Raw genomic sequence first — 72,089 nt, 5'->3', positions numbered from 1 at the left:
ATTAATTGACAGGCACTGAAAACGCATGGGTACCATCGGAGTAATCCGACTGCTTAGCGTTGCCTCTCTCATATGGAATGGAAAAAGCTCCTGCTGCACGAGCGTGACGTGATGCCTTGGTCGCAGCTACGGAATTTCGCGTTACACTGCGTTACCGGGCGTGAATTTTTCTACCCTCTGGCACACTGCGCTGAAACATCTTGTTCAGAAACTAACCATCATCGTGTTTTTCGCAGGACCATGATGTTACCAGCAACGTGACCATTAGTGCTGCTGCCCTAAAGACACTGTTTGCATACCGTTGGGATCTGAGTTTTGCACCAGCTTCCCTGTCGAGCCAGAGCCAGCCTGGAAATTATACACATCTGTATGCCTAAGGAAGGACTTCGCAAGCTTTCCTAGAAAAACTGATTATAGACCCTATTCACTATCAAGTTTAGCAGGCGACCGTTGTGGCAACCCTGTATCGCGGAGACGCCGTAACGTTGGGCGGTTCGAAACTGAAAGCACACAAAAATGCTTCCGACGCGTCGGCGACGGTCTACCAGCGTCCTCTCTGCTGCGCGCCGCTCATTTGTCGGATACTTGAGACGCCGTTTGGAACGCCGTCCAACCAGAGCCCGGATTTCACCGACGCCGTACCCTGATTCGCCATAGGTCTTCTCTCTTTCTCCTTCATTCTCCCTCTCTCATGTTCCGTTGTGCGTGCCATGGTCGCCAGAAAAGAAGCAATGACGTCACATGAATAAGCTCTATATTGCAACCATCAACTACAATACACACCCAGAAAAAGACTGCTACCAAGTCGCAACGCTTTCGCATACATATATGTGCGTTTTTGGCCGGCAAGTAAATCGACAACGGCTTCAGCTCCGGTGGATAGAGCGGCGGCGAAGTCACACCGTGGCTGCGCTCCTTTCTCGCGCATCGCATACAAGCACGCGGCGAGAGCTCTCCGAGTGACGACAAATTTCGCCTTCTCCTTCTTGCTGGTGCTTGTCATGCATGATAAATTCTTAGCGTGGCGTTCAGCTGCTCTGCTGCTGATTTTCGCGCCCCAAGGGAGCTCGCAGAAGAGCTTGCCAGCTCTGTTGCTCATATCCCAGCGGCGTGGAAAAGTGCCCGTCATGAAAGACGTCGTTAGCGTGCAGCCTAATAATATGCGAAAAATATGTTACAAATAATATACGAAACAAGTTCCCGTTGAAAGAAAAAAAAAGGTTCTTCAAAATTTCTGGGTATATGGTACAACTGAAAACTCTGGAGAGCGTTGAACATTGCTTAGTGGAGATGAAAAAGCTAAGCTCTGTTCCACGCAGACGCACACTGGAACAAGAATTCTCGAGATATGTTGTCTGTTCATGTAAACATCCACAACCTGGCTTCTTAATCATAGAAATACTCATCTAGCCTTATCGCCACTGTTTGGGTTTTGAATTTTTTAAAGACCAACACTGAGTGATGAAAAGTTCGGTTTAATCATGGTTAAACCAGCGGTCGTGCGAAAGCGACACGACGCTCCGGTTCAACAGCGCTTTTAAAGCACTTTCGATTCCGTTCAGCGTCTTGACTCGCAGTTCGCTTCATGGTGTTGCAGCGGCTCATTCCATCTGCTGCTCCTTCTTCAGTTGTGAATGTCGCTTGGCCACATCTACAGAAGCCCCATACGACGCTTGACGGTTTTACCTGGCGGTTTAACATCGGGAGACTGGCAGAGAGGTTTTTTTTTTTTTTTTTTTCAAGGAACTTTATTGACAAAACCAAATAAAATGTACACACACTGTTTGGACCGATAGCTCAGTAGGCTAGTGGCCGGTCCAAATACAAATATTACTCTCAGGTTCAGCCATAGAGGATCAAGGATTGAAAGGAACAATAATGATATAAACGCAACATTACTGCTACAGTTGCGTACATAGGCAAGAATACAGCAAACTGCAAGTAAAATAAAATACCCACATAATTATGAGTACCAAATAAAATCGATAAGCATAACAGTACTACAATGAAGAAAAGGAAAATTAGAAAGAATATGGTTACAAAGTACAATAAAGTGCAAGAGAAGTATACGATACACTCACAAAAATTATTGCGCACACGCTATTGCATGTGCGCAACAACAAATACAAGTGTAAAGCATGTTTCAAAAACTAGGCTACATATGGGAATTTCACTAAGAAAGAAATTCAGGCAGAATTTGATTAGACTGGTAATATAGTTTACATGTCAATTTAAAATTTCTGGCGGCTTTTACCCCGATCGGCAATTCATTCCATATTTTAACACCATTGAACTCCATCAGTCGTTCACCATACACATTTCTACATTTGGGAAGGTTAAAATTACAGTTAGATGCCTGCCTAGTATTACGCGAAGGCTGGACAAATAGGCTTAATGAAAGGGAGGAGTTAGTGCTAATTATATTGTTGATCACAAGCGCAACTTTGTAGTTACGCAGTTGTAGTTACGTTGCAGTTATGTTAGGCCATATACTTTGTTGCGTTACAATTTTGATACGAAAAAGAAAAATATGGGGCCACATGTAGTTCTATTAGTAATTCCGTATGGGCAAATGGTGCACAAGAAGCAGTAATGTAGGGGGACATGACACAGAGGTATCTGTTGCACATGCCTTAGTCTCACTCACCGCTTGTGTGGCTCGAAAATGGCAGGCGTCATAGTTGCTATGGCAACCAAGCAAGGAAGCGTCAAACAAAATTGCAGGGGTCGGATGGCTGGATATGTACGTGATCAGAGGATTACCGAACGATTCCTTTTCTATACAGTTCACTAAACGGCGATTAGGCATTAGAGTATAAAATGCAGCAACAGGCTTTGTTTAATTCTGTGTGTACACACACACACACACACACACACACACACACACACACACACACACACACACACACACACACACACACACACACACACACACACACACACACACACACACACACACACACACACACACACACACACACACACACACACACACACACACACACACACACACACACACACACACACACACACACACACACACACACACACACACACACACACACACACACACACACACACACACACACACACACGCACACACACACACACACACACACACACACACACACACACACACACACACACACACGCGCGCGCGCGCGCGCACACGCAAGAGAAAAAAGAAGTGCCGCGCCCGCTGCGAAGCTCTCATGTCTGGCACGGATACGCAGTACACTGTCAATAATTTCAAGTGCGCGCCGTTTATACGAACAAATTGGATGCACACTCAGCAATACAGTGTTCAAATGAAGAAGAGGTAAATAGAAGGTAAGAGAATTAAGGCTAGTTCCCACGTCAGACATCAAAGTAAAAAAAAAAAAAGCAGCACTTTCGAACATGAAGGGTGTATAAATCAGCGTTAACGAACAAAACGGGGCTTGGTTCCATCACACTGAAGCTGTTTGAAGCCTTACGACAGTCGACTTGATCCGCTTCTGCGTGACAGAGAACTTACGATATGCTCTTACCTGCGTCGCGACAGTAAGCAGCAGAGGAGCCCAACGCCACACGAAAATTTTAATAAGGGTGACAGCACGCGTGGGGGAGCGAGCGAGGGCGAATTTAGCCCTCCCTCATGGAACTCTCGCAGTGAGCGCGCGGTGCAACACTACTCTAGTGTATCTCTCTATCTGCATGCTCCGGCGTTTGTAGGAACGATAAGCAGCGCCAGACACCAGCAGCGCGGCGCGGCCCACAGCTACTCCTGTTGCTGGTGCCGTGGTCCATTTACTTTTGGGCTCGGGATCCCAGTGTTCCTCGTATATGTCGCTATGGCAGAAAGGTGGCATTCTGCTTTTCACGCTAGAAGGAGGGCAAACCGAATGAGTAGGTAAAAGATGTAACCAAATAAGTCAACTTTCGTCAAAAGGGTGAAGCGCTTATACGAAGATCATGAATCATTTGTACCATGCCATGCTCTCGGTACCGCAAAATATTGGGATTTGCAACATTTTCGCCCAAAAGAAGCGACCCCTTAAGAAAACGGTTTTGGTCCCAACGTTCCCCTAACCAGTATCCAGGATCTCGTGAAAAACTGAACACTCATGCGTTTTAATAGTGCCATAAAACAAATTTCGATTTAAGTTTGATATCCGCTTTTCATTCTTGCTCCAATATATCAATTCGGCATGTGATAAAGTTACAGGGATTCCCACGTATTTGGAGCCATGTGGTTACTGCTCAACTTGAAATGCTCTTCTTTATTAACAGTTTAGTTTGGCCGTGCGCGGACCCCACGAACTGGCAAAAAAAAAAAAAAAAAAAAAAAAACTAAAGGGCCTCGAACAAAAACACAATGCCACGCGGAAATTGGGTGAAGTGGCCTCTAACACCTTGCCGCCTGTTTTTGAAGCGAAAGCTTCACTTGGCTGGCTGCGGCGCGTTTCGCATGCGCAGCAGTTGGAACTTGAGCCGATCTTCAGCCGCGTGACTAGCCGCGTTCGGCCGGCTGGCCGCCCGCTTTTTCTTCCTCTCATTCTTCTTCTGCTGCGGTTTCTCTTCTTCTGCATAGTACAGCTGCTTCTTTGCAGGTGTGGTGCACAGAGCGGAAGCGCTCGATATTTCTACTGCTGCTTCCTTTCTTCTTCTACATAGCACACCTGCTTCTTCTTCGCGCGTGTGGCGCACGGAGTGGGCGGCACTCGATCCTTCTGCTGTTCATCTCTTCGTCTACATAGCACCCCTGCTTCTTCTTCGTACGTATGATGCACGGAGTGGGCGGTGTTCGGTTCTTCCTCCGCTGCTGCTTCGCTGCTTTTACATACCACACCTGCTTCTTCTTCGCACGTGTGGCGCACAGAGTGGGCGGCGCTCGATTCTTTTACTGTTGCTTCTCTTCTTCTTCTACATAACACACCTGCTTCTTCTTCGTACGTATGGTGCACGGAGCGGACGGCGCTCGATTCTTCCTCTGCTGCTGCTTCGTTTCTTCTTCTACATAGCACACCTCCTTCATCTCGTATGGTGCACGGAGCGAACGGCGCTCGATTCTTCTGGTTTGCTTCGCTTCATCATCTACATAGAACACTTGCTCCTTCGTACGTATGGTGCACGGAGCGGGCGACGCTCGATTCTTCTGTTGTTGCTTCGCTTCTTCTTCGACATAGCACACCTGCGTCTTCTTCGTACGTATTGTGCACGGAGCGGGCGGCGCTTGATTCTTCTGGTGTTGCTTCGCTTCTTCTTCTACATAGTACACCTGCTTCTCCTTCGTACGTACGCTGCACGGAGCGGGCTGCGCTCGATTCTTCTGGTGTTGCTTCGCTTCTTCTTCTACATAGCACGCCTGCTACTTCTTCGTACGTAAGGTGCACGGAGCGGGCAGCGCTCGGTTCTTCCTCTGCTACTGCTTCGCTTCTTCTACATAGCACACCTGCTTCTTCTTCTTTTTCTTCGCACGTGTGGTTCACTTAGCGGGCGGCGCTTGATTATTATTCTGCTGCTGCTTCGCTTCTTCTGCATAGCACACAAGCTTCTTCGCATGTATGGTCTACGGAGCGAGCGGCGCTCGATTGTTCTTCTCCTGCTTCGCTTCTTCTACATCGCACACCAACCTCTTCTTTACACACCTGGCAAACTTCATTCGTACCGGTACATATATCTCTACAAATATACAACATTGCCTGTCATAATCAATGCCACACAGACTTCCAGTCCCCTTTCTTTTTCTCCACCGCCACCGCTGCCCATCTGGCTCGCCTCTTAGAACCTCTCCCTTTAAACGCCCTCGAAATATTTGTGTCGTCTTGACCCGGCTTTAGTGTCCGTGAGGCATGCATGACATCCATGCAGGAGCCGCGCGTTCACGCTTTGTTTACTTAGGTTTAGCCGTGTTAAACATTTCCTTAATTTTTCGTTTTACTTTCATAAAGTGAAGGGCACCATCTCTTCCTATGCTGACACGCAGAGAGTGTGCGAAAAACAAAGACAAACTTAGGAAATTTGGAATGGTAACTACGAACTGTCATGAATGCACATAACTCTTCACTATGTGTTGACAGTGCAGTTTAGTGAATCATCGCTAAGAAACTGCGCATGTTCTTTGCTTTTCCTGGAGGTTCATAAAACTTGTGCGGTATTCTTTAAGGATCGACGACGCTTGGCTAAATGCTTAGCTTTCTAGTTGTATTGGAGCGTGGGCAATATTAATATGAAATACGGCTTAATTCGGACTGGTGTTCTTGTTACTGGCAGCGGCCCAGGCAACGGACAGCTGAGCAGGCGATATTACTGCGCAGCTGGCAGTTGCGGCAGAGAAGTATTTCAAATTGGGAGCAAAAAAAAGAACGAACACTGATTCGCAGTTGCGAAGTACTCGGCACTATAGGTAAATGCAATGTTCTTTATCATTCTCTTACTGCTAAAGCTGCCGTTACAACTACTGCGTTCTTCCTTCAATGCTTTTGGCAGTTTGCTGCAAAAGCAGATGAGTCTGAAATCATGATGGCTTGATTTAACAAGCGGTAATAGGGGTAAAAATGCGAACGGTACACAAACAAGAGCTCGATCGCCGCACGGGTACGATTAACAGAAGCGCTTCGGGAGAGTCTGACCAATGAATCTTCGATGGTGTTCTTCACCTGTAGTTGGTGGAAGAGATCGGACAGTACCACGACGTTTCGAGATTCCCTTTCTCACAGCTTCTTTCTTCGTACGGTCACAGTGTTTCCTCGTGCGGTCTCTTTCGAGTCGAGCAACAAGCTGTTTGAGATTCGGCTTCTCGGTGGGTATGCTTGGCTTCTGGATTCACTCGCAAAGCGTTCTCGTAAAGCATCCGTTGGCGAGGATCGTCAGACGCCGCTCGGCGACGTCGGTATAACGTCGACGCCCTTAGACCCGAAGGTACAGCCTCCGCATCCATCGCACACCGAGGCTCCGAAGGTCATTCCCTATCAAGGTCTTGAGGATCAAAGGTCATCGGTGCGAATCTCTCACACGTGCTGGATCTCAACTCAACTGGTAATTATGTGGTCCATAGTGTACCAAATTGTTTGCCACCAGATCGACCACAATTTTGACAGCAATGGTGGCTCTATGTGGCCCACTCTTGGAAGCCGTCCGCCTTGCTTATATATTGTGGTACGCCTGCTGGCCCTGCAGCCACGCGCGCGCGAGGGGTGAAATCTGGGGTGAGGTCCCAGCTTAATGGATTTATGAGTGGACGTTAAGAGCGTCCATTTTGAAACGGGGGATGACTGTCGTCACCATGCGCAACCTTTCTTTTTATTTATTTATAGGTACTGCGATCTGGTACATATCATAGCAGGGTGGGGAAAACAAAAAAATACAAGCATGTACACGCACTCAAATTCATAAAATTTGCAGGCACTTTTCAAACATTAGTAAAGAACTCTGAGTTAGTCTCGCTATTAAGTTTATTCCATTCCGTAATTGTCCTCGGAAAGAAAGAATATTTAAAACAGTTATTTCGCTCGGTTCAGAGGGGTTATTGTTAGTGCATGCCTTTGTCTCGTATTTTAACCTAAAGAGTAAGTAATATAATTGGAAGTGTTAATATTGTGAAAGAAGGCCAGGTCGACACGCCAAAGTCGTGACGGCAAGGCAAGGTACGCCGTGTCAGCGTTTTAATCTGATGGAGAACCCAGGCGCGTGCTGGAGCCGGCGCCACGGGACGATGATGATGGTATGTACAAAAGAAAGAAGATTATGGTATGTACAAATGAAAGAAGATCCGTGGAAGGCTCACACAATCATCCCGGGGGGTCGGAAGCGGCCAGCCTGGCCGCTCCTAACCAACCGATGCACCGCGGCGCACAAACGGCTTCAAGCGGGAGACATGAACAATTTCAGTTCCACGGTGGCGTCGATCGGCTGGGAGATCAACAGGTGTGACTTGGTAGTTAACGGGGGAAGTTTGGTTTATGATCTTGTAGGGACCAAGATAGCGACGCTGAAATTTATCACTAAGGCCCGGGGCGCGCAGTGGTGTGTAAAGCAGGACTTCGTCACCGGGACGAAAAGAGACCGCACGATGCGTAGAATCGTAGCGACTCTTGCGGTCTTCCTGGCGCGCTTCTGTGTTGAGGCGGGCAAGATGACGGCATCTGGCCACACGGGATAAGAACTGGGCTGGTACTGATGAGGAGTAGTCGGGCGTAGAGAAGAAGAAAGTGTCGAGCATTGTAGTGGGAGGACGGCCAAAAACGAGGAAAAACGGAGAGTAACCGGTAGTCCGCTGTACTGCTGTATTGTAGGCGAATGTGACGAATGGTAGAATAGTGTCCCAATTTCGGTGATCCGGTGTGATGTACATGGATATCATATCGGATAGAGTGCGATGAAATCGCTCAGTAAGACCGTTAGTCTGGGGATGGTAGCTTGAGGTTGTCTTATGAAGAGTGGATGACGCATGAAGAACTTCGGTAACGACTGTCGATAAGAAAGCCGTCCCGCGGTCACTTAGAAGGACCCGAGGAGCGCCATGACGCAGGACAATTGATCGCAAAAAAAAATTAGCTACCTCTTCGGCAGAACCAGTCGGTACAGGGGCTGTTTCAGCGTAGCGTGTAAGGTGGTCAACGGCTGTTATAATCCAATGGTTACCCCCATCGGAGAGAGGTAGGGGACCATATAAGTCGATGCCGACTACGTCGAATGGCGTGGCGGGACATGGAAGAGGCTGTAGGAGGCCAGCGGGCGAAGAAGTCGGCCGCATGCGGCGTTGGCACAGATGGCAGGAAGCGACGTATTTAGCTACGGTAGAAGATAGGCCAGGCCAAAAGAATCGTCTTTTCACGCGGTCATATGTTTTGTCAAAACCAAGGTGACCTGCAGTAGCGTCATCGTGGAAAGCCGCCAGTATACGTGGGCGAAGCGCACGCGGCACGACAGGGAGCCAACGAGTTCCATCAGGGCAATACACGTAGCGGCGTAGTATGCCATCTTCGAGTTTGAAATTGCGAAGCTGTCGGCGAAGCCTAGCATTGGGCGGGTTGGAAGCGCCGTTAAGGCGGTCGATGATGGGCCGACAGTAGGCATCAGCTAATTGCTGCGAGCGGAGTGCGTGTTTGTGCTCAGAATCGTCAAAAGAAACTGTTGTGGTATGCGTCGGGGGAAGAGATGGTCGGCTGTGGTCAGAGGTGGAAATTCGTTGCGAAGAAAAACAGCAGGCTGATTCCGTAAGTGGGCAGCGAGAAAGAGCGTCGGCATCTTGGTGTTGGCGACCCGATTTATAAACGACGTCGAAATTATATTCTTGCAGGCGTAGAATCCAGCGGCCAAGTCGGCCTGTTAAATTTTTCAGTGAAGACAACCAGCAAAGAGCATGGTGATCGGCCACAACTGTGAAGTGCCGACCATAGAGGTAGGGGCGAAACTTTTGAACAGCCCAGACGACGGCAAGACATTCCTGCTCGGTAATGGTGTAGTTTTTCTCAGCTGGAGTCAAGGTCCGACTGGCGAAGGCAATGACTTTCTCACGCGAAGTGGCATCGCGCTGCAGAAGGACAGCGCCAAGACCGTGACCACTGGCATCAGTGTGCAGGATGGTAGGAGCGCTGTCGCTGAAGTGGCCAAGAACGGGATCTGACGTGAGGGCGTGCTTTAGGTCGGTAAAAGCAGTGTTGCACTGTTCAGTCCACACGAAAGAGCTGCGCGCTTTAAGTAGTTCATGAAGTGGCGCAGCAATAGTTGCAAAATGCCTTATGAAGCGCCGGAAATATGACGCCAGGCCGAGGAAACTGCGCAAATCTGCAGTCCGTTGCGGACGAGGAAAGTTCAAGACCGCGCTGGTTTTATCTGGGTCTGGACGAATGCCCTCACTGCTAACCAGATGTCCCAATATTTTAATTTCCTTTTGTGCAAAGTGGCACTTCTTGGTGTTGAGCTGAAGGCCCGCTGAAGAAAGACACGTCAGGACTTCATTCAGGCGTGTGAGATGGTCGTTAAAAGTTGCCGAAAAGATAACAACGTCGTCCAAGTAACATAAACAGGTTCTCCATTTTAGGCCACGAAGTACCGTATCAATCATTCTTTCAAATGTCGCTGGTGCGTTACACAGGCCAAAGGGCATAACATTAAACTCGTAAAGTCCATCGGGTGTTGCGAAAGCGGTTTTCTCTCTGTCGCCCTCATGCATTGGTATTTGCCAATAACCTGAGCGGAGATCCAAGGTCGAGAAATATTCGGCGCCTTGGAGAGAGTCAAGGGCGTCATCTATTCGCGGCATCGGGTAGACATCTTTACGGGTAATTTTGTTTAGTGCGCGATAATCAACACAAAATCGTACCGATTCGTCCTTTTTTTTAACTAATACTACTGGGGAAGACCATGGGCTTGTTGATGGACGAATAATATCGCGACGGAGCATGTCATTTACATTTTCTTCGATTACTTTTCGTTCCGAGAGAGAAACCCGATAAGGTCGTCGGCGTACGATCGAGTTACATTCAGTAATGATGCGGTGGTGAGCAACACTAGTCCGTCCCAGCGGAGGGGAAGTGGCATCAAAAATGGCTTGATGGGCTTGAAGCAATTTCAGCAATTCTTTGCGTTGGTGCGGCGTGAGGTCCGGACTGATTGTCTTCGACAGCATCGGAAGAGAGACGTGCGATGAATCACGTTGTTGAGGTAGCGGGGCGGTGAGCACCATAATGGACTTAGGGTGAGCATCCACTATGCATGGCAGGGAAGTTCCTTCAGTCAGGACGATGGATTCACGGGATGTGTTCGTGGCAGCTACTATCGCTGAGCCGCTGCGGAATCGTACAAGACTTGATGGGAAGGCGATTCCACGTGGAAGATGACGATGAGATGGTGCGATAAGTACATCCCCGTCAGTGATGTGTTCCGAAACAACGGTAACAAGTTTTTCGCACTGTGGAGGCAATACAGTGTCAACTGCGGCAATGAGGGAATGTCGTCCTTCAGACATGTAAGATGAAAAATCACTGTCTGTCTCATGAATGACACGGTCGCCACAAGAAATTAACGCTGACGCGGTCGACAAAAAATCCCAACCAAAAATCATCTGATGCGCACACGGTGAAAGCACAGCAAACTGCACATGGTGGCGGACGCCGTCTATAACAATTCGAACTGTACACTTTGCTGAAGGATGTAGAGGGACGTCATTTGCTCCACGAAGTTCAGGTCCATCATATGGTGTCGTTACTTTCCGCAAATGGTGGCATAAATCAGCGCGAATAACAGAAATTGCAGCCCCTGCGTCAATCAAAGCTTCGACCGGTAATCCTTCAGCTAAAACGGAAATCATGTTGTACGGGAGATGAGGAGGACTTTTGGTAAGTTTGCAGAGTGCAGTTTCACCTCCGGAAACTGCATCGCTTAGTTTTCCGAATGACGGACAGGAACAGTTGTTGCTGGTCGAAGTGGAGAAACAGAGCGGCGGTATGGGGAAAGGGACCGGCGTCGGGAACCATGGGCGCCACTTGGTTCAGACGAGGACACCGGTGGTGGAGAGGATCGACGAGGTGGGCTGTCGTCGCTCCTCTCGTCGCTGATAATATGCGGGTACGTCACTTTCGAAGGCGTCGTAACCACGCCACTCGTTCTGAATGCGTCGACGACAGAAGCGGGAAATATGTCCTCTGATTCCACAGTAGTAGCACACTGGGCGAGAGGGGCGCCAAGGTGCGTAATAGGGCGGCGTAGGCTGAGCCGTCGTCACGGCGTTGATGTTGTTGTAGGGCGGTGCTTGTCGGGGGGGGGGGAGCAAAAGGAGGAGGGGATGCAGCAACGTGAGCATAAGTCGGCGCTGCACGAGGTGCAGGAGGGTCAGGTGCGACAGGGTGGGTGATAGTTGCCAGTTCTTCTTTAATGATGGTACGGAGGCTGGCGTCATTAGAAGAAGAGTGATCACACCCGTGCCGGCAGAAAGGGCTCAAGGCTTGGAGCTCTTCGCGGATTATCGCTCGAATTAGGGTTCGTAGATCGAAGTCAGTAGAGGGGGGGCCAGTAGAGAAGTCGGGCTGCAATCGGGAGGACTGCAGCTGTTCGAGTCGTTGACAGGTCGTAATAATGGAATCAACACTTGATGGATTCTGGGCAAGTAGGGTGTTATAAGCCACAGAATTGATTCCTTTCATGACAAGGTGCACGCGTTCAGGTTCAGGCATGGTGGGGCTAACACGCCGGCAAAGTGCAAGTATGGCTCTATGTAAGAGGCATACGACTCATCGGGACCTTGACGACGGGAAGCGAGCTTGTTCCTCGCGATCTCAGTCCGAACTGCGGGGTCGGCGAAGTATTGGCGGAACTGCTGTTTGAAGGTGGGCCAGTTAGTGGTGTGGGGCTCGCGGTTGATAAACCAATTCCTGGCGACCTCAATCAGGTAGAAGGAAACGTTGAGGAATTTTAAAGCGTCATCCCACCGGTTATACGCACTGCAGCGTTCATAAGTGTCAAGCCAGTCATCCACGTCCTCGTTGCGACGACCGGCGAACAGCGGCGGGTCGCGTTGTCGTGTGGGCACAGTGGGCACAGTGGGAGGCGGCGGTGTAGCCGAGGTAGAGGGTCCGGCCGGGTCGGGACTGCTCTCGGTTGACATAACGATGGTGGTTGTTGCCAAACGGCGACCGGAACGTAGCTCCAGCGAAAGGCAGGGCACAAGGCAGTAAGGGGATCAAATTTCACCTCCACCACGTGTGAAAGAAGGCCAGGTCGAGACGCCAAAGTCGTGACGGCAAGGCAAGGTACGCCGTGTCAGCGTTTTAATCTGATGGAGAACCCAGGCGCGTGCTGGAGCCGGCGCCACGGGACGATGATGATGGTATGTACAAAAGAAAGAGGAAGATTATGGTATGTACAAATGAAAGAAGATCCGTGGAAGGCTCGCAATATTATAATGACCTTTTACGAGCTGGAAAAGAAACTTTAATCGGCAGATACGATTGCGCTCAGTCACAGAGGGTAATCCACTACGCTTCACAAGCTCGCTGACAGACGCACGGCCATATGAATTAAATACAAACCTAACGACCTTATGCTGTATGCGCTCAAGTTTATGAATGTTAGTTAAGGTGAAAGGGTCCCATATAATTGCGGCATATTCTAACAGTGGACGGATGAGGGAGTTATAAGCTAATAGGCGGACACTGGGCGGAGATGACTTCAGTGAGCACCTCAAGAAAAAAAGTTTGCGCAGTGAATTAGCTACAACCGTATCTAGATGTTTTGTCCATGAAAGGTTGTTAGTAATCCATAAGCCCAAGTATTTATATTCTGTTACCTCCAATAATTCTGTAGCCTCTAACTACCGCGCGCTCGCGCTTATTTAGCATGCTAGCAAGGTGATGTTGAAAATCCTCCAAAGTAGGCTGCAGCAGTATGTGGATCGGGAGCTTCCGCACGTGCAAGCTGGGTTTCGCAAGGGCAGAGGAACTAGAGACCAAATTGCCAACCTTCGCTGGATCATGAAAAAAGCAACGGAGTTCCAGAAACCCATCTACTTCTGCTTTATTGATTATGCGAAAGCGTTTGTCTGCGTAGATCACAGCAGACTGTGGCAAGCTCTCCAAGATATGGGAGTTCCAATTCACCTCATCTGTCTCAACAGGAACCTGTATGAAGGGCAAGAGGCCACAGTTAGAACTGGGCATGGTCTTACTGGTTGGTTTCCGATTGAGAAAGGAGTGAGGAAAGGCTGCACACTGTCACCCTGCCTATTTAACCTATGCGCAGAGTGCGTCATGAGGAGGGCCGGTTTGGACGAGTCTTAGCTGGAGTGAAGATTGCAGGAAAACGTATCAACAACCTTAGATATGCGGGTGATACCACTTTAATGGCAGAAAGTGAAGTGGAACGCAAGTGACTTCTGATGCGCGTACAAGAAAAGAGTGAGAAGTTTGGGCTTAAACTGAACATTAAAAAGACAAAGATCATGGCGTCTTGCCCTATCAAGTGCTGGAGCATCAAGGGACAAGAAGTGGAAGCTGTGACAGATTTTGTTTTCTTGGGCTCCAAGATTACCTCGGAAGGAGACTGCAGCCATAAAATTAGGAGACGCCTGCTTCTGGGAACGAGAGCAATGGTTAGCCTTGACCGCCTAGTAAAGAGCAGAGACATTAGTCTGCCAACCAAGATCCGTATAACTCATGCTATGGTCTTTCCAGTTGTGATGTATGGATGCGAGAGTTTAACTGTGAAAAAGGCTAACCGCCGAAGAATTGACGCGTTTGAATTGTGGCGCTGGCGAAGACTATTGAGAGTTCCTTGGACTGCCAGAAGATCAAATCAGTCGATATTGTCGACCATAAACCCTGACTGCCCATTGGAGGGTCAAATTCTAAAGTTAAAGCTCAGCTACTTTGGTCATCGGATGAGAAGAGAGGAGTCGCTGGAGAAAGATTTGATGTTGGGAAAGGTTGAGGGTCGCCGGGGAAGGGGTAGGCAGCGAACGCGATGGTTAGATGGCATCCTCGAGGCACTTCAGATGAAGTTATGTGATGCTATGGAGATGGTGAGAGACCGGGAAGCGTGGCGTGACATGGTTCATAGGGTCACGACGAGTCGGACACGGCTGAACGACTGAACTGACCTCCAATAATGATGTGTTGTTAGTACCATACACAAAATGAAGAGGACATTTCTTGTGTGTAATTCTCATGAAAACGGTTTTCTCACAATTAATACACATCTGCCAATAGTTGCACCACGCAATCACCTTTTCTAGATCATTATTCAAACACACCTGGTCATCTACTGAAGAAACATCTTTGTACAATGTACAATCATCTGCGTAAAGCTTCACGCGGACTGAAAGGCCAGAGACTATATCATTAATAAATAACAAAAATAAAAGTGGTCCCAAAACGGATCCCTGGGGGACGCCGGACACAACCTGGGCACTGTTGGAAGAAGTATGGTTTAGGGTGACAAACTGACATCTGTTTGAAAGGTAGGCTTGTGATCCATATAAATATCTGGTCGTTTTTTTATATAATAGCTTAGTTTATGAATTAGTTTGTTATGCGACACCTTGTCAAATGCTTTGCGAAAATCCATGAATATGGCATCGGTTTGTTTTCCCTGATTAATCGATTGAGCGAAATCGTGTACTGTCTCAACTAATTGTGTAACTGTAGAAAACCCACGCCTGAAAGCATGTTGAACATTTGTAAGTACTTTGTGCTCTTCCAAGAAACCTAATACATGTTTATGAATTACGTGTTCTAAAATTTTACATGATGTGGACGTCAGGGATATAGGCCGATAATTCTCAAGGTGTGCTTTTTTGCCGGTTTTGTGCAAAGGTTTAATCTCGGCTGTCCGCCAGTCATCCGGTAAAGAACCATCACGTAAAGATCTAGTGTATACAGTGGGCAAGTATTTCGCGCACCACTCTGCATACCATTTCAAAAATGCGTTTGGTATCTTATCGGAGCCTGAAGATTTTTTCACGTCAAGATCCAGGAGCAAATTAAAAACACCGGTCTCTGAAATGACACCATCAGTTATGGCAGGGAGCGATACCGAAAAGTTGGGGACACAACCATTGTCTTGTGTGAATACCGATTGGAAGAATTTGTTGAATGCAGAACAAATCACCGCCTCATCATGTACACATTTGCCGTCTACAATAAATTCATTCGTGGAGGAAGACTTTGGCGTGATTTGGCGTCAGAACTTCTCAGGAGACGTTCTAATGAACGAAGGCAAGAACGTTCCGTAATATTTTTCTTTGTCGCAAATTATTTTCTGCTTAAGTTGTTCGGAAATTGTTTTAATGGTAAGTTTCTATTTGATTTCCTTTTTAACCGTTTAAGTCTTCGCTGTAAGCGTAACGTCTCCTGAGAGATTCATGGGTTACGGTAAACAGATTTTTTTTTTTTTGCAATTTTGGGAACACAACTGTCAATACAGTCGGAGACAATATTTTTAAATGACAGCCATAGGTCATTCACGCTAGCAGTGCTGTTTCTAAAACTATCAAAACATAACTCAAGTACATCCAGAATAGACTCATCATCAGCACGCGAAAAATTGGGAAAGAAATGCACATTAGTCTGGCGATCTGGGTACACATTTGACAAGCTCAGAAGTACAGCTTTGTGATCAGATATCCCATTTGTGACATCACAGGTTATGAGATTGCGGATAGCACCACTTACAAAAAATAGATCAAGAATGGATCCTATGGCTCCTTGCACCCTCGTAAAATTATTTACTACTTGCAGCAAGTCAAATGTGAACACAATGTCGAGCATGGTAGAATCAGCATTATGGGCAGAGCGTGATGAAAAATATTGCCAATCAATATTAGGTAAGTTAAAATTCCCAGCCAGTATTAGTTATCATCTGTTTTGACATGACATTGTAAATATGCTCTTACGTTTTCCAAGACCGTAACAGAAGAACTGGGAGGCCTATAGAAAACACCAAGAACAAAGCGGACCTTGTTGATGTATGTTTTACAAAATACGGCTTCAATGCCTGGAGAATCAGGCATTCTAAAAAGTTGCAGTGATGGTTTAAACAAAATTGCCACTCCACCGCCTCTTCTGTCACGGTCACCACGAAAAACCTTATAGTCCTTAGGTACAAATTCACTGTCAAATACTTCACTGCTCAACCATGTCTCCGTAAGCATGGCAACGTCCGCATCACGTGAGAACAGTAAACCTTTGAGTTCTCCAACTTTATTGACGACGCTGCGACAATGTACGTTAAGAATTTTGAAATCCAGGTTGTTCCCTTTCTCATGTCATTTTTTATTCCTCGTGGTTTTATACCGAGCGTTTCTTACATTATCCCATCCGAACATATCACCATCGATACTTAATTTGTCAAAAACCAGCTTAACTTTTGCACCGTTGCTCTTTTCCTGAGATGCGCTTTCCCATAACTTTTTTCTGATGTCACGGATTCGTTTTGCAAAGTCTTCACTAACTGAAAAATCTGTGGCTTTCAACTTCGGGCATGCCTTCATTATTGAAGCCCTCTCTCAGTAGTCGCTCAGTTTAATGATGACAGGGCGGTTCTTTTTTGATTTCATACCTATTCGGTGGCACCTTTCAATGCTGCTTATTGCAAGTCCCAACTTCTCGTCAAAAATTTCCTACGTTATTCTGCCTGTAAGCTCCGCTTCTGTTTCTTCACTTTCTTCTTTTAACCCGTAAATCAATAGGTCGTTCCTACGGCTCCTGCTTTCCAAGTCGTCGGGTTTACCTAACAGGTATGAAACGGTGGCTTCGAGTTTAGTTACGGTCGACCTCCGGTCTTGCATCTCAGTTCTTATAGTATTGATTGTTGCTACTTTGTTTTCAAAACTTTTAATTCTATATGTCAAGGTATCTATCTTTTTTTAGAAAGAACCCTGTTTTGCCAGAATGTGATTGGCAGACGACGTCAGGGTGTTTTGGCCCAAGAATAGCTGCTGGAGCATTTCCTTTTCCGTCAGATCTGGGCCTGGGTTTGATTCTATGTCACCACATTTTAACAGATCCTCTTGGAAAGAATAAACGAACGATAAAGCATTCCTCATACACAGTGGGCAGGGCAGCAGCAACAGAAAGCGGTTGTCGCTACGGTAACAACAGGCAGATAAGGAGTTACCAACCTGCGCAATGAAGCAAAACGGGTTCTTGAGCATTGTGCTCAATGTGCTGCTGCCGAGCCCACTGGGTGCAGGCGGCGATGAGAGTGTTCTTATATAGGCGTCGATGTCCCCGTGATGTGACGTCCCTTGGGATGGCGCAGTCGCAGAAACGGCGATGATAGGCACGTTGGGGTCCTTAATCAAGCAAACATCGGCACATGCTATTGTATCAAAGCAAACGTCACTCGCTTGATGTAAAAGCAATCGGGAGGAACCTTGACCAAGGCAGGATGGTCGTGTGGCCAGCAATACGGTTAGCACCTGCGCACTGAAGCAAAACGGGTTCTTGAGCATTGTGCTCGATGTGCTGCTGCCGAGCCCACTCCTTAATTAAGACAACTCTTCAACTATAAAGACTTTAATTTTATGCGCGGTATACTTTTAAATGCTGTTCTTTATTTCGGATTCGGCAGCCTTGCGTCCCAGCCCTGCTATTCAGCCACCAATCTTCAAAACGCCTCTCGCTAACCTGTACCGCCGATGCAGTCAAGCTTTCTTGCCTCTTTTTTCGTTTACTTATAGCTGTGTACAAGCGTACAAGTCCCGCGTCACCTCTGAGGAAGGAGCCGAGCCGGCTCCGAAACGAGGGATTTTTCAAAAATGGAAGAAGTGATGGTTGGAGAATATTCAAGTATCACTTAATTACCAACCCAACCAGACAGGCGAATCTGTCGATATGTCTCGGTTCCTTTGCATGTTAGCCACCTGACTTCTAATTATCATGCCCTTTAAGTTCTTTACTCTTCGTTATTCATTTTTCGCTATTTATCCATGATTAGAATTTCCAATGGATCCAGTAATCATATCCTTGTGCTCATGTGAAATAGTTCCTTTAAATGATACTGAACTTTTGTAATAGGCTGCTCAATAAAATTTCCATAATTACTTTATCACACGTGAAACTTTTTTTTTTCGATCATTGGCCCCCCCCCCGCGCTTTGATTTTCGCATTTGTTTGAACATTTTTTTTTTCTCCGTCATGAAACAATCACATCTTCTCAGCATTTAGACTCTCCAATTATGAAAGTTGTGGCTCCAAAATTTGCATTTCGGAACAGAGTCAAGACAAAACATTCACTCCAATCTTGGAGAGAAGAGTGCTTTTAATTAAGTACAAACACAGGTGCCTACACGGTCTGCACAATGGGCCAAAAAAAAAAAAATATGGGAAAAGGTATCTGCGATGTGTAACACGAGCCCCTTGGAGTGATAAAGACAATCCGGGTTCACGGTATAAAATAACAAAATTAGAAAAATAGACATGAAGCAGCAGACAACTCGTGGAAAAGGAAGGGAGCTTGGGCTCGTCTCTTTTCCGTGCGCACGTTTATCACTTGGGCCAGGCTTGTGTGCGTGCGTGCTTTGCCCGTGTGAGGCCGAGCGTTTGCCCCGAAGAGCGTAGGATTTTGAGGAGGCCCTCAGCTTCTCGTCGTCCTCCGCATCGCGCGCGGCGCTGTGGAGTTATCGCGACGATAACGTGAAACAAAGACACTCACGAATGGCGCCGTTTCCGTGTGTGTAGCAGCGGCTGTTTGAAACCGCACTCCGTCAAGAGCGGTGGGGCGAAGGGAAGGGCGGGCCAGAGAAAGTGGAAAGCGAGCTAGGGGCAAAACGACAAACGAGGCGAGACGGGGCAGAAGGGAGCAGAAGATAAACGCTGGAAACAGAAAACGACACGACCCGCGGATTCCTGGGTAAGTTTCCTAATTAAATTCGCCTCTCCACTCGGGAACAGCTGGCTGATATTACGAAGCGGTATGGAAACACACAGCCACCGCCCGGGCTTCTGAAGAAACGTAAAAAGCGAGGGATCGAATGAAAACGAACTGGCATGCCTACGCACTTAAGAACAGCGAGAAACGAGTGTGCAGTAAAAAAAAAAAAAAAAAAGAGAAAAAAAAAAGTGATCGAGAGTGTACGCAGTCGGATTGCGGGAGTGAAAGCGGAACGAAATAGAGGCTGAGAAAAAAATGTAAGAAATCTTGCTCTTTGCTTTTCTTTTCTTTTTTTTTTTTTTTTTCAGCGGGTCACCAATGGAAGCAATATCGGGCCTCCAGTAGGGATTTTAAGATAGGTACCACAGTGATGCTCTGGACGGTTTTGGATTAATAGTATCCAATAGCTAATAAGGTCACGTTACGAAGATTTATTCTTTGCTGCATAACTGAAGTTTTCTTCTGCCTGAAAGTCAGGAGATGATTAAGCATCGTTTCAATGTGTCAGTCTGATTTCTTTTACTGAAATTTAAAGTTGGCATGAGAAAAGTCACTTAAACCGATAGTTTTTTGGGCGAGGGATTGTATTAGTACATTGTTTGACAAAGAGAAATAAGTCTCGTTTTCATATTTCCCTCTGTATATATATGTGAGGCGTATGCGAGCTTGTAACGCCATGTTTCGTCGCTCCTACTGAATGTAAATTCTCTTTGACTGAGTGTAAATCATTTCTTTTTTATATATTGTAGAACCTTTATTCCCGGGAACCTTTAACTAGAGTCTCTGCCTGACCGAACATCGTTCCTTGAACGTAAGCACGATGCTAATGCGCACCGCAATGCACGCGCACAAAGTACGCGATACATTTGAACTGTTGGTTAGTGATGACTCGTGGCTTTGCCTTGCAATTAGAACTTTCATCGAAACTTTTAATTCTTGTAGCGGTAGAGGTGAAAAGACCCATCATGTCAGGGGCTGAAAATCGAAAGTCATCAGATGTGGTCAGCTTCCATAACTCTACATTCATGTAGAGTTATGGAAGCTTTATGAAGTACTCAACTTTGAAACATCATACGGGTAAGTCATAATAGGCTGAGGAGCAGGTACTGCCTCGCTAAATAATTGTAGATGGCTTTCAAGCAATTCAAGTAAGCACAGTAAAAACCACCAGGGGTTCCTGGAGGGGTTTTACTCAGTAAGAAAGCGTCTGAGTTCTGCGCTGCCGCGCACTTTCGGAGCTTGCACTGTTTTTGGCTATGTATTCATTATGAGACCGTTTGAAATCGAAGCCCTCTAGGGGATGGCTACAGGGGACCGCGGAACACGAGAGAAAATTTGCGCCTAACTGAAAACAATTTAATAAACTGCTCAACACAGTCCACGGTGCTTGCGTGCTGTCAGATCGGAGAAGCGACTCAGGTGTGATCATTTCTCTATCTTAAATCATATTTGTGGGGAGGGACGCCTGTCTGCCATGTTACTTTCACGTTATTTTCTATGTTTTTTTTAATTTCTTCTGAAAGTGTGGAGAAGAGAAAACAGAATTAGCCAAAACAGGAATTTAACGCGAAATTTAGAGCATGCGTGCTTGCATGAAAGTAAGAGAAGTTGATTGGCGACGGTCAGACGAGACGGTTGAGTCGGGCGGAGGTTTTGCTTGGTGCGGACTTCAACCTGTTGTGTAGTGGAAGACAGCGACGCTTCGCTAGGTTCGAGCTATGACCTGATTAAACTAGATTCTGCTTGTCGAGCTCCTGGTGGATTTATTTTCTTTAGTTCGTTTGATCTCGGTCGCACCTGACGGCCTTATGTAAACTGTCAATAAACGCATACAAATTTAGGGCAGTGTTTGCACTCTTCTCATCGCAGCATGTAGCTGAATCAGCAAGCAAACGAAGAACAACAACAATGCTCTCCATCGTTAATTAATCACCAATGAAGGTTCTGACTACAGATGTTGCTGACAGCTAAACTGAGCTCGTAGGCGTACTGATATTAATAAATATTAGGTAATTCTAAATTGATGCAGTTCGCCTGCAGTCTTAATCCCAATGAATTTTTCCACACTGGTCGTATGTAATGCCATTTATGTAATTCGTCGGTATTCCAGCTGCGTCATCTTTTAGAGGATTAATAATGAAGATGCAGATTTACAGCCGCACGAGGGTCGTAGCTACCCTCCCGTTGCAAATGCTTTGCTCTCATAGAGAAACCATCGATCCGCGCCGTCATTGCGAAGCGCCCGAGTAGCTTATAAGGCGAAAGCCTTTCTCGGGTCATGGGCTGCGAAAATGTTCACAGAAAGCGCTCGCCGGAAATGTTCGCAGGAAATGCTCCCACAAACTGACCATTAAGAAAAAAAAGTTGTCTTCAATGGGAATAGGACCACTATATTTCCGATCCTCAGCCAAGCGCGCAAACCACTACTCCACGCTGGGGCTCGTGAGAAACCGATCATAATTCTCCTTGTCCTGCGTGACGATGGGTAACGATGACAATGAAGATGTAGTTAGTGATAATTACAATATTAGCAATAATAATAGCTCTGCAGTTGGTGATAATGATAGTAGAAGTGATTACACTCACGGTGAATTTCGTTGATGAAGATAGTAGCGATAGTATTGATGATTATGAGGATGATAGGGATGGCAAATACGATGCAGTTAGTGAAAGCGACGAGTATAGCGTATGCTGTTACCCTATCCCATTGTCTAGCTTGTTTCAATGGGCTGGCTGAATAGACTTACATACTGAGAGAAAGAATGACATAGACACTGCTCTCAATAATTCTGCAGACGTTTAAAGCAAGTTTCCTGAATCCATCTGCATCGCTTACGGACGGGCAAGAAAATATTACTAAAAGAATAATAATCATGTTGAAATAGTTGGGAAATTGCGATCTTCTAGGAAGTATGCAAGGGTAAGCTAGAAAGTTTTCGCTGTGAAAAAGTTATCAGAACAGCAATTATGCCCACTTGCGGGTGTGTCATGCAAAGACATTTAAACATGTATTTGACCGACATTTGCACGTTTGCTTATTTCCTTTACTTTTGTTTTCGCCTTTGAAAGTATTTTTTTTCTCTGAGAAATTTATTGCAGATAGTGAAAAGCGATTAAAGGTTCAATTTTTATTATTTCAAAGTACAACAAGGAGAGTGTCTAAGGGTCGCTGGTGAAACTTTTGTGTTGTTTACGCATAATAATTCGGCTGTGCATTTTTCCAGCGAATAAAATATTCCGTCATTGAGGAAATGCAAATTGTTCCGGATTTTCGGAATAAACGTAGCTGTATTCAGTGGAATATTTAAAGCGGCTTCTCAACGGTTTCTAGCCTACGGGGAGATGGTGAAAAACGGTAGCGCAAAGGTAGACGGGAGTTAGAGGTAGGTTAGAGGAGTCTCTAACCGTAATAAATACAGGAGTCTTATCTCGGCGAAGGGTCAGCTTCTGACCGGTACTCTGGATTTACCTCTCTTACGTTTTTATTTTCTGGAGCTTTCTTTCTTTACATCAGTCAGTCGCCGAGGAAGTACTTTTCATTCTATATGTCTCTACCTTTTTCTTCATTTCTGTGCACTTGGATTCAATAACCAGGCGACAGTGAGTGCAGCCAAATCACAGTGTCCTCTGCACTGTCATCTCTTCTTGCTATGTCGGCGCAGTCTCTCTGTGCGCCTCCTTAGCCCGTAACGATCGTCGGCTTGGTCCATCCGGACCCGCTCTCACCGCACCGTCTCATCCAAGGTGCAGGTGGCCCTGTCCCTCTTGGTTCAGCTCTGGCGCGTTAATCCACGAAGAACAAAGGCACTTACGCTCGGACTGTGTCGTCCATGGTCCCAGCTTAAATCAGTGAGCAGTCTCCGGCAAGAGGAAGCGCGACGAGGGGACGAGACAAAAGACCAAAACGGAAATCGTCCGGGGCACAGCCTAAAAGAGCACCGCTGCAGGCGAGCAGAGAAGAAAAGAAAATGGAGAAAGGTAATGGCATAGTGTACATTGTCCGCATCTGGATGATTCTCTTCAAGCACAGAGGCGGAATCCCTCTCTTGAAGTGTCGCCCGTGCAAAAGGCTCGGCTGAGAGCGGAAGGGCCAAAGGTATGTGCGAAAAGACGGTCGACGGTGTTGCAAGTACACGCGGCCCATCAAGTGCTGTGGAATTTTTATTCTTTTTTTTTTTTTGTTTTCTATGGCTCGTTCTTTTTTTTTTTTTTTGTTTTGTTTTGTTCCTCGCTGTTAGTTTTCTCGTTTTCTTTTTCCTGTGTGTACACGAGTCTCTTTTGTGCGCGAACTTGATTGAATCTGGCACAGTGTATCTGCGCGAACAGCAAGATAAGGACCACGGCTTTTGTGTCCTTTCGTCGTGCCGATTTAAATGCCATGCCGATATGCATACATCTCGGCTGGCATTTTTCACCATGAAAAAGGTCAGAGTGAACGGGCCTTGACATTTTGCGTGCATACTATTTTTGTACATTTCCTTCCACGGAAAGTAAAGCAGCCGAACAGCTCAACACCTAGGCTAGCATACGTAATACTCACATTCCAATTGTATTCACTATTTGCTCTCCCTTCTCTTCGCCATTGACGGCTCGCTTTTGCTGAAATCTGCCGGCCGTTGCATACATCTGCAGAATAAATTGAAAATACAATAACTCTTACGTCGTTCCGGCTTCGAGGCTCTGAAGAAGAAGTAGAAATGATGTTCGCAGTTGATACAGCCTTCAGATTAATGCACTAAAAATAATACAGTCGCCAGGCGATCGCACCTTATACGCCCAAGGAGCTTCATTAGGTACGTCGCTTGAGCCCATCTCTTGGTGTAATATATAGGGTGCCAGCAAAGGGGAGACACCCTAGCGCAGGCGTGCACGAAACTAGCCTTCGCCCTCCTGCGCATTCGCGATACCCCCATGTCTAGTCTGCTAAAAAATTACCTCAATTACTCTCTAGTACCTGACATAAAGCTTTTAGTTACAGTTTACGGTCTGTACAGAGAAGCACTAAGCCATTATCAACCTCTACATTTTTCACTGGGGATAAAATTATGTTATCAATCCCAGGTTGAAACTTCTTACTATAACAAAAGCAAAAAGTGTGGGGAGATCATGTGTTAACGTGGCGATTATATATGGCACATGAGCTACATGATCTGACCTATAGGTATTGTCCATCCTGCACTCGCATAGACTAGTTTAGACTGCCTTAGAAAAATAATAGAAAGAACTGAACGCTCTACCGGTGCATTTGAGTGCTCAGCGTAACGCAGAACGTAATGCAGTAGTCTTTAAATAATAGCAAAGCTGCACTCTGCTTTTAGAACAAGCACAATCCGTTACGCTGCCTTTTATGTCGCTATCAGACAGCCAGTTCAAGTTGCCTTTCGATCACCCTCAGTACCGGTTCTGCTTAGATTGCGTGAAGATTGGCCCTACTCCAAGCTTCGTCGGGCAGGGTCTTGGAAGAAGTCCTCCAATAAAACTGCTTCTACAATTACTCTTCCATGAAGAGACTGGAGTGATATTTATAGTCACTTGTAGCCCTTCACATCCTAAGAACACTGCTTCGATCTTTCACAGGACACAGGTGTCATAACACGCGCCATGGTCTCATGATGACATTTAATGCCGCCTCCACATTGTAGGCCTACGTTCAGAACGATCGCTGCTTATGGCGGGAATAAAATTTTTGACTGCTGAACATCTGGGACCACATCTGGGAACGAGGACCACCTGCAACTTTACTCTGATGACTTTGTGAACAAGCTTGAGCAGCCACGCTCAGCCGCATTTGTAGCACCTAGCCTAGATATATCTCTGCACGGACGGCTCCAAATAGTAGTGTCGTGAACTTCAGCTGAATCATAAGCTATTGCAAAGCCGCTTGAATGTGTCTTTAATGCAAAACGAAGCGTATCGAGATTCTGTCGTTCATGAATTCACAAGAACGTCTGCAATGCAACATGAACTGGTGGCTAGTTGGTCAGACATAGCTTCAGGTGATACAGCGGAACGGCACGATACCTAGACGAGAAGAGGGGACAAACAGTGCGCCGAACTAAGAACATAAGTTTATTCAAGACGTCATCGCTATGTATACTTTGGCACCACAGAAAAAACAAAAAGAGAAATGCAGACATGTTGGAGAGCGGTCAACCCGTGTCACTCTGACATGCAGACGTTCCATAAATCCGCGACTTATTTTGCCCTGTTGAAAAAAAGCCAGGCTGTCACCAGTAACAAAGATAAAGTAAATAGAGAGATAATCGACGCATCAGAAATTATGAAGCTTGGTGAGAAATATGTCAGCATACAGTCTGCTGTCATGTCGGTGAAAGAGCAGAATTATCTGTTTACATGTAATCGTCTGACTTAAATGAGCGATGACAGGGTACATCCGATAATGTATTGGCGTTTTGTACATCTGTGAATAATATACAGGTCTGGGATTCCACACAAGTTTTTGAGCCTAACGAGCGGCGCATATTACAAAAAAAAAAAAAAACGCGATAGAAATCGGAATCGAGAAGCCCCTCCCACCGAGAGCGACCGCCATTTTGAAATGCTCATGTGACGTCGCAGAGTATACGCAGCGGAGCGTCATCTCCAAGGCAGGTTACAATAGCAATTGACACGTCTCTCTCTCTTTTGTGGACGATTGACACAGTGGTCGTCCCTCATACAGATGTGTTCGATGCAGACATGTTACCGCACGAAAGCGATGTAGAGTAAGGCATGTTTTCTTCAGCGTAAGGCACGGTCATAGTCAGTGAGCTGCACGATTAGGTGCCATAGTATATCGACGCACTGATCTGTCGCATTACACCGGCAACGACGCCAGCACGACCAACGGTCGCCTATCAATTTAGTGTGGGGTTTTCGGCCCCGCGGCGCCGACCAAAACTGATCAGCGGATGGTCGCCCGATCTGTGTTGGCCGGATAGCGGTCGGAGGCCGAGCGAAAACTTGACACCCGATGAGTTAACGGCTTGAACGGCTGCGCTTGTCTGTAGCTTAACTGTGTTAGAAAAAGCAAAACAAGCGGCTACACTTTATATGTTTCCCCTTCCCATCAGCAATGACCTTGGCCTGAAATGTTAGTCGCCGCCGAACTAATAATAATACCTTTATTTTCCATCATGGTGATGGGGGAGGCAGGGAGAAAAAGCCGAGCAATCGGCTTGACGAGATGCCCTCCCCGGAAAAAATACAAGGTAAAAATACATAGGCAGAGCGGTGTAGTGTCCGCACAAAAAAAGTAAACTAAAATGAAATATATAGAAGTACATTCGACGAGATATCGCGCTCAATGATAGCGTATAATAAGTTGACAAGAACCAGCACCTTATTGCACATGAACAGAGAGTCGGTAACAGAGAAAAGAAAAGCGAGATCGCAGTAAGATCAGGCAAAGTAAATCAACAGAAAAGGACCAATTTCTTTCCATATAGCAGTAGTCATAATAGCAGTGCGAGCAATGCAGCAGTGACAGTTATAATAATAGCAGTGTCAAACTGTCGCACACACACAAAAAAAAGAAAAGACAGGAAAACCTTAAAAATTGAGTTTTTACACAAAACAATCGCAATCAATTCCCGTCACAAAGTTAGTACATCAAGATAACAACTTTGATGGCTTCAAATAGCATATCAAAGACAAACAGGTTCAGTCGCTGATAAAACTACTCTAACGTCATCTTTCGATGATTGTTCGAGTTGAAAATCATGCTTATGCAGTAAATTTAACAATTTTGGAAGGCTACATTGAATGATCTGCTCACCATAATTTGTGCGACATTGAAATTCGTTCCATATGTGTGAGTTACGAGTAGGGTAATGCACTTCCTTTCTCTGCAGGCAAGCCAGTTCTCTCAAAAAGCTGACATTGTTACTTATTTTCTTTTTATATAGGCTAAAGCTAAGTGATAAGCGTACATATCAGGTATGGCCATTATGTTATGCTTCTGGAAAAGTGGAAGAGATGGATGGTCATAATGCTGGATGGATGGTCACTACCGGCCCGTTCCGCGACGAGTAGGCCTAGCGCGAGTACGCGGGGTTCGGATCTGGAGTTTCGGCGATTACGGAGCGCGCATTCACAAGCTTTAGTGGCTGTGTATGTGGCCATCGAGTGTAGTTTTGGCAGTAGTGACTCCAAATCGGCGTCTGCTTACATCACAAAGTGCGTGCACATTGAGCGGGAAGCGTCGATGTGACCCTGTCTGACGAGCGCAGCTGACAGCTGTGGGTAAACAAACAGGCTGAAGGCGCAGTCGTAATCCGCGAATCGGTGCATTAGTGCGGGAGTTTAGGGCTCACGCACTAAATACTAAATGATGTATGTTTACTGTGTTTACGTTGAAGCACTCACGAGACGTCATTTGGCTCGGGAGTCGGTCGCAGTCACGCGCGTGGCTGCGGGGATGGCGAGACGCGGAGACGGAAGCAGATGGGAGACTTGTTTGTTTGAGGGCAGTGAAGCGCATTCGAATCGCGTTGGGTTTTCCCGATAACGGGACTGAATCGGCGGTGGAGGCGCATGCTTTCGTGCGCTGGCTATGGCCAGACTGAGTATAGTTTTGCAAAAAAAAAATAAAATAAAATAAAAAGGCTTTACCAGCCGGAAATAATTAACTTTGACTAACATGCGCGTATAGGAAGTCAAGGGGTACCACTTGTTCGAAAGTTTTGTCTGCTTCTCTAAAATTGCAAGGTATGCTATAGCGTCAACGTATGCTTGTTTGGAATTTCCTCTTATTCTTTTTTTTGGGTCCGAAAGAGCAACGGGCAATAACACAGCAATCAGCAACACAACGCTAACCCCTCCCCCCTTTCACCGCGCACACGACGGGAGGAAGCGTTGGACATGCGTCTTTTTGTATGTGGGAGCGTTTTGTTGCTAAACAAGCTAACTCTCATAACGTAAGAATAATATGCTTCTGATTATACGCTTAAATATTAGAGCAGGAGGCCATCGATTTCGGCCTCCTCGACAACCTCTAGACGAAGCCTAAAACAAGTCCGAGGATCACTAAGGTCGAATATTAGTGAAGGCTTGTCAAAGAAAAAATGATATGCAAATGAAATATTTTTGCTGAAGAAAAAAAAAAAAAGAAGCTCTCAGTGGCCATCCATGGCGTGCATGCGCAAGAGCGCAGCCGACACCGCAATAGCAGACAACATGGGATGAGATCTTGTTGTGACGTCAGCGGCTAATGGTTGCGAGCCCAGAAATTTCGATATGAATAAAAAAAATTCATTTTAAAACTATCTACTGCACCGAATGAGTTCAAATTACGAGGATTTATAATTTAACCTGTATGGAGTGAAACGCAATAATCAGCTTATGCTCAGATATTAGCTGTCATGACCCCTTTAGGGAAAGTGTGCATGTCACAGTGATATGGGTTGACCATCTTGCAACATATCTGCATTTGCCGCTCTTTATTTTTTTTTCTGCGGTGCCAGAGTACACATAACAATGGCATCCTTAATGAACTCATGTTGTTAGTCCGTCTAGGCCTCATGCCGTTGCGCTGCTTCGCCTCAAGCCTGCGATGAGAGTCTCCTCGTGATCAATTTTGCTTCTGGTCTCTGACGCGCCCCAGAAGCCGTACTTCAAAAAATTAACAGTTTTTTCCAGTAGTTCCGTAGTAACAGGGCTGGTAACAGGACGGCTGGTTTCCTTTCCTAAGACGTCCGGTCATAACCATCTTCAGTACCTGTCCCAAAGGGCGAGAACTTCTCAAAGCACCTGGTTGCGCATAACTTTTCTGTACTTTGGCCGCCTCTTTACCCCCCTTACGTCACGTGAGACTTGTCGCGCGGTAGATCTACTCTCTTCTATTTCATATGCATAACCTCAGGCCTAAACGCCGATATGGATACACACAATTCACAGCACCATCCTGCCTTCATTATCCAGTTCTGAATAATGTGAACTATTTTTTTAGCTTGAATGTATTTTTTACAACGAGCGCGGTACAGTTCAGGGTCACCTGAAAAGAATGAACTTTCCATTGGACTATGTCCCTTCCACATGCAGCTTGCAGCTCCAGAGATGAGCGGCGGAATGTGTCAGAAATATTCTTGCTTTTAAAGAACACTTTCATTATGAAGCAGCATTAGACACACAATCACTCAAATCAGTGACACAGGCGGATGTAAAAGGGGCGATCACAGACGTCCCCTTTACCTCCACCGTCAGTATAGCTCTTAGTGGTAACCGAGCAAGCAGAAGCATCTAATGGATCATTCTAATGGAGCCGGCGGCGTCTGCTTGTCTGCTCTGCCTTGTGCGAACCAACCCCTGTGAAGCAAGTTTTATGGACTAGTTTTAAAAGCGTTTGCTATTATCTATTCTATCCGTTCTATTCTATCTGTCTGCGATGGCTTGTGCAGACACGTAATATTCAAAGCAAAACGCTAGGTCCTGGCTGTGTTGTTGGGTAACTTCTCGAGGGTGCCTGTTTTAACTCAATCAGCGATGTCGTGGGTCCTGTAATAATATCTTTTTTCGTCAGTAATCATTCCAAAGGGTTTCTTTGCCACGCTGAGTATCTTATTGAACGTAGCAGATCAAACAAAACAAGTGGCTACATTTTCGTGTGGGTTTGACCGTAAACACCGAGATTCTAACAAGGCAGATGCATCAACTTCTCTCCCATCACCGAACGTCACGACGAGTGGATGAGCGGTAAAGAATAAGCCAATGAGTCTGCGCGTACGGGCTTCGGTAAAGTGACGAGAGGACATCACGTGACTCGACTAAGATGAGCCCTCGCACCTTCATTTGCTGGTACTTTATCGCCTATCCGTTCTCGTGACATAGGCTTCTGGGGTGCGCTGGCCTTGTCAAGATCTCGATGGTAACGGTTTGACGTGTAATAGCCGATTATAGGAAGTGATGGCTACGACTGATCAGAATCGCCTAGCAGATGACACTGACCCAAGCAGCAGAAATTGTGAGCATGCACTTGACCTAGCACGCTTTCTCCTCTCCTTTGCCTTTCTACACAGCGGCACCTGGCCGTCAGCGCTGGCGGGATACTTTCAAAAAGTTCCCGACCGTACAACTTTCCTCTATCATGTGTACTTAGCTCACACATTTTAATTACAGCTTCGCGTATTTGTTCATCTATTACAAAATCTGGACTGGTGACATGCCTTTAACAAAGCTCTGCACGCAGACAGCGTATCGCACTCCCCGTTGAAGTTATTGCGACTCGTGCTTTAACTGTTTCTCAGGATATTTTTTATTTTATTTTTACGTTTCAACGTTCTCGGGTGATGTATTGCATACGATTCCGTAAGTGTCCATTCCATTTATAGTTTATGCATATAAATGAGATCTCACAGCTTCGCGTTACATTGAGGCCCTTAAACGTCTGTAGTGATTGATAGCTTATTCTCGTCTTACCCTTGCGAAATTTTATACTAGGCCCAACTTTCTGACACAGCGGTGGATACGGTGGATAGAACGACACTCTTAAATGCAATCACAAAATTGGTTTTTTTACGCAACACAACCGCAGTGTGCCATCAGTGTACGCAAAACCACTCTTTGCTTTCGCTGGAAAATACCAGAGGCGAAGAAAGAAAAGGCTACCATCCGCTCGCAGCTCCCCTCGTGAAAAGTGACATCAGTTGAGACATAAATAACCTCATGTGGTTGAAATCATTCAAAGCCCTCCGCCCAGCCTCCCTCGTTGCCTGAGTTGCCTTGGAATGCCAATCCCCATGAACGAAAACTAAAACCAGACTAGATGTGATCAACCGACATGGGGCGTGCTTCATAAGTATGCAAACACTTTTCATTAAGTGCTACTGTCTCAGGCTATCGCATGCAACGCTTGATTTTTCTGATATAGAAGGCCTTTACATCGGCTTCTATCTTTCTGCCTCTTTTGGCATAATTTATTTGGTGTTTCTCAAAAAACAAAATAACATAGCGAACAAATTTCTCCCCGGATTTGAGACAACGCTCCAATTGCTTTTTCCCGCAGTTCCTGAGACTTTTTTTTTTTTTTTTTGGCAATGCATGTATTTCAGATTTAGGCTAGTACGTTTATGATTGCTTTGCGGGAAGTTTAGGCTCGTAACCTTCCCTGTTGTGATTTTACCGTTCATTCTAGGCGTGAGTTTGTGTTGTTATCTACTCTACCTTGTTATTTGCGGAATTTACACTTAATCCTTGTTGTCATTATTTTTTTCCAAATTGGCTTCGCGTTCAGAAGTACGTGTATCCCCCAAAATATATTTCCACGTGTCGTTCCCTGAATCTTTCAAAATGCACACATGATAATGTTTAGTCGCAGCGGTAAAAGGCTTCATTATTCAGCGAGGGCAGTCCTTACACACTCAGAGCGTTACGACATGTATTCTTGCGTCATGACAGCATTTCGACGTGGCCTCTCCTGTGTGAAAAAATATAATTGACCTTGCGACTTCCGTCGTAAATTTCAAGTGCCAGAAACGATTAAGAGTGACGTTGTTCCTCGGACTAAAAATGGTGAAAACCGCAATGTGCTTTGCTCATAATAATGCCCCGGATGGTTTAGAAAGAGCTAAATTTAGCTTCATGTACTTTTCTCGGTGCGCAATCATTTGTATCTCAGGCCCCTCTTCGTTTCGACCAAGGGTACCGAGGAAAGATAAGCCGTGAGCTGTACGTCTGCCATGCTCAGCTGAAACGTAATTCTTCAGGATTGTATCATGGATCTGGAATGTATACCACGCGGTTCGTTTTACATGCTTCTGACAGCCGTGTTCCATTCCTGTGGACTTCTCAATGTACGCATTGTTGTAGGCACCTTTCCCTCAACCAGGAGTAGCCTGCGGCGAGCATAGCCGTTCGGAGCAACCTCCGTTTTCATTTTTTTTTTGTCCTTGTGCCATTAAAGATTCGTGGAGGATGCGACGTCTTCCTGGTGGTGTGCAGTCACGTTTGCGTGTAAATCATCTCCAAATACTGATAAAAATGATGAAGTAAAGAACCCCTCCTGTTATGCCTAAAGAAGCCACACCGCAAGTAATAAAAAACATGCGAGCCGCAGCTGAAATAGGCACTCATATTCAGCATTATATAGGATACATGAAACAATATCATTTAGAATCGTACTAAAGTAATGGGCTCTTGCATGACTAATGATGTTTACCTGGGATATCAGGCGCGCCATGCAGCAAGGCTCCAGGTACATTTCGTAAACATAATCGTGTTTCCTTACCGTGCGCTAAAATCCTAGCACGTGAAAGTTTAATGTTTCGCCTCCACTTAAATGCGGTCGCGAAGGCCAGTAATTGCATTGACAACGTCTGCTCAGTGGCACGAAGTACCAGTATCATATGTTGAAATTTGTGACAGCGAAATAATGAGGAGGCGATGGAGCAATGCGTTACGGGCCTTCCTTTTGCTTGTTTGCTTGATTTATACCATGCGCGCTTCATTCTTTCGTCTGAGAGCCTTGAATAGGCCGACATCGAAAAACTTTCCGTGTTTTCATTCGCCAAAGCAAAATAACTGAGAAGAAAACGAAGAAGATAGCGAAATTCGAACCACAAGGTATTAATTCTGCATCAATATTCGCAGAAAACGACCCCAAATTTTAATTATTTTTTTTGTAGTCGTTCATAAGCGCGCATGTACAGCGCATAAACACGCAACTTTCAATTTTACGCAATTAAAAAGAACCAAATTACATTCACAAATAAAGAATAACCTCACTTGTTATGGCTATAAAAAGCCCAAATGCACAACTTTGCGCAAACGCCATCTCCATTGCCTTACACTCATTTTGCTTTTGGGGACGAAAGCACGAAACAGTGCATAGTCTTCTTCAAATTCGGTAAATGCTCTGAAGTGGAAGCTGTAGCTTGCTCCTGCCGATCAGAGAACTAGCTGTGAATACTGTCCGCTAATAAGATTTTGCTTATCGGGCACGTTGCTAATTCGGCCTTCCAAGCAGCATAAACCATCGGCCCAATCAATGCTGGGGTGCTTTTTTCAATGTACTGGTCGTATGCAGGGCTGATCATTGACAACACAATGCCAATATTGGGCTGCTGCTTTGTGCTTCCAGGGCTAATTTACCTGTGACGGAGGCCAGTTTTGAACAATTCGAACGCGCCATCGCCGCGCTGTATCATTTCGTTGTCAATGGTTTTAATCTGGGAATGCAAAAAATCAGCGGAGGTTTAGCTCCGTTTAAGGCCATTAAGACGCGCGAAAGTAGTGTTTGGTATGGCATTGCTTGGCGGGTTGGCATTTTAAGTCGGTCACAAAGTTGACGAGTAGTTAAATGTCCTTAGTTAAGTTCTGAGGGAAAGGAAAGGCTCCAATATCATTCTCTCTCTCTCGCTCTGATTGGTGAACGCCTACACGTATACAACTAACGGCATACAATAGGGAACACATATATGCCATCAATTCGAATCCTTGCTGCGAACTAGCGTCCAGCTTGACTAGCAGACGGGTGATAAATGGGAGGAGGAATGGTATGACATCACTCTAAACCCTGGGCAGAGAAAAGCTAGGCGCCCGTGTGCTGTGCGATGTCAATGCACGTTAAAGAACCCCAGGTGGTCGAAATTTCTGGAGTCCTCCACTACGGCGGCTCTCATAGCCTGAGTCGATTTGGGACGTTAAACCCTGTAGGGTTTAACGTAGGGACAACTCACAATCGTTTCAACGTCAGCTGTTGATGGGGAGCAGGCTGAGTGAGTGGGTTATTGGGGTCATGCATGCGTCGATGAGGTGTAGAGCAGTCACGTTACAAATGATAATGGGTCAGTGCCAGTTTAGAACGAGAGAAAGTACATTGCTGCACAGTATGAAATAGGACTGAATAAGGGTTGATGTGCAGCCTTAGTTCGCTAGCCGAGCCAGCGTTCCGCCTTCGTCTGGGCAAGCTTCATCTGGGCAGGCGAAGACAAGTCCCCTTGTCGAAATGTTGGCTCGGCTTGCGAACTGAGGCGTACCCCGTTTACCCTTGTTCAGTGCTCTTTCATAATGGGTCAGTGTATAATACAAAGACATTATGTGACCCCGTCATCCCTTCCATAACCACGATCCCAGGATATCGCAGAAGCTAAGTTCTGAAAATTAACGCTAAGTGACGCATACATTATTGCAAAAATAAAAAAAAAATGCTCGCATCTCACTCAGCAAGTTGGTTCTTTCCAAAATTTTCTCCATTATTCAAATAAAAAAATTAGTACCTCATTTCTTAGTGATCCAAACGAGAACAGTATGGCCTTTATTGAGCGAAGTGGTTAAGTGTTGTTGCTAAAGGTGAATTCATTTCCCATTATCAAGAACTCTTTAATGTTAATGTGATGAAAAGATTGTTAAAAGACGTCACACTGGACCCTTCCGATCAGCAGACATCATCCAGCTCTGCGTCATTCTATAAAATAATGTAGCCCTTTCCCCTCACAAAAACAAATAGCGACACAGGCCGATACAAACCAGCTGTTGCGTGGGAAGGGAGCTATTTGCGTGGTCTCTGCGTGCATTGTTTCGCGCTGCGACTTAGTATAACGCGTGAATAAATGTTAAAGATGGCCGTTCGTGGAATCTCCTAGAGCGACCAGCCTGTGAATTTGCTCTAAAGAACAAAATGATTAATAGCTCGCTATTTCGCTTCACTGTCGCACAATTTCATAAACCGGCTTTGGGTGGTAGCGCAGAACTGCAGCCAGCGCACCCTATAAGTTTAAAATGAAGCCGATGTGCCAGTGCTCAAGCTTCGTACACTTCCAAAGTTCCAGCACGGACTTCCTCACAACAGCGTTAACTCATGAGGCTTTCTCGCTTCTGAGCGTCTGCAAACTAACAATATTGAGCTGATTATGGCCAACGAAGCGACGGTATTTTTTCTTTTATGCCGCTCAGTGAAAGGCGCTTCGGTATAGGCGCCGCGATATCCCTCGTCCCAGGCAAGCATGTGCTACGTGACGCGTCTCCCTGCCAAAGGGCGAAGAATTCAAGGCACGGCGCTGGCTACACGACCAGCACCCGGGGCGACTTGTCAGTGCAGCTGCATGGTCAAGCGTGGAGCGAGCGGATCACAGCAGCGAAGGGAGGAAGGCCGGAGAAGCACGCACACAGAGCGAGCCGGGTACGCCCTTTTACGGCGCTCTTAGAGGCGCGGTGCCGGGGCGCACCTTCGGCAGCGGTAGGCTTTACGACCCCGACCGGCGAGACTGTAAAGAGGGCCGCCCTGGCTACGGCTGCGCATCTACGGGCCCTTCGATCGCTAATTGGCGCGTAGACCGGAAGGAGAGCACCGGCCACCCTAATTGGGCTCTTCCTGCGACCCCGGCCACGGGGCGCAAACATCGCGCTCAAGCCGCATCATTGCCGGCTTTCGCCCGGCAACCTTCGGCTTCATTCTCCAGGTGGTGCGACCTCGCGTTCGTTTCCCGCCGGCGGCCCACTTGGCTAATGCTTTGCAAGACCTGCAACCTGGAATGTGTCCTCACAGAGGCTTGGCGATTAAATTTCAGCATGCCGAAGAAAAAGCAGGCTTGAGCCCGAAAAAGGGAGGAGGAGTACAGGAGAGGAAGAGGGTAGAGCGGATGGCGTCTCTACGCTCCTGCGTTGATCAACTTCCGCGAACTACGCTAGCGAGAATAAGAGACCGCTCCTAATGGAAACCGGGAACTAGCCTAGCCTCGTGCTTAACAAACAGCTCTAGCTGGGCGGGAATAAGAATAATCGTAGTGATAGGTAATGTTGACTGTGTTGTTGAATTCATCACCGTTGGGTTCGTGATAGCAAGAAGAGTACCGCTACAGTGACCTCAATCAGTATAGGACATGCTGAGTGAATTCATTAATACGCAGACGACACTGGCACTGATGTTTGCTTTATGGGAGGGCTAAAGCGCTGACGGGAAATATTCCTCCTCTTTATAAACACGTCGATGAATTCCTAGAACAGAGGCGTAGTACGCCTTCGCATCTTAGGCATACCCGTAATTACTAACACCCTCAGCTAAAGGCTACTCCACTCAGGCCCAGGATTCTGGGACACTTTTTTAGTTTGAGTCAATTGTGAGATATTATCAGACTTGGCTGTGCACATGTTGGTGGAAATGGTCTAAGCTTCCAATCCATGCAAAAATCGTTCTTGTGAAGTTTGTCCGACGCCCACAACAAATAATAAGTCAGGCTAATAATAACGCACCATCCTTCAAGGCCGCGCTAATTGACTACCTTTTGTAACTGCACCATTGTTGTTGTTAAGTAAGCTGCATTTTTGTACTTTTGTGCATGTTTTCTCTTATTGGCATTGTACCCACCCCCTATTTAACGCCTTTGGGCCCTGAGGGTATTGAAATAAATAAATAAATAAATAAATAAATAAATAAATAAATAAATAAATAAATAAATAAATAAATAAATAAATAAATAAATAAATAAAAACTAATAGGGTGCGTGTTTGAAAATTAATAGCGAGCAATTAAAAGCCTATGGGAGGAAGATAATTAGATATAATGATTGCTATCGTGGCATTTGAACCAATGCGTGAAAAATTACATCCAGTGCCTTTTTTTTGTTTTTTTTTTTTTGAAAATCTCTAAAATATTGGCGTTTGGTAGCATTACAAGCCACGGTAGGGAAGGCGAGAGATGTAAAACCGCAGCAAATCACACAAAATTAAGTCTTTCCCAATTGACGTTTGAATAAAGCCTGATAGACCTACGCGAGTTCGTTATGCTGCGCGTGACTTTACCAGCAGCTGACCAAAACATTTTCGGAGTGGAAAGCTCCACTACGCCAGTTTTTACCAAGGTCACGGGTAGGATAATTTGACCTTCAGCCGGAGGCCCACTGGGGGCACCTCGTGACGTCAAACCATATGACGCGCCACAGCTCTGCGCCGCGCGCCGAACCTCTCCTCACCAGCTGTGGACACGTGACCAACCACGTGACTCGCCTATCGCTTAGCCTGTCGTTGCGTGTACGTCTCGCCACGGAAGATAGCCTTGCAGGGCCGTCTCCGGCTTTCCCAATAGTGGTTACTTTGTCGCGTAGGCGGCAGGCTCCTTCAGATCACCCGGCATGAGTGGCTCGCCAAGCTGCATCGCCAGAATTAAGCACTGTGGTCTAACTCTTCTAACCCAAGTAAGACGGGCCGAAAGCTCCGTTAGACTGGGCTGCGCTTGGCTATGTTTAGCAATATGCAGCAGAGTATTTTGCTCTGATTTATTTGGTTTAAAAGATTTAAACCCCGGGGTTTTTCTTCTACTCGATGTCGGAGGAGAATAATGATTGGGTTGAACCCCGAAGGACCCACTCGCTCTAAATATTTGATGTGGACAAAAAACTAAAATTCCGTACATAGAAAAGCAGAAAGATCCGTTTGAGACATAATAACACGGCAGCTTAAACTTCGTTGCGAAGAAATGAGAGCGGCACAAATTTATACAGTTCTTATTGTTACGGTATGAAAGGAGGTGTAGCAGGTGCAACTATCAAGAGAAAATAGTTTAATTTGCCTGCCCTAGAGACAAAAGGAACGAAAAGTGGTAACTTTGCTTAAAAAAGAAGAGGTAACGTTGGTCACTGTGCAATGTTTAGTTTTTAAAGTTGAAAAAATCTGATGTGAAATATATATTTTACACTGCGTTCATTCGTTAAAAAACGCACACGTTGGTGAAACCGACGTAACCATTTTGTTCAACGCAACGTAAAATAACGAATTTTTCCTTGCAGTGCGAAAGTGCTAAACCGGTGTTTAAGAGCGCTGCAAAATTGCCTAACGCTAGTATGTCCGAGAGACATAGCAATAGAAAACCAGTAGAAAGAAAAAACAAGTGCCGGAGCGGATTCGATTCTAGGAACTTCTCGTGAGAAATGAGTACGAAACTTCAAAGCATTTGCCACTGTTTAATTGCATTCCAAATGCATGTGTATGCGTGTTATGCGTGTGTGCGTGTGTGTGCGTGTGTGTGCTTGCGTGCGCGCGTGACTACGTACACAGTTATTGCCGCAGTCGACAAGCCCGCGTGTTTAACTGCCCCTTTGTGACGCTCTGCATCGCATGTCACGTCTATATTCTTTTGCACGTCTACTTGGTTTAAGTAGGTTAAAACACAGCACTTTTTTTTTTTTTACTTTTTCAACGGCTTAAGTTAGGAACTTAAGATACACGTTTTCGATCGAAGTGTGGGAACATCAAAATAATACTTTAAATGTCTCTAACATCGAAAGCTCGCAGCAAGGCCCAGGAAAATCAACGCCTTGATCGAAATTATCCTTTCAGTCAAAGCTATGTCTTAGTTTTCACCCCTAACTGGTGTTAAACGATTTAGGAACGTTACTGATGTGGTCTCTCGAAAGTATATCTTTTGCGTCATATGGTAAAATAGTGAATTCCTAAAAGGTTTCTTACTAAAACATCACTTGTTAGCCGCCTGAACACGACACGGTGACGGAGCGAAAAGATGGTCGGCCATCTACTGATGGTTCATTGCTTACAAAACAGAACTTACTCTGGTTTTGCACCAAATTGAGCACGCCTGAAAGACAATGGATGGACACTAGGTGTAATGTGTTGCGTGTCCGTATTCCGCGCGCTCAATACCGTTTCACTTCATGTTTCTGTCCTTGTAGTGGGAAATCTGACTTAGTCTCGCGAGCAACAATGTTCTAGCCCGTTGTAGTTCCCTCCTTACTTATACACTTACCTCAAAGATTTCAGAAAGATAGCTTTCATTTATTGAGAGGAAGTGAGTAAATGAGATTATAATCGGACGAATGAGTAAACATCTCCAAAGAGGCGCCTTGAGAGTGTAGCAATTTTAGACGCCATATATTGTCATTAACAATTATAAACCACTTGCTCCTATACTACTATTTCACATGCACACTTCGCCGCAGCGGTAGCTTATTGTAGCTTGAGCACCGCCTCGCATGGCCGGGGGTTCGACCCCCAGCGCCGCCGCGCAACCACTAGTGATGAAATGGGTACAACCTTTCACCTGCCGACCCTGGGTGCTGTGATCCCTCCCTTCGTGAAAAGGGGAGGCGGGAGGCGTTTGGAACAGGGTGGTCCTTAAAGCATTAAAGTCCGACATAATCCTGGTTTTATGCACTCTGCTCTCTCGTTCATCGTCACGTCGTTAGGCAAGATAAGTTTGAGCAAGAGGAAATGCAACCGCTACTGCACAACTGCGACACGACTGTTCCCTGAATTTTCCCGGGAGGACTCGCCTGAAATTATGATTCTAATTATATCAGGTGGGAATCGGGATAAAGAGTGACGGAATGCTCTTGTGTGAGCTTCTTTATTTTATCGGGCGTAGTGCAGCACGAAACTCAGAAAACGCGGAGTAAGTTTATGCCTTTCATTTTCAGCAGAAAGATATCAAGCGGGTGTTAGAAAACAGTTGTGTATTTGCAGATAGGAGCTAATACCACAAAATAAATAGCATGTCTCGCGTAATGAAGTTTTTATGCTCAACTATTCATAGTATAGCTTATGTCAGGCAAGGTTTGAAATCCCATCCGTCGTTTTCTGCTACTGCTACCACAGGAAGCAGTTATTACGTTTATTGATTGCTCCAACTCATCAAGATCGTGCTCTAATATTTCTTTAACTGGTAACTAGGAATCTCGTGCGCTCATATTGACCGTCACGTATTGCAATCACGGTAGGCGTCCTAGAAAAAAAAAAAAACTGGAATTGTACTGAGCTTAAAAAATCGTGTGAAATCTATAAACTTCCATGAATGGACAGACGTCGACCCTGTTCAAACAAGCGGAAGGGGTGCGTAATGAAAAGTCAACACGGGCGGTGCAGTGTCTGATTCCGTTTCTTTATTTTTTCTTTTTTTTTTCATTTCCCGTGTACCCATCAGAGCTCTTCAGAGCACTACGGTTTGGACAGCTTGCTCAGGAGGGAGGTGAGAGCTGATATAAAAGCGAGTCTTTTCCAATGATGACGACCTATAGCCGCTAGAGTTCAGCTCGGACGAGCTCGCGCAAAAGCGTCGTAACTACAAAGAGGCTAATGCTAAAAATGGGGCATGAACGAAGTTTCATCACACTCACGAGCACTGAACAAACCATCAAATCGTACGGTGTTAATTCCCTCAGCTGGTTGCGGCTGAACCTTGTTCAGCCCCTTACGTTCAAAATAATAGCGTCTCTTTCTCTGCGTTACAGGTACCCCTCACGCTTAGGTAAGAGATGAAAAAGATTGCATTATAATAACTGGGAAGTCACCTGTGGGTTCTGATGCGTTTGCTTAGTACACAGAATTTAGAATTAAAAGAAAAAATGCCGTACAGTAGGCAAGAAGTGTAAGCAGCTACAGCCACTTTGTCTTGCAGGCTGTGATGTTGGCAACCTGCGAGTTGTTGCCGGAACTCTAAAAAATTGGCTGGTGGTTTAACTTTCGTTATCCCTGGAGAGAAGCGAAAGCTTCATGTAAGTGCATGGCTACGCCCATTGCCAAGCTTGGATTAAACGCATTGCGCGTTTGACCAAACGTAAAAACCGTTATTCATCGGTCTCTTTCAGCACGCCGCTTTTTCAGGGCCTCATTCCGACGGGCCTTCACGTTCCGACGCGGCACAGTAGCGGGGTGTTCGTACTCCTCCATCTCGCGCAGTGTTGTAGCATAGGCAGGAGTTCTGGGGCTCCTATTTGTACACGTATCGCTTCTCTAGCGCCCTCTACTTCCACGTTACACTAACGTCACATCACGTGACCTTGACATTAACCTTGACAGTGGTCACCGGCCACTTGGTAACCCGCGTAACTATGCCCCAAAGTTTCCTGGCGACCCCTAGGTCACTTTACTTTACCTTGACGACGTTGACAGTGGTCATGAGCCACTTGGTGGCCTACGTGACTATGGCCCAAAGTCCCATGGCGAGCACCAGGATTAATACAAAATGACCTTTACATTACCCTCAAGGTGGAAATCGCGCATACCCGACGGCTCAAACTACCTGCAGCAGTGAAGCAAACGTGACATTCGCTGAACTTGTGCAGTGAATACAACTGCTAGAGACAAAATACTGACATTGATTGCACCCGCAGCTCAAACTGGACGACTCAAATTTTACTGAAGTGCCGCGCATCTCTACTTTCCGACTGAGAACACATTTCAGAGCAGGTATTTTGCCTGGAGTGGCGAGTAAATCGAATCAAGAAGTCCAGAATAATCACTAAGACTCGGAAGATATCTGCTATGAGGAGGCTAAAAAATTACAAGAAGGATCCTTCTGCTCAGGTCAGCGCTCGCTTATGTTGCTACTACTCCGGCGCATGCTGTGTGTTGTGGTCAACTTTTTGATTGCGGCATTTTGTCGCCTTTTTGCGGAGTTAACAAGCTTCAGTTTAGTGGCGCCATGAATATTTCATGAAGCGCATGATGCCATGCTCAACTGGCTTGTAAACGCTAACACATTCGGAACTGAAGGATTATTGTTAAAAAAAAAAAAAAAAAAAAAAACTTCCATGTCGATGTCTGCGTTTAATGGGTCGACTGCCTTTTCCGCGTAATGATCCGATACAGATGAGCTTACCTAAATGCGCAGAGGTAATTTATGTAAAGAACTCGTTAATCTACCTAATCGATATCACAGATTCGGAACGCTACTGCTGTATCGTAATTCTGCCATTCGGCAGGTTCAGCGAACGTAGCTACAGATCCAGGGAGTCGAACTTACCTCCTTCCTCGGAGTCATTAGCGCTGAGCGTTGTTCCTGGTTCACCGCCGTTGCAAAAGGGTCGTTTCCTTTCTTTTCAGCCGTTGGCTGGCCTAGCGCAGTTAGTGAACGCGCGAATGTTCAGCGACCGTCTTCGGCGGGACCTTAATTTCGGTGAACCCTCCTCTACTTCCCCTTCAAATCTCTCTTTCCATTCTTCCCGGAACATGGCAGAGGTATACGAGAAGCGCGCCGGAGCACGAGACTCTACGGGAAGCGCTCAAAGTATTTGAAATTTAATCACGCGGCGCAGCCGCACTACTCCGCCGTTCAAATCCCCCCCTCCCCCCCACCCACCCACCCTCACCCCGCTCCTCTTTTCGTGCCCGGCCACGGAGCGGCCTCGGGGGCCGCTAGAGATCCCCCAAATTTGCCTCGCTTTCACGGCGACAGACTTGTCGGTGGCGGGTGCCTCTGCGGAATAGAGTCGGTGCTTTGCATTTCTCAGAGAAAGCCGTCACTCATCGGCGCGCCGGCGAAATTGAATTCCTTGCGAGGATGGGGGAGAAGGGGCGTAGAGGAGAACCGAATAAATTGTCGCCGTTTGTTACTGCGCCGTTGTTGTTCTTGCGAGGCTGGCGTTTATTAAAACGACACATGCTGTGCGTAAGTTGGGCTCGGCCGCACAGAACAAGCAAGAACCGCGAGCGCTGGCGGCAGTGGCCGACCAACTGTTTCAGGCATGGTGTGCTTCAACTTAATTTTGTCGCAGCTTCACGGTTAAAAGATGATGGAAAGGCCAGGGCACAAGTTCCCCGGCATGTAAGTTGCCTGCTGATGTAACGAAGCCGCGGGAATGCAGGTAAATCGCGCACTGGTTTTCTTAAAGTATAATGAAAAGAATAAGGCAAATCGTAGGAAAAGCAGACATATTATTTCCTCCCGACACCCGCATATTAGTTGAATAATAAAGGGTAGGCAAAAGCAACTGCTGCCATAGTCGACAAGGAGTCACTTATGCTTATGCAGTTCATCTGCCGCTTTCCAAACAAGAAAATTGAAATAATTCGAAAGTGACATGTCCATATCCATGACACCTGGAAAATAAGCTCACACTTGTGAGCATACACATTTGTACACTCTAATCAATTTTTGAAAGAAAAAATAGCATACCGCTTAAGTTGTATTTTCCTTACTATAACGAACCTTAATTTATATGCAGCTTTTTCGGATGCTGCAGAATTTAAAATGTATGAAGCTATCTAAGCAGGGCTGCAAGCGATGGCAGCAGACTCTTGAAAAGGAACGCTATGTTTTGGGTCCCAAAAACAAATAGATATTGCCCCTAATCTAGGCAGGAATGTTGGCACCTGCCATATTAAACCTTGATCTTTTCCTTTGATTTTTTTTTGTAGATTATATCTTCTGGATCTCAGAAGCACGCACAAGTTATACTGGCCGGCTAATACGCGACGCGAAAATATATTAGCTAAGCAAGCTTCCAATTGAAGCGAGCGTAGCATTTCTAGTTGCAGTTAATACTGCTGAACCGCAGGCATGAATGTGCTACATGTAAACGTTTGGCTGTGGTTGTAATTATGCAGGGTGGAAAACAGCGAGCACCAGTCGTGTGTCGGCATCAGGTGGGTTTCCAGGCAAACAAAAGCGGAGAAGGAGACTGTAGGGGGTCGTAAAATTCAAGAGAAAAACTAATTAAATTATGGTTACAGGTGCTCACATTTCATCATGGCTGAATTGTTTACGAACAAAATTTGCAGCGTCAAATTGGAAGAAACAAGCTGCGAACAAAGAATCTGCACACTATTAAAAAGGCATTGGCGGCATGACTTTTTTCTGCCAATAGCTCACGTGCTTTTGATCGCGAACGGCGTTATGAGCTCCCTATTGTTTTCCGGCTAGCGACGACGTCGAGGAGGTAACAGTATTTTATCAAACTTGAAGGCATGACAGAATCTCCTTGTCGATGTCGTCAACGACCAAAGGTAGTGAACCACCGGCGATGGTGCCAGCGATGGTCGTTGCATATCAGCCATTTTCACTGCTTTCTCCACTCCCTCCGCTCTACGGTAAATACTTTTTCATCCCGCTCTACGGTAAATACTTTTTCATCCTCTTTACTAGCGTAGGGAAGGAGAGAATGCGAGATGGGTATAGCTGCGTCGTGTATGAAGGCCTCCGAAAGAAAGACGCTTGCACGACAAGCATCGTCGGTTGCTGACCCTGCCTGTAGCGTCGAAACCCCGTGGAAATGCGTCGATCTGATTGCCGCGAAGGCTCTTCCAGGAGTCTATAATAACAAGGCCAAGCACCTCAGAAATGAATGCCGCGTGGACGGCAACAATGGCGGGTATATTGAATCCTGTTGAGACGATGTAATGCACGAGCGCCCACATTGGCGCCGACGGAGAAAATGATTTTTCAAATCCAAGATAGCCTGATCGATGCTTATAGATCACTTACATTCGGTGGCCTGGGGGGATCCATTAGGAACGTGAATACGGCGACGGTCGTTCATTGTAAGTCTATATAATGGATTCCGCGCACTGCTAGCGGCCCTAATGGCCGTAGGCGTAACTTTGCAAGCATGGCACTGTCGAGGATACCCTGAGTTGGCCCATGAGCGCACTGGCGGACCTATTATTTCGTGGCAGTAATCGAATCTTTAAGAGGAAACAGTGTTATTTCCGTGCGCACATGCGGCGATGTCTACGTTTAGGACTGGCGTATTTTTGTTTGTAGTTATGTAAATAGAATGGATGGCAGTTGCATTACTCTGGTTGGAGCGTATAACCTTGACGGAACGCTACGTTGCCTGATTTAACTCAAGCAGAGGCCATGGCTGAAAACACATGAGATGAAAAGAAAGATAGGTAGTGATCCCTTTTCTTGTCGTACGATAGAAATAGGTATTCTATATCGGCCACCCAAGGAAATTAATGAAGCGAATCGAGTCAGTCTAAGCCAATGGTGGCTTTCTGGCATGGCCCGAACTCGTCAGCGAAATGATGTGGATACATTATTAATACTATAGTCAAATTTGAATACACACGATAGAATAAAAGAAATAAGAATAATAAATGGGGAACGCGTTTCACTGCACGCAAACCAAACTCGAGGATTATGTTGCAACGAACAGTCAGGGCGGATTATGTTGCAACGAACAGTCAAACCAAGTAAAAAAAAAAAGTGCTGTACCTTGTCTCAATAGACAATTTATTTAGACTACGACTGCACAGCAAAATATTCATCTGCAAAAGTATTCAAATTCTTTAAAAGATACACGCAGTGTCTGGCTCTTTATACCCGGCCGAGAAGCGCGTTAGAACTAAGCATATTTCTTTGCGCAGCAGGGGCCTGCGCATGCTAGAATTCGTAGTCCACAAATGACGCAGCACAGCCCCAGACGCCCGTCAAGACTGAAAAAAGGAAAAACGAACTCATGAAAAATGTCTTTCCGCGATGTCATGCGATTCTAAGTCACACTTTATAGTTATAGTTTTAAAATGAATGTAAATCGATTTTACAAACTTTTTCAAGAAAATAAAAAAAAAAAACGAAGAGCATTATACCGTATCTGTAAACACTATATGCGAAGAAATGGGATATTATTTTGTAAATGTGAAACGGGGGGGGGGGGGGGGGACACCAAGGTTCTATCTTCAAAAAGCAAAACGTCAACAGGCATATGCTCGAAGAATGCGTGCACGCCAGGTCACCACCATCTTGGTAATCTAGAAATACAGTGAAATGAGCGTGGTTCCATTCCGCAGTGGTTTTTGGGGCATAAAATTTTTTCTTCTTTCCATTGCCGGTAAGGTTGTTTTCAGAGATCCACATCACAGCGTCGTTCACTTATTGTGCTGTAGGTTTTCAACTTCGGTTTCACAACCAGCATAATTTGTAAGAACAGCAGTGCCATCCGTCTAAATTACCTTTTGGAGTTGCTGAAACGGAATCGTTGACAAATATATGGAATTGAAGAGGGCATAAAGTTGGCCGTTGAGACACGTTGGCGTCAAGAGAATTTTCTGGTGGCATATTTGGTACGTAAAATACACGTCTGTCCTCGAGGGTAGAACGAGAGGAAGAGGATGGCGGGAGACCTGTACGTAAGCCGAACCAACGTTTCGACAAGAGGACTTTGTGTTTACCTGGGCAGCGCGATCATCACTCGCCAAGTTTAAATGCAAAGAGGAGGGAAAGGAAATGGGGGGGTGGGGGGGAGAGAACCATCGCAAGGAGATCTTTCACTCCTTGTCCTACTCCTTTTCCCCTTCCTCGTTTTTCATCTTCGGAAGCAAAACGCGCATTTAAACCCCGCCAGTGATAATCGCGCTGCCCAGACGAAGGCAAGAGCCATGTCGAGCACTGGCTCTGTTTGCGAACTGAGGCTTTTCCTCAGCCCTTGCTTAGTTCTCTTTCATACTGCGACCTATAGGCAAGGTAGTTCTAAAGCACATCGCAGAAGCGGCTCCTAAAGCCAACAGGTCCTAACTTGCGAAGCAGTATTTTGTGACAAACTGCATCAAAGCATTAGTATACGTTCAGAAACAAACTACACCTAAACGCGTTATGTCAAAAAGCCAATTTTGAATTATCTAATCTTCCAGTAACGCAATCGCGCCTCACAATTGTAGCCAAAACTTTGTTCAGACAGAATTGAGAGCTATTTAATAAAATAATTCGTAACATCCTGTTATATGCTTTCATGACCTGAAATAATATAGGCAGAATTAATATGGGAAAAATAAGTGGTATTTTCAGAATTTGAGTCCTCCCATGCATTGTGCAATGGTTTAAATAAAGAAGCGTTTGGAGATTTTGGTATAGCTCTAATATGTAATACACCATTTAAATTAAAAGGCACAATATTCTAAAGCTCCTCAAAGATTATTCAAAGCTTGCTTACAGATATTCACCCTAATCCACGCGATTTACCCCTTTGAACATCTAAACTAATACTGTCAGTGTCAGGTTTGGAAAACCATGGTAAAAATATGGGCGTTGTTGCAGGTACTCAAGCACTATGTTCAACCGAAGCCCAGCTGACGCCCATTTTGAACTCTAACAAAACGATTGGAGAAATTAGCTGTTTCGATAGGGTATCCGTCTATATGTTTCACAACAGATTCTGCTTCGTTGCATTTTCCTGTGAAACCATTTTTCATTGACCGTCGTTTGCCAGTATATTTGAACTCGCCATATAATTTCTGAAGAAGAAAAAAGAAAGAAAAGCAGCCTTTTGAAGCGTGCAAACCAGCTACTATAAATAAAGCTTGTTTTGTTTTCTCCGAAACCGAGCTCTAAACAATGGCTTCATTAAAGATCGTCCTCCCAGTTCATACTGTTTTCGACCATTGCCTTAAATAATTAGGTTAACTATGTTCACGAATGTTTTTTCTAATGCGCAAAATAAACGATTTATTTTAACGTTGTTATTTTTAGCAAGAAAAACAAAATTTAAACTTCTCTTTCCTAAATGAAAAAGCACATTTATTTAGCCTCATTGTAATATTATCCAGTCGTTAATATTTGCTGCTGAACTGCAGCAGATGCAAACGGACAGGGACTAACTAGTGTCCCTTACCTAGGTTACGAAACGAGAATTACAGCCGATGCTGACTCCATCATTGACGAACAGTTTGACGAATTTACAGCTGCAAATCTTGCGACTTGCGGTGGCTGGTATAGTGCTCATTGCATGTAAGACGTAACTTAATAAGATACAGATAATAAGAACTTATATTTAGTAATGCTAAAGATATTGAAAAATAAAGTATAAGAATTTATATATCCAATGGTCTTGTTAAACATGTTACCTTAGATTTCGCAATGCTAAACCTTTTTGCAAAACAAAATGTAAGAATTTCATTATCTGAATGGTCTAATGAAACGTGGGAAAATCCCCAGAATGAGGTTCTTTCAATCAAAGTTGCTTATGCAAGAATCTTTTCAAGTAGAAAACGAGTTCTGAACAGGAGCGTTTTCGCTATTTCGTATCAGGAGCTAGTAATTAGCCGGCGTTTGTCTACAAATTAATCAGATTTTTATTGCGAAAGCAATACTACTCGCACTTTCAAGCCTTCGCGTGACCTGGCCGCAATTACGTCTTACCCACGTGACGCTGTGACGTCACACCCCACGTGACACACGGGCTGGCAGGAGCTGCCAACTTGGGTCTCTCGTTTCTCATGGCACGGTTATGTCAGAATCAGCCTGATGGGACCCTGGCATTCACGTTACCCCTATAGGCCACTAAGGCACGTTCATATGGGTTGGTTAAAGCGGGGCTTTATATGCGGGCTGAGGAAGTAGAAAAAGAAAAGAAGAAGAATACTCGGTCACCCGCAGCTAATGCTTTCGCTCAATATTTGGTTCAGCAGCGTTGAACCCTTGTAATTTTTTTATTCAGCACTGTTCCTTAATTTCAGTTCAGAGCGCCGGGCAAACAGCAAATTTCTGAAGTTATCAAATATGTTTTGTTTTCAATCTCATAAACATTTATTTTGCCGAAAGAGTGGCCCTATTTTAAGGCTCTATGTCTTCAAATGATGTCCAGTAATGTCAGTAAGAACACAACAATTTTCAGTATTGAGAACAATCAACATGGCGTCTAATTCAGTTCTGAAAATACACACATTGTTCTAATCGTGGCCACCAATTTTAAAAACAAGAAATAAGTACTTCCATTGTGATCTTCTGTGGTGTATTTTCTTTTGTCAGTGATAAACGAATACGTAGAGCTGGAATCTTTAATTGCACTCTCTGGTATTAACAGTAATTTTAACTTTTGCTAATAGAGAGCCACAAATGACGCAGTCTTGTTCGATCTACCTGTTTTATCAAAGCAGGTGGGATGTTTTAAAGGCATTGTATTACTGAAGTAGTCATTACGCTCTTTTGGCACGTGTCCCCTTTTATACATGGCATGGTTCCGCAAGGTTAAGGTAGGCAAGGTCATTCCAGTCCCCAAAAAAGGCGCTTCACAGTCACCCAGTAACTATCGCCCTGTATTTCTCACTTGTGTTTGCTCTAAATTCAGTTCAGTTCAGGCGTTCAGTCGTGTCCGACTCTTCGTGACCCTATGGACCATGTCACGCCACGCTTTCCGGTCTCTCACTATCTTCTTAACATCACATAGCTTCATCTGCAATGCCCCGAGAATGCCATCTAACCATCGCGTTCGCTGCCTACCCCTTCTCCGGCGACCCTCAACCTTTCCCAACATCAAATCTTTCTCCAGCGACTCCTCTCTTCTCATCAGATGACCATAGTAGCTGAGCTTTAACTTTAGAATTTGACCCTCCAATGAGCAGTCAGGGTTTATGGTCGACAATATCGACTGATTTGATCTTCTGGCAGTCCAAGGAACTCTTAAGAGTCTTCGCCAGCACCACAATTCAAACGCGTCAATTCTTCGGCGGTCAGCCTTTTTCAGAGTCCAACTCTCGCATCCATACATCACAACTGGAAAGACCATAGCACGGGTTATACGGATCTTGGTTGGCAGACTAATGTCTCTGCTCTTTACTACTCGGTCAAGGCTAACCATTGCTCTCTTTCCCAGAAGCAGGCGTCTCCTAATTTCATGGCTGCAGTCTCCTTCCGAGGTAATCTTGGCGCCCAAGAACAGAAAATCTGTCACAGCTTCCACTTCTTGTCCATTGATGCTCCAGGACTTGATAGGGCAAGACGCCATGATCTTCGTCTTTTTAATGTTCAGTTTAAGCCCACACTTCTAACTCTCTTCTTGTACGCGCATCAGAAGTGTCTTGAGTTCCACTTCACTTTCTGCCATTAAAGTGGTATCATCCGCATATCTAAGGTTGTTGATACGTTTTCCAGCAATCTTCACTCCAGCTGAAGACTCGTCCAGACCGGCCTTCCTCATGATGCATTGCTCTAAATTAATGGAACATAAATCCACTCGCATGTAGTAAACTTTCTAACCTCTTGCAAGTTTTTTTCATCTCAACCAACATAGGTTTCGCAAAGGCCGCTCGTGTGAGACACAGTTAGTATTATTCATCAATGACCTTAGTTGTAGCTTAGATAATAACGTCCCCGTTGATGCCCTATTTTTAGACTTCGAAAAAGCTTTTGACAAAGTTTCTCACAAACGGTTATTTTTAAAACTTTCATCAGGTCTCCCGTACTCTCAGGGGTGCCTCAGGGCACAGTCCTCGGTCCACTACTCTTCTTAATATACATTAATGACTCCCCCCCCCCCCCATCACAAGAAATATTTCATCTACCGTTCGCCTATTCGCGGACGATTGTGTTATCTATCGACCTATTAACAATAACAACGATGTATGTGCCCTCCAAACTTAGCTTTCACGAATTGAATCTTGGTGAAAAACGTAGATAATGTCATTCAATGTTAGTAAAACTTCATTAATTTCTTTCCATCGGCGACACTCATACATAACGCCTGACTATGTACTCTGCGGCTCCGTTCTTTCTTCCACAGCAGCATGTAAGTACTTAGGTGTTCACATATCTCGTGATCTGTCTTGGTCCGCCCATATTACAACAATTGCTAACGAAGCTAATCGTGTCCTGTCTTACGTACGACGTACTTTACCATTAGCTCCTTCTTCTGTCAAGTCTCTGGCCTACGTAACACTAGTTCGTCCAAAGCTTGAGTATGCATGCGCAGCTGGGGACCCCGATATTTCTGATTTGACTAAAACCCTTGAATCTGTCCAAAATCGCGCAGTTAGATTCATCTTTTCCGATTGCTCTTATCGTTCCAATGTGACTACTATGAAATCCGAAGCTAACCTGCCTAACCTCGAGACACGACGCAAAATCAACAGACTTAGCCTCTTTCACAAATTCTATCACTTGTCACTTGCTGATCTAGAACCAGCTCATCGCACCTCCGTTCGAACCAGTCACGCAAAAGCCGTTTATCCGCCTCGCGCACGTACCTCTGCACACCTGCATCCCTTCTTTGTCCAGACTGCAGTCGCCTGGAATGGCCTGCCTGCCGATGCCGCACTCCACACCAGCACCGTGAATTTTAAAAAAGCCATCGAAGATCTTTTTATTTAATCTTTGTTATTAATTTTTGATTTTCTGTGTTGCCATGTATTCTCCTCAAGTAATACCCCGTACTGGGACATTTGAGGTGTACAATAAATAAATAAATAAATAAATAAATAAATAAATAAATAAATAAATAAATAAATAAATAAATAAATAAATAAATAAATAAATAAATAAATAAATAAATAAATAAATAAATAAATAAATAAATAAGCATCTTGTTCACTGCGCACCAAGTTTGCATCAGTTTATTGCTTAAAACAAGAATATATGCCATAAAGATTTATCGAGAGGTTTCCACTTATTACTCAATGTCATACGAATGCAACCGATATTGTCAATTAGGTAACTTTTTAAAATATAAATGTGAATTTTTATGCCTGCTAGCACCGCGGCATATCACTGAACTAAATGAGTGTCCACTAAGTTTTTATGATTGGTCATATGCATAGAAAACAACAATGAAGCGGGTTTGTACAATGGTCATTTGCAGTGACTACCATATGTACAAAGCCGGATAAATTTATAGTATTCAAGCAGCACGACATGTAAAATACGTCATTACGCTGCTGATCATACCATAGCTTTCTACTACAAATGATAAGTGGGCTTCAACAGATCTGGAATGAAGGCGTGTTTCCGCATGGTGGCCAGCATAACATCGTCATTGCCATATACCAGGTGATAAACAACTTCTCATATACCCTGGCATGTGGCAATCCTTATTCGCATTTCCACTCTCGAATATTATATGAGCAATCATCCGTAAGGCCTTTGCCAAAAGTAATCAAGAAATGGCGATTGTTCATTCGCATTGAAGTGGGGCTTTCACGGCACTCATTAAGCTCTAAATCCACGTACAAGCTGTGAAGAACACTCGTCTTCCCTTCCGACACCTGGTGGTTTTTATGGATGCCGCCGTATGGCCAGAAAGCAGACACTCCTCCACGATTAGTTTTGGCAAATATTTTAGGTACACTACCACCGCTAATTTTGCCACGTAGAAAGCGCTGATCCGAAACACAGTTAAGAATTCTCATTCCTTAGATTTCTGTTATAGTAATCGCATCCAAGAGGAAACAAAAACATCTAGCGAAACTACTGTCGCAGTTACAACACAGATATGACCATAGAGCACGTTAAAATCAAATATCATTCAATATTGCCTGATGGATGCCACCGTTTATCGAAATTATCTTTGCACTGAAAATTTGCTTTATTAATCGTGCAGATTTAACATCCCTTTGCGAATTGCATTTACGCTTTCAGTTCATAGTAAGTGCTTACAAGGAAGTAGTTGCACTTTTATGTTCTCCATTATTCGTTGTTTTTTTTGCAGTTATCATGCCAACTGCGAAACAAAAGCAGGATTTCTAGAATAGATCTGTTTTCATATAAATATATACTGTTACCGTTATTGTAGGAAAGTTATGGTATGTCAGGAAGACAACCGAACTTCTTTTGTGTACTTCCTTCCAAACGCACAATAATCGACCGTAGCTTATTATATGCGATTGAAGGCATGTGGCATGTTTGAATGTCGTAGTCACTGACCTTTCCTAATATCTGATGCCTCACCAACTGGCCTACATATATATACCCTCCTATGTTATGCCATATACTGTGCAGCCCATAATTCTCATAAAGAAAGGTGTTAGGCAAGGAGACACAATCTCCCCAGTACTACTCACAGCTTGCTTAGAGGAAGTATTCAGAGACTTGGAATGGGAGCAGTTAGGGATAAGGGTAGATGGAGAATACCTCAGTAATCTGCGATTTTCTGATGACATTGCCTTGCTAAGAAACTCAGGGGATGAACTGAAAATAATGATTGATGACCTAGACAGGAAAAGTAGAAAGGTAGGCTTGAAAATCAATATGCAGAAGACTAAGGTAATGTTCAACAGCCTCGGGAAGGAACAACAGTTTACATTAGGTAGCGAAGTACTGGAAGTAGTAGGCGAATATGTCTACTTAGGACAGGTAGTAACCGCATATCCGGACCATGAAAAGGAAATAACAAGAAGAATAAGATTGGGATGGAGCGCATTTGGCAAGCACTCGCATATTATGACTAGCAGCTTACTGGTATCGCTCAAGAGGAAAGTATACAACAGTTGCATCTTACCTGTACTCACTTATGGAGCTGAAACGTGGAGGCTAACCAAGAGAGTTCTACGTAAGTTGAGGACAACCCAGAGGGCTATGGAACGAAAAATGGTAGGGGTAACATTAAGAGATAGGAAGCGTGCACAGTGGGTTAGAGAAATAACTCAAGTTACCGACATTCTAGTGGAAATTAAGAAGAAGAAATGGGCTTGGGCAGGACATGTAGTGCGAAGAGAGGATAACCGATGGTCGCTTAGGGTAACAAACTGGATTCCAAGGGAAGGAAAGCGTAGCAGGGGGCGGCAGAAAGTTAGATGGGCGGATGAGGTGAAGAAGTTCACAGGGGTCAAGTGGATGCAGCTAGCACAGAACCGGGCTAAGTGGAGAAATATGGGAGAGGCCTTCGCCCTGCAGTGGGTATAGTCAGGCTGATGATGATGATGATACTGTGCAGCAGGAATAAAATTAGTTTCTATTTATTTCTCTCTACCCGCCCAATGCAAGCTCTAGAAAATATTTTTCGGTGATTCACACCTAATCGAGCCTCTTTCATCGTTTTAGGTCGGCGATTTCTTGGGCATCATTGAAGAGGCGTTCCGTAAATTCATCAAACAGCTTTGCCATAAAAACAATGTTTACGGTACTGTTTGCAGCCTTTCTACTAAGGCTGTAGAGGAGCCCACAACTTTTAATCCACTGCAGTTGCATCGCCTGCCTAACCACATTTCGGTGGGTGCTGTTTTGGATCTACTCTCTGCATAGTCTTCGAAGAGCGAAAGAAGAGATGTAGTGATATAAGAATGTCCAGCTTAGAAAAATACACCTAGGCTGGAACATTCAACATTTAGACAGTTTATTGAACAACCAAGCAAAATAAATCATAAAATGCGTCATATGTCCACGAGAAACGTCTTATGTCGTTTCCATAAGCGCGCAACGCATATCACCTATGTTCAAATGCGCGTGCCGACTCCATCCTGAATTCTACACCAGGAAGCATTCCATCTTTCGTGTAGCAAACAATACAAACAATATCTGCTTGAAATATCGCATGCACGTTCTCATGTAAACGCAGAAAGGAGATGCAATGAGCTAATAGTTTAGCGTCAGCAAAAGTACGAGTCTGATTTTGTTATTCTGCTCTACCAGCATAGGGAGCGACATTACTGAAGATTTAAATGAAACACCCAGAAATCACCTAATGAAGTGACCGCCATTCATTCTTACAGCGCAAAAAAAAAAAAATAATAACCTCTCTTCTTTCTGTTTCTGGCAGGGACGATGACGCGTAATCTTTCATTGGAGCAAACACTATTAGAGAAGAGCGCGTTTGACGGCCGTACAAACAATGAGACAGCTGACAATAACTTGTGGGGAGTGGTTCATTAAGAAACCCATTGCCCTCAAAGCCGCATTTGAAATGCATGAATCGAACAGGACGTCAGTAGGGAACCGACAGGCGTTTACGGCACGCCCTGCGCGGAATGGTCCATTACCACGCGAACAACGTGCACGACTCGCCAAAGGGCAATGAAGGTAACGAGCGATGCGAAAGCCGTTCTGCCGGGCCCAAACGTCGGAGGTTGGGGGAAAGGACCTGGTTCACCCGGTCGAGGATAACTCAGATGTTTCTCGTCGGAGCCTGAATATAAATCAGCGGGAATCGGCAGTTATTTTTAACAGAGCAGGCTTCGCTCATAACTGAAATAAGTCGCTGTGGGTGTAGGTAAAAATAAAGCTTTGTGTTCATTTTAGCCTAGCATTATATGCCATTTCGGCAGAAAGATAGCCACTTTTTTTTTAATGAGCACAGCCCGCTTGACTATTCTTTAAAACAAACTGTGCTGTGAAAGTAGCACATATAAAACGCGTCCAGGCGACACACTGTCGTCACCGAAAACATCCAAACAATGGCAGGCAAAATTTTTCGAACAAGAATACCTCCAACAGATTAATGGCCAATGCGTTCCAGGTTTGTGTTACTTCGTTATCTACGCGTATGCAAGCATAAAAACCCACAAAGGTGATGTGTAGAGACTGTCAGCAAGTGGGAGGGCGACAACTTTGAGAGAAACAAATTGCCGACGATTATGTTACTTCCTAATGCGAAATTTGAGCGCAGCTCATCAGCTGTTTCACCTTTTCGATAGATTCAGGCAAAGATTTCGAGCAATACACGTATGTACAATTAAAGACTTTTTTTAATTTTTCACACGTATTCCTTCAAGAAACACTCCACTAACAATTATTGGCTGTTATGAAAGAAGCTTTGTGGTCGGAGAAATAAAGAGAGCAATGAAATTATCGGGAGGTTGCTGGAGGCAGTGCGTGGGCTCATAGGAACGTTGCGCGATGAACAGATAGCAGCGACTCACTGATGCCGCTAGCGAGTGAAGAGAACGTGACTGCGTTTCGGCTTGAGATGCACTCACTGTGTTCCGCTGATAGTCGGTGTTTCGGCAACCAGAGAGCACCCTCGCCGCCACGCAGGAAGAATAGGGATGGTGGGGGGGGGCGCAGCAATTAGATAACACACGCTGTCGCCGCCACGGAGGAAGGAGCGCGCGCGGCCCCAATTGCGGAGCTGGTTACAGGGACGACATCAACGCCGACGCCGAACGCCGACGCCAACCAGCGACGACGACGCGAAACGCAGGAACGGGCACCAAAGGGCTGCGCTCTAAAATTACAGCCTTTCCCCTAATTGAGAGTAGGTATAGCATGAAATGGTTACGGGCATAGCACATTCGTTGTAGATGGTACTAGCCACGATCTTGAAATGGGTGTAGTGCACTTTCTCGCATGCCTTTCTTGTCGGATCGAAGCAATTGCCTGAAATTGTGCTAGAGGAACACAGTTGTGGTCCCTGGCGGCCTTGCCACTTTCGTGAACGGCTGCATAATCTTGGCGTTATCGGCAGGGGCGACCAGCCTTCTGCCATGGCGTAGAACTCGCAAAACAATCGCTTTCCGCAAAACGCTTCCTAGCTCTCCTTTCATGAGGCTACATATTGCTCGGCTCTGACGATGGTGGTACTGAAATGCACAACGGTACAGATGCTTGCGAGGAGCAGTGCGTTCGGGTGCTCCCCGAGCGTCTATTCAACCATCTGCTAAAGAGAGAAACGCCATAAGCTGATGATGGAACACAATGACGGACTCGATTCCAAATGCTCTCCGAGCTGCTACCGCTTCGACCACCGGCGTAGGGCGGCGTTCCAACGCACGAGTCTGTGGAACCATGGCGTCATCCTTGGGCAGGATGCGGAAGCCGGAGAGAGTGAACTCGTCTCGTGAAATCCTTTTTCGTGCCCGGATGTTCACGTTTCGGTGCCGGATGAAGAGAAATCAGTACCCGGATGAAGGAGAATCTGTTTCTCGATGTTGGCCCGCTGTTTTATTTCGACGCCCCCTCAGTCTCCTTCAATGAGAGCTAAGCGAATCTCATGCCGCCAAAAACTCCGGCCTTGGGAAAGCGAGAAAAGGATGTCGTGAAACTCAAGAAATTGATTATGCTGAACGTATGTTTGCGGCTTATTTTGTTCTCCACAAGCTCCTTAGATAATCCAATAATTTATTTTTTCTGTTTCCCCATTGAAATTACAACAAAACACTTCCCATACCGCCCAATGAGTAGATTGTTTCATGTTGCTGCAATATAGCCATACGATGAGTGATCTCTGTCGCCAACGTTATCATTATCCATGCGAACGATCCGAAACAAGCTTGGCTCTGCCATTTGGCAGACTTTGCCTACCTCCTGAAAAATAGCTTTGTGCACTCCTCAGTATAAAAACTAAGCCAGCAATGGTTTTCTGATAGCGGAGTCAGCTTCAAAACCGGCAGATCATAAAGTCCAAAGGCACCTGCAGATAGCTTATGAGCGCGTAAAGGCAAAATTTATCTTGGGCGCTTGACCGCCTCCTTTTCATATATTTATATCGCTGCAAGTGGTGACTGACACGGAAAAGTCGCTCGATGCATTGTTTATTTATGTTTCATACACCTGCAATCTTTCAGCGTCCACGAAGATTGGCCAATTATTTGGGGCCTTGATGGGTAACTTTTCTTTAGCTTTGGGAGGTTGTGGTCCTCGGCGTACTTTTTAAACATAAGAATAGCGTTCGATACGCTTTCTCTCCAGATGTGTAACCGCCTCCTCGAGAAACGGAATAGAAGACGCCATATTATGCAGTACACTTGAAATGTCCTCTGTCAGAATCAGCTTTCTTTATATGATCCCCGCCAGAGTTGACGCTATTGCCTCGCGTGTGTGATGCAGTCCCCTTAGGACATCGCAGACGAGTCACGGCAGAGTGCCTTATTCTCAATGTTTTGTGTCAACAACCCCATACTTTGAGCTACGAGAGCCTCGTTTTTTCCTCAGTATGCTAGAAATATAACAGCTATGAGCCTGATCACCGGAAAAAATGATGCACTGCTGTGTTAGTGTCGTCCCTTTTCCTTCAACGACAGGAAGCAACTACTAGCGCACAGGTCGCCAAGTTCGGCATACCACTTTAAAAATATGGGCACTAGGCGGAAATCACATTGTGAGAGTTTTTTTTTTTTTTTTTGTAACCCAACCGGTTACAATTCTGTCGCATAAAAAAGGAATAACTACTCAGCGAGCAGAGCTTTCCGAACATCCCTCACAGATATTTTCTCGCTATTAAGAAGCGCACATGGCGGCTTAAAATCTAGTCCAGCAATTTTATAATGTGAAGAGATCGAAGTCAAGCATTTTTACTCTCAAATATGTTTTGATTTCCCAAGTGAAATTTCCCGCCTGAAAGCTGCGTAGGTTTTCTGTGATTGAATTTAAAATAAGAGCCAGTGGCTAGAGCCATACGTTGCCATCGCGTTGTTGCCACCCTGTGCTACTAAATGCAAGGGTTGGTCGGGTGTGCGCGGAGCATGCGATTCGTAAGCGGTTTCACGGCATCCGAGTGTGTTCGCACCGGTTTGGTTTCCTTCTTTCAGAATGATGCGATATATATGGTTCACACGAGCTTCTGCTGTACGTTGGGGTGCGCAAATGCCTAAGAAAATTAGGTGGACACTTAAGTTGGCCTTAAGACTAGACGCAATACAGCCTTTGACACCCCCTTTTCATTTTAGCGATTTTAACAATTTTCTTTTTTAAATTTCGCTTACTCTAACATCCGTACAGATTTAAATTTTGGAAGGTGTTATCTCAGTTAAACAGATGTATTATAAAATCATAGGAGGTTGCAAATTCAATTGACATGTGGCCCCATTTGTGATCTGGCGCGTCAAACGAAGGAGATTTAACGGAGGGCCTCCACGATCAGCTCCGGTGCAATGGGATGCTTGATCGCGGAGGCCACTAGGCTAGTCGTTATGGCGCCATCTGGAAGCCGTCATGTCAAATGACGGATTTCTAACCTTGCTAAAATCTGGTTACAAAGAGCGAAAGTGCCCGCGGTGGCAGCTCAATGGTTTAGACGTTCAGCTACTGAACCTAAGTGCCCTGGTTCGAAACTCACCAGTTAGTACCCGCTACGATGGTTTTTTAGTGTGTAAAAAACAGCGCAAAAATAAACAAACAAGAACGACATTACAAGATTTTCAGTGACTGGAGTTGAGCGCATGAGCGCGCTCACAGTAAAACACACATTCTGAGTCATACGTACTATACGACATGTTCACTAGGTGCCCCTCTTACACGCTTCATACAAACGACCCTTCATTGCCTATGCACTGCGTGCATGCCCACTTGTCATGTGGAGGGTCCGGGTTTGAATCCCAGTGACTACAACTGCATTTTCTTCATTTGCGTAATTTTCCGAATTGTTTTAACTCTTTAGCGTTAAAGGCGCCGCTCATCAGAAAATCCGGCGTCAAAGTTATTGGCATCCTTGTCGGCGTCGTTGTCGGCGTCAGCGTAGTGAGCGAAAACTCTCGAGTATGGCGCTGGGAGATGGTAGCTGGCAGCTGACATGACCGCGCATTGCTTGGACGTAGGGTCGGCTCATGTTAAGTTCGACAGGATCTGCCAACTAGGGCCTCTTATTTCATACATGGGAGGGTAATATCAGAATCAGTCTGCCAGGACGCTCGCATTCCCATTTATACACGTTACCCTAGGTGACGCTGGCACTTTTATACGGCTTGGTTTTTCTCAATTCTGGTCTACGCGCCACGCCTTTTCGAGCCATCATGTAAAATTTCTTAGCGACAAGAATGTTCCAGACAGGTATACGTAAAGGCTGTATGGCGCACCAGCATCATGAAAGAAGTCCACGTACCCTCGGAACACTTCGCACCAAAGCGTGATGCAGACTGCGTGTACCAAGCTTGTGGATTCGCTAAGGCTACGTTCAAGGGGCGTATGAACGCTGGCTTTGTACGATCGTTGTTCGAGTAAACCGTCCATCGAAGCAGCCAAGTGAACGAAGCGAGGCCCGCAAGAGAAAGTGGGCTACAGTAGACTATAGCTCAGTAAAAAGTTCGGATACATTATCGTTTTAATGCGTAGGCATGTGGCATCAATCTAAGTTAACAACGCAAAAAACATAACACAGACACAAGAAAAGAGGACGACACAACTAGCGCTATTACGCTTCTTTTCTCTTTCGCGCTGCTAACTTATAATGAATCACCAACAAACCAATCTTCTGTTCTGCATGGCATCAATGTATAACAAAAGTCATTATAATAGCAATTATGTTCGAAGCTGCTCACATATTGACGCAGGTAACCGCGAGAAGCAAAAAAAAAAAAAGAAATTGGAGCGGCTTAGCTCAGCTAGGCCAGAAAATACGTAGCGAAAACTAGTGTTTGGCTTAATTGAGCTTGGTTATTGTTGGGCTGCACCAGTTAAGCAATTGAGACAGTGTCGCGGTTTCTGGTGTGTTAAAAACACACGTTTATTCAATGTTAGGCTTTATAGAAACAAAGACTGATAGCTGATCTGTAGAGTAGTTTGCCGCCGCGTCTCATTCTTGGTTACACAGTACCTAGACGTGATGGTCTCTTTTTGGTGCACAAGACCAGTGGCATTGGGTAGTCTGAATGTTAGGATCCAATGACAAATTTAGGCCAACTTCACCTTCGTACACTCGCTGAACTTCGACTTTTTATTGCTGTATCTTTAGACAGTCTTCTTCTCCTTGGGGTTCGGGACAGCGGCTCAGTGTCGTTGCTCATCCGAGACTTGGCACAGTCGTTTAGCGAGACGTTCTTCCCGTTCTTCAGGCGTCTCCGACGCTCGAAGAGTCTTCTTTGCTTCATTCGCACGTTGTCTGGCGGCCTCGTGCCATGCGATGACTTCTGGAACCGTCGACGTTTCTTCGCGTAGCCTACGCTGATGCCTTTCTGCACACTACATGCGCTCATCGTCCCCCTTTTCATCCATTGCTCGTCTATCTACCGAAGGCACGCGCCGCGGCTTATATTCTCACCTGCAGGGTAGGCGGATGATCACTCGTGATGATCACGATGAAGACGATGATGAGCATAGCAGAGCATAACGTCACGCGCAGGCATGGCGAGGAGATCGGTGCGGCTCGGCGCAACCGGTTGTCATATGGTAACGGCGCATGCGCAATTATGGCTCCGACTGGACACCGCGAAATGAGCTTCTGCCAGCCTATAGTGTAGCTTCCGCTTTAAAAATTGCAGCTTGTCAAGAAACCGTGCAATACGTGTAGTGTTCTGCGTGAAAACTATGGCTCCTGCATCTGGGCTTTTAATTAAAGTGAGTCATGCTGTGCCCACTTGGTCTGCATTTTTTGTCTGCTTTGTTTTGTTAGTTTGACTGTGAAATAAAATATTGAAGGTAGTCTAAATAGCTAGATGCGAATACTTCGTTTGTTTTAAGGCGCTGACATTTTTTTAAGTCTATGTTTTATGTTTCGAGCTTGACACATGCATGCTATTTTATTTTGGGTATTGCCGGTGCTATCTCCATGAGTTGCGGTTATAAAACAACTTCTCCAGTGAGCGCTCAGAGAAGGGCAGCTGCACGGTGAACAACATGAAGGCAGCAGCAACGGCTCTAAGCGAAGCGTTCCTACGGTTTCATAAGAAATACATGCGTGCAAAATGGCATTGGTACATACTTCGCTTAGTTTAACAGGTCGCCTCTATCTTTCAGACGACACTCCGCTATATCTCGTAGCAGTGGTGGATATAGTACGTGAAGGGCGACTATAAATATCGTGAAGTGAATCACTTTCTGAAAAGTCACTAGTCTCTGGAAAACTTCTTTTGGTTCCTTGAAACACGCTGACAAAAATACATAGGGCAGCTCTGGGTACTTCAGGGCTCATTCAAGGTGCCTGCGCCGCTTGGTGAACCAACCCGTGACGTCAAAGCTCATATCATGCCAAAAGGAAACTGTATCTCAGATTCTGTGGTTTTGGTTTGAAATTTGAGGTTTTGCCGTTATTAACTTATTTCCTGCCTGTTTCTGAAAATTTGGTATTGCACATTTCAAACAAGGTTCTTAAACACAAAACATCCATTGACTAGAAAAGTTGGCTTGAGAGGTGCCTTAGTGGAGGGCTCTAGAAATATCGACTCCCTGGGGTTCTTTAACATGGGCGGTGCGCCTAGCATTTCCCCTCCATCGAAAAGCTGCCGCCGCGACCGGGATTCCGTCCCGCGTCCTTGGGCACGACAGACGAGTGCCCTAATCACTGCACCACTATGGCGTGGCTGGAAAAGTTTGGAAAACCAACGGAGTTGCCCTTTAATGTGTTCCCATAAGTGGTGGTCTGCAGACTAAATATCTGCTTTAAAGTGCACCTAAAGCCACCATATTTCATTAGGTACTTAATCTACAGAACAATTTGTATGTAGTTATATTTCGTTCAGAAATGTCTTTTAAATCGCCGATCTCCCCAAGCCTCAGTGTAGGCTCTCAGCGGAAGCTCAGTGAAGCCCATTTGGAGACTACTTGTAACCTAGAGTCTTAATTCAGCCTGCAGAAAAGCTAACCGTCGTGGGAGATATCTCCCATTGCTCATCGAAGGGACAATTCCAGTGAACTATGTCGTTAAAACCGGAAGAATGTATGGGAGCTGCAAACAAAAATAAATGCCTAACCACAAGTGGTTTCCGTTCCTGTTGAAACTTCGAGATGAGGTAACAGTGATGGCGTTTGTTACTTCGCGTGTTATGAACAAACGATAGAGAAACATCACGTAAATATTTATGGCTTGCTAACGGCAAATCAAGATGGCTGTCGGAAGAAAGCTGTACAGAGTCTGCTTTTGGCGAATCACAAATATATTATATTGATCGAAGTTTATATCCTTGCTAAAGGGCTTATTTTAGTTTGTGCAGATCGTTAGATTCTCATCAACAAGGAATTACAATGTTGCACAGTAAACGATCATTTAACTTCAGTTATTGCATGATTCCTTCTTGAAACATTTGCTATAGCTGGTTAAAATTTAAGCTGCTTCCGATTCTGCATTTAGAAAATAGGATGTGCCTCAAGTTTCTGTACCGTATTTTCATATTTATTATCGATACCGCTGACACAGTCTGATAAACTTGATAATTGGTATAGATTCCTCTAAAGAAGCTGGTGTTTTCCTTTCTTGAGATCGCTGAACTCATCTGTTCTACCAGTGATTAACCAATGACTATGATTTACCGACGTATCTATCTACCGTCTAGCATTGGCATATTAAATGTAAGGTGAAGCCAAGAAGATGATCGCAGCCATCTTCAAAATGCATGTTGATGACGCAAGGATGTTATCAAAATGGCAGCACACAAGATCAAATTGTCGGCCAAAAATATTTTACTGCTGTTGGGCAAAAGTATGTATATCTCACACTGATGCATAAGAAAAAAGGAAAACTGAAGATTATTGTGCTTAATCTAATTTTACGAACAAGGAAATTTTTGCCTAACTGTATATTTTTTAATGGTTGGGGAATGTGTGTGAATATCCTGCGAAGCGGGCGCTGCTCACATTCAAGAAAATTCGCCGTTGCCGCTTTATTCTGCATGGCGTTCACGGCAAACGCTGCACAAAACGTTTAGAATGTGTAATCATGTTCGAAGCAGAAAGTTCTGCCTACGCAATGGCGTGAATATTAAGGCTGCTTCGGAGATTTGGACATCTGCTACATTTAGCGAATTTAGCAACCATGCGCCGTTTGGTCGCTGCCGATACGCATTACTTAAGTGGGAGATGTTCAAACAGTTAGGTGCTTTTCACTGAAAAACAAGTTACGAAGTGCTAAATTTCACCAAATTAATAAGCTGCCTTTCATACAGCTTATTCCTTTTTTCATTAACCTGGCGCATATAACATCGAATCGGTAATAGGTAGAATAATATGAGCGTTTCAGTTTTCAGCAAAAATGGTGCTGCGAGCGGCTGACGCCCCTTATTCTAAACTTCTTTCGGGGGAAGAAACTGTAAGGTGTGCAAATAAGGGGCCCATGAGCTTGGTTACCATACTTTCAAAGTCTCCGTTAGGCAGTTTCTGTTTTTAGCGCAATTTCCCCCGCCGCATTTGTTCACTCTATTGTCTGACGATGAAGTGGCGCGATATAACGAAGTAACGCGAGATACGAGAAATCAACGCAAAGTCTTGGCTGCTACATGGAATGATCGACTAATGATCGACTGTATTTAATTTTTCGTTCCAGTAGTGACAACGTTCGGCGTGAGTGTGCACTCATCATCACAAACGTTTCATGTGTTGCACAACCAAAGGAAGTATATAATCAAGCGCTTTCAAACCAGACGGTCCTGAAACCGATAGTCGATGTTTGCTTTCTTCCTGAAACTCTTGTTCCGCGCTAGAGAGCAGGTGATCGGGACAGAAAAATAATCAATAGGAGAATTGGCCACGGGTGCCCCCCGCTTATAACCGCTTTCTTTTCTTCCGTCATTCTTTATCCCTGCACGTCTTTTCTTCTTCTCTTTGTGTTTACTTTCACTTTATGAAATCGGTGAACGCACGTAGCGCGCGCGTGCTTCGGAGCCCACAAGCAAAAACTACAGAAGCAGCATTGTGGTCGCTCGCTGACGATCGCCGCTGGCGATGGTCCGCCGACTGGTGAACGGAGACAGGAGCACAGCCATGCAACGCAACCTGAAAGAGAGAGACGACGCTGGATCGATATTGTGTCGATTGTTTTCTACCCGCGATCGGTTTTTCACGCACTTTTCCAGAATTCTCTTCATCATTTATTGCCTTAGCTTCCTGTTCGTATTTCGTGGTCTCGCTCCAGCCAAAAGCTACCGGAAGGAACCTGTCGACGGTAACACCTCGCGGCTCACTACGAAGCATTTTGCGATGGAAAAAGCTGCCTACATACACTTGGCTGCTTCTTTTGGTGACCTGTCGCGTATTGTTATCCCAGGTTGTCCAAGCTAATAAGCCATCCGCCATTATGGCGCCTCGCACAAGGTGTTAAAATTCACACAAAGCGTGTCCGGGGTGTCTCGATGGTTTTTGCGGTGTCAGCCTATTGAATGTTTTTAACCCCATTGTCGACGCGTAGCTCCAAGGAGAATAATGCGCCGAAGTAAAGGAGAACACAAAGGCAAACCCAAGGAAAGTTTCATGGGCCACACTCTGGCCCTTACATGCTGCGCTGCCCCTTGAGCAGTACATATGCGTCAACAGGTGTCTACCCTCAGCTGGTTTCGGGGTCCAAAACTGAAAAGGCACAAGACTATCTCACTTCTAGGTCGACATGTCAAACGCGACGATAAAAAGAAGACGAATATGAGTGAACTTTTGCAAGACTTTAAGGCGCAAGACTATCCCAATTCTCGGTGGACACCTTAACCGTGCCGTCAGAGAAGAAACGAGTCAAATTAGAAGTGAGAAGTCCTTAAGTGCGGTATGCCTGTCCTCCGATTCATTCCATGCTCACATCTACACTCGACAGCGAGGTTACTGTGATTATGTTTTTCTGTTTATCGTTTATCTATTGTGCGTGGCATGAAAGTTTTGAAATGTTTTTTTTTTTTTTTTTTTTTTTTTTTTTTTTTTTTTCACTTTGGCAGTGTTTACGGCGAGTGGCATGGCTTGCGAAGCGGGACGCTTGAGTCGTTCAGCGGTTGCCTGAACTCCCACTACTTAGCAATACTCCAGGTCGCATCGTTAAAGGTATTTTTTTTTTAAAGGTTTTTATACAATTCAGCGGAAGCATGAGAGCGAAGTGTGTTTGATGAATTTTCCTAAGAGTGCTCATTTTCCCACGTCTCACGAAGTTTACTTCACAGCATGATAAATTCCACATTGGGACCGGAAATATGTAAGTCAGAGTTCTTGCATTCGCCAGCGTAAAGAAAATGCAGCTCAACGAGTGTAGAAATTAGCGGCTGATTTTAGCCCACCTAAAAGCAAACATGGCAAGAGACGTGCGCGAAAATTCATGCTACGGTCATGTCGATGTTTTTTAGGCTGGAAGCATTTATTGGTGTGGAAAGCGCATTTCTTTATCTTCCCTCCACTTGGTTCAGACTCGCGACACCTATCGAGAAAACGTCTCAATGATCGTCGCTTTAAACTCAATGGCGATGTAGCCACACCTCTTTGATTCGCACTCAAGACATTGTATCCACGCTTTACTTACTTGCGAATTCAGTTGTTGATCGTGATGCCTGCATTTCTTTGCTTTATTCAATTTTTCCGGCTTTCAAAATATTATATTTTAATGATAGTCTTCCTCAAAAGCTTAGAACCCGGGGGAATTGCTTCTTACCCTCGCTGTGTGCCTCTTAAGCATACCCAGTGTTCAAAATCTCTTTGAGGTAAAGCCTCGTCAAGCTGTTTGATTTCAGCTTTTAGCCCAGGTAGCCCACCAGAATTTCTGGTAAACAAAGTTCAACATCAATATTAATATCCCATGGGCTCTAAACATTTCATAAATACTGTACGTCTTGCTCTTTAAAACGGGGTAATTTGTCGATGCAGACCAACCTAATTTGGCCCTCGTTGCCCATACAGTGTAGACCGCAACAACTATTGCGGGTCGATTATTACAATGTCACATGTTGCATAATGATACCAACGAAAAAAAATATTTTACAAGGCAGTTACCATTGTGCAGCGTGAGATTAGGCGGCACCAGTTGAGGTATCTACATTTCGCGGTGTATACTGAAGCGCGGATCTCGAGAGTGCATGGCACGCGTGTATGTACAGTCCAAGAGCCCTCTTTCCAGGTTTCCACGCATGCGCGTTCTTCGACTGGAGCTCCGTTGCCGTCTATTGTTCTACAAATACATAGCATCTCCATGGGCTCCACGTTTCGCAGCAACAGCACAGGTACCCCGCCACACTCCTCCGCTTTCGTTCTCCTCTTGCTCTTCCTTCCACGTGAACAACTCTGCGAGGGGTTCACGCGTTGGCCACCGACTGGTCTCTCGCATGCGCCATGCTTTCCTTCTTCCACGGTAAATGCGTGGTTCGCCAAGCAGTTCCCATTAGAACCCCTCTCAGGTTACTCCTGTCACGGAGTATATTAACATGCCACTTTTTTTTTTTCTGTCGACTCAATCATAATAATAATAATAATAGTAATTCGTTCACAGGAAGGGAAAGACGCAGTATCTGTCACACTTGCTCTGTGAGCGCATGAACCGCTCCGTAAGGGAAGGAAGGGAGGTGGGAGTTAAAGTGGAAAGAGAGAATGTGGAGGGCTACGGAGTAATTTCGACCACCTCGGGATCTTTAACGCGCGCTGACATCGCACAGCACACGGACGCCACTTCGTTTCGCCTCCATCGAAACTTCTCCAGGATATTTTTACCGTCCTAACGTGCCAGCTAGCGACAGCACGAGATAACCACTTGTTTAAGACAATCAATATTAGCAATCAAGCGGTTAAATGCTTTAAACTGCGCACAGGAGCTCCTGTCGTACTTCTTTCTCAGATAAGCAAGCATATATGGGACGAATAATTTTGCCTGCTAGATGAAATAGCGCATCACCGTCAATAGAAAGAAACAACGAAAACATTTTCTTCCTTCCTAATTTCTTGGGCATTTTCACTGGGCCCGCAGGACTATATCCAAATGTCCAAGGGGAGTCATGGTTTAAGCCAATAAGCTGAAAGCAAGCGAAAGACAATGATAGCTTTCATGGATCACGAAAAAAGCAGTTCGTGACGCAACCATTTCCATGTTTAAATTTATCATAATGCCCCCCCTTGATTTCGGCTCGCATTTATAACGTTCCGAAAGGCGGAAAGACCCTGTACGCTTCAATTATTGACGCTGCTGCGGTGGTGCCATTTTTTTTTTTTCGGTACATTTCACTGTAACATAACGGCGCTTCTTTTCTCTCCGATGACCAATGCGTCCATCATTAGTTGATCAATGTTAATATACTACTCGCCTAATGTCATGGGCACAGCTTTCAAGTCTGTTTTTTTTTTTTTCTTCTTTTCTTAACGCAATCTTCCTTGCAAGTGCATATGACGAGGAGTGCACGCCATCCAACTGCGACAAGAAACATGCTCTATTACACGTACTGAATGAAATCAGCGTAGTAATATAGGGGCGCCAGTGTCTGTGGCTATGCCAACATCACGTCATTTCTGTGAAGCGGTTTGATGGCCGGAAATAAGGCCGTCGCGGCGGTCCCATGAAAGCCGCATTGGGGCGTTACAGCGGCAGTGTCGATATGGCAGGTCCCAATGAGCGCCGACCACATGGCTCTTTCTGTAGAAACCGGGTCTTCTCTTTGAAACCGTCGATTGCAAAGGAGTGCAACGCATTTGCATTACTCTGGTTTCGCACGCGCTATGTATAGTTTGATCTCAGCGTAAAATGGGGGGACATTTGTCAGGCCTAACGATAGTATAGTAGCTTTTTACTTTTTTTTATTTATTTTTTTATAGCAGCTTTCTTCAGTGATCACGGTCGATGCTTTTGCATTCTGGCGGTTTCGGTGTAGAGGTGAGCGTATCGTGTAAAAAACGTCCATGTGGAGGGATATCTCCTTTCGTTGCCTGCGTCTATAAACCTCACCTTTCGTTGGAAGGAAAGCTGCGCTCGAAGACGTGGCCTTAAAACCCATGGCAGTTCCTGCGCGAACAGTGACTTCTGACTACCGCGCTTCTTAAAAACAGTAAAACAAACAAATGAAAACGATAGACTTTTTGCGACGTACATTAGCGCTTTTTAAGGTAACTGCGGTGGCCTTACTGTGAGGCAGAACGTTTTGAGAATGCCGACTAAAGCGAAGCGACCGGGAGGCGCCGCGAACCGATGCAAACCAACCAGATGCGGTGAAAATATGGCACGAGAAGTCCACGGCTTCCACTTGTTTGCCAGCAGTGAACTACGTCTTGCTATTTGAGGAGGACTAGAAGCTATCCCTTGTGACGTCACAAATGTGTGCGCGGTGTGTGCGTACGTCTGCAACGGGGGAGGGTGGGAGAGAGAGAAAGATAGACCTGGTACAACTAAGTACAGCCTGAAATGCAGCGTTTTTTCTTGTTGAAAGACAGCGAAGCAAAAATTAATTTCCTCGCTTAGGTCCAATCTCTTTATTTCTTGTCCTTTTAGCCTTTATCGTCTTGAAACTACCAGCAATTTTAAAAAGTGACAAAACTTACGTCTTAAAATTTCCCGAGATATCTTAAAATTCAATCTCAACCAAATTTTAGACTTCGAACCCTTTTTTCCCAAATGGGGCATCACAGGATAAATTTCCCTGAAAGGAAGTCCTTTAGCAGTGACATCGTCCTAATATCATGACATCTAAAGCAATATTTTGCAGCTGCGTGCGAGCGGCTGCAACGTGGTTCACCGTGGCACCATTTGCATGACCACTTATAGGCAGTTGGCCATTTCGTTCTTACCTGTATCATCAGTAGAGTTAGTTGTTGTGCTAGTTGGTATTCTAGATTTAGGGACATAGTTCTAGGCCGCGTGCCTTTGCCGCGTGCCTTTGCGCTGAGAACTATGTCCTCCAGTCTAACTATATTATTTCTCCACCTACCGAATGAATCGGTTGATTATTGTTTCTTGAAATGACGTTCATATAAAAGTAATATTCAGCGTGAGGTCTCAAAGCGGAGCAGAGGGGGGACTTCTTATGCAAATTATATGCGAGAAAGTAAGAAAGTACAATGCACTGCGCGAACACAAACACAATTTCTTAAAAGTTCAAGTTAATTTACCCTACAAATTGAATAACAAAATAACTAGCAGCAAAGAGAAGACAACAAAATGATTCGTCAAACCACAATAAACTCATGGTGTCTTCGGCTGACGACACGCGTGGAGTTTTCCGCGCACTCATGCGCTGCTGCACGTTCGGCTGGTCGCCACTCGTGCAGTGCCGTACATTCGGCTGGAGCGAGCACGACACGAGTGCGCGGCACCGTGCCACCGTGGGGACTGACGGTGGGACCGTAGAGCAATCCCATCGTGCAGCGCGCGCTAGCATACGCTGCACGCGGACGACGCTGTCATCGTGTCCGTATTCGCTCTACAGTGGGCGATAGCAAGCTTCGACGAAGAGAAAAAGAGAGGAAGCATAGCAGGTGGGCGTATAGTAAGGAAACGATGAACATAGGTCTACAATGTGCGCATTGTGCAACGAACAGATATATAAACTGGTAAGAATAGCACTGTTGTAGTGCTGACAAACCAACACCGCCACAATCGCAACATTTTGCAGCAGGCGCCGGCGTCTCTAGTTAGTACTAGCTCCACACACCATTTGTAGGAACGTAGGATGGCCTCCGAGACCGTTAAGAGTCTCGGAGGCTATGCAGAATAGACGGCAGAAACAACGACGGTACTCTCCATGTGCCTCACACGTTCGGCTGGAGCACATGACGATCTACTCGTGCCTTGTTTGACGTCAGTTTCTGCACACCGGCGCGGGAGCAGTGCACCTCAGCTGAAGCAATATTTTCCTACTGAGGATCAATTCCTACTGAGGATAAGAAAAAAAACAACAAACGCTTCAGTTAACGGCGTCGCAAACGCGCAATCATTAATAATGAATATATTAGAGTATGCTTCAAGGAAGGAGTTCCTTAGGCTGCCCTTTGAAGCTAGATAAGCAAGTAGAAGTTCTTATTCGGCAACTAAGACTATTCCATATATATATTTATATATATATATATATATATATATATATATATATATATATATATATATATATATATATATATATATATGAGGGTACTTGTTATAATACATGAAGGAAAGAAGCCAACAGTCGGCGAGGCCAAGGAAAGCATTGGGGATTGTACTTTGTCTTATTTTTTTTTTATTTTTACTTCGATAATCACATAAATTAGTAATGTAATCTGTTCAGGGGAAGGATAATTAAACACACAGTAGAAGAAAAAACAACGTGCCGATGGTGGGATCCGAACAAACGACCTCCGAATATCGCGTCCGGTGCTCTTCCAACTGAGCTACATCGGCCCCTGCCCCCCCTGCTACTTTCTTGGGTATTAATGTTGTCTATACGAACCTTGAGAGTGTTCACTAGCGCCACCCTCAACGAAAGCGGCGGACGTGGAACGTCCTGTGTTACCGCCAGCGTCACGTAGAACGTGATCAAGACCGAGGGCGAAAGCTGTGCTAGAACCCTCTTACGCTACCTATAGCTATATATATATATATATATATATATATATATATATATATATATATATATATATATATATATTGTAAGAGGGGGGTTTATTGATCAGATCAGCAGGACTCGATCAGCAGGACTGGGTAGATCAGCGGCGAACACAGCGACAGCGAACACCTTCAGGTCCAACACGCGCAGCGATCACGATGCCACTGCCTAGAATGTTCCTCGTGTAATTCTTCCTCTTCACAATATATATATATATATATATATATATATATATATATATATATATATATATATATATATATATATATATATATATATATATATATGACGCCATAAAAATAATAACAGTCGGTATATATGCTGGTGAAATGCGGAAAGATAAGAATACGAATTACCTGTTTTCGAACTCGAACCAATGACCACTGGTATGATGAATATATGCTACCTCAGAACGATATACAGTAAGGTAAGTGACAGTGTTTAAAAGGATAATATAGCGAGATATGAGTGTGGTAGTCAAAATAAAGGCAAGTACGAAGCAACGCTCTCCTTCCGAATAGTACCACCTTTTTACATTTGAAACATGAAGGGTGAATTTCAAATAAGGATCAAAACCTAGTCCTAAATATACGATGTGGTCAATTAATGCAATGGCAAGCGCTATTCCATGCGAAGAGAAAGTGTGCTAGGGATATGCTTCACTCAGTTTTTGACTGATTAATAAACAAACTTAAGTTACAGAAGTTTTTAAGGGAGTGAATGGTATACTTGTTTTTTAATCAAACCACCAAGAAAACGACTTTATGTAAACGGTGTGGTATTATCTGCATATAGAATGCTATTGCAAAGTTGTATGAATCACGTTATAGAACCCCAGGGGGTCGAAATTTCCGGAGTCCTCCACTACGGCGTCTTTCATAGCCTAAATCGCTTTGGGAACTCAAACCCCACAAACCAAACCAAACCAAACCATTTTTGTAAGTTAAACATGAGGGAACGTAAAATAAATCCTTCAGACACACCCATATGACTCAGACACACCCATATGAATTGATTTCAGTCGCGAAATATTATTTTTAATTTCAACGGCTTGCGCCCAATCAGATAAAAACTACTTTTATTAATGATACTGAAAATTAGTTGACACCATAGTTTTCAAGCGTAGCGCAAAAAAAAACAAACATCGTGATTTATAGTATCAAACGCCTTTCAAAGTGAAGTGAAAATACATGACACAGGACATCGCACACGTTTTTGGAGCCAGTCTGATCTGAACAGAGTGTACGTCATCTAAAACAGGGCGTGGTTTCTTTAGGTTT

General features: G+C 45.1%; 1 long non-coding RNA gene across 1 annotated transcript; it reads left to right on the top strand.

Annotated features, from left to right (window-relative positions):
* Positions 1-23,330: 23,330 nt before the first annotated feature.
* LOC146203287 (uncharacterized) lies at positions 23,331-65,342 on the top strand. Its single transcript, XR_014702344.1, has 3 exons — positions 23,331-23,449; positions 53,762-53,929; positions 65,212-65,342. It is a non-coding gene; the product is annotated as an uncharacterized LOC146203287 (long non-coding RNA).
* The last annotated feature ends 6,747 nt before the right edge of the window (positions 65,343-72,089 follow it).

The sequence above is a fragment of the Amblyomma maculatum genome, chromosome 1 (assembly GCF_055883805.1).
Source record: "Amblyomma maculatum isolate TAMU_Amacu chromosome 1, ASM5588380v1, whole genome shotgun sequence".
NCBI lineage: Eukaryota > Metazoa > Arthropoda > Arachnida > Ixodida > Ixodidae > Amblyomma > Amblyomma maculatum.
Note: the sequence above shows the minus strand (reverse complement) of the source record. Positions and strands in the feature narration are given on the sequence as shown.